Source organism: Camarhynchus parvulus, chromosome 26 (assembly GCF_901933205.1).
Source record: "Camarhynchus parvulus chromosome 26, STF_HiC, whole genome shotgun sequence".
Classification (NCBI taxonomy): Eukaryota; Metazoa; Chordata; class Aves; order Passeriformes; family Thraupidae; genus Camarhynchus; species Camarhynchus parvulus.
Genome location: NC_044596.1, coordinates 468,912 through 539,971, shown reverse-complemented (window position 1 = coordinate 539,971; position 71,060 = coordinate 468,912). Strand labels below are relative to the sequence as shown.

General features: G+C 50.8%; 1 protein-coding gene across 1 annotated transcript; it reads right to left on the bottom strand.

The window, feature by feature from the left end:
- Positions 1–14,175: 14,175 nt before the first annotated feature.
- Positions 14,176–40,185, bottom strand: IGFN1 (immunoglobulin like and fibronectin type III domain containing 1). The gene is made up of 26 exons (XM_030965531.1): positions 40,167–40,185; positions 39,569–39,691; positions 37,218–37,357; positions 36,570–36,669; positions 35,724–35,771; positions 35,152–35,197; positions 34,287–34,461; positions 33,629–33,742; positions 32,300–32,471; positions 31,417–31,689; positions 29,027–29,701; positions 28,304–28,951; positions 26,771–28,243; positions 25,745–26,698; positions 24,380–24,504; positions 23,803–23,944; positions 23,040–23,336; positions 22,118–22,417; positions 21,076–21,249; positions 20,562–20,690; positions 19,823–20,128; positions 18,343–18,431; positions 17,064–17,259; positions 15,587–15,886; positions 14,800–15,126; positions 14,176–14,183 (listed from the first exon to the last, which is right to left on the bottom strand). The coding sequence occupies exons 1-26, from the start codon at positions 40,183–40,185 to the stop codon at positions 14,176–14,178; spliced, it is 7,353 nt and encodes a 2,450-aa protein (XP_030821391.1).
- Between the last annotated feature and the right edge of the window lie 30,875 nt (positions 40,186–71,060).

Genomic DNA, 71,060 nt, shown 5'->3' with positions numbered 1-71,060 from the left:
CTGGCTCCCCTGTGGATTTGCCATCGAGTGTCACCAGCTCCCTCTGCAGTGCCTGAGGCTCCTGGGATGTGGAGCAGGAGCTCAGCCAAGCACCTGGGAGGTGGAATAAATCCCTAAAGAAGGGCCCAGGGGAGGTGACACTGGCCCTGCCCTGAGCTGCTCCAGCCAGGGGTCAGAGCCTGGCCAGGCTGTCCCAGCCTGGGGTATCCGTGCTCACTCCCTGGAACGTGGAGCCACAGGGAGAGGGGCTGCACTGGCAGTGCTCAACTTCCCAGAGCAGCCCAACCTCTCCTCACACACAAAAACAGCACTGCAGAAGTTCAGCCTGGGGCTTCAGCACATTTCCAGTCCAGAGGGAATTTTGCAAGGCCAGACCTGGCAAAAAGGACTTGCAAAATCAGCACCAATTGTGCAGGGATGACTTGGATGCTTGGACACCCCTTTGGATGTAAGGGAAGCTCCTTGCTTGTCTCTGGCACTGTTCCCTGATGATGTTTCAGGTTCCAGGTCATAAATTCTCTTCAAAAATCTGTGTTTTCCTGAAGTCTGAAGGTGAACATGTGGATATTTGTCCACCTTGCAAAGCCAATCCAGGACAGACTGTTCCTGGAAAGCAGGAATGAAACAGAGAACCTGTGCAGGCCATGCTGGTTGGCCTCAAATGTGATCTCTAATCTCTGGTGCTGGGTTTCAGTATTGAAATAAAAGATACCCTTCAGTAATCGTGTCAGTAACACGATTTGCATAAAGCCATGGAGTGCTTCAGAGTAGTTTTTATTTAACAGGGTTTCAATAGTTATTTAGAAAACAGAATGAGCTTCCAGGTTATCCTGTTCATCCTTTCCTGCAGGAATTGTTATCACCAAAGTCCTTCCCTGCAGCCCTCAGTGGGTGCCAAGGGATTAAATAAAACCTGGGAGAAGCAGCTCTGCCCCACACTTGGCATCCAGTGCTGTCTTCATCCCCTCCTCCTTGGGTTTGCCCCCAGCACCACAGGACCCCTGGGCCTCAGGAGGGAGGTGGACTGGAGGATGAGAGCCATGGCTCAGCCCTGCTCTGTGTGTTCCACCTTGTGAGTGACCCCAGAGAGGTGCTGCCACAGCCCTTGGCATCCAGAGCCTTCCTTGGAGGAAGTCTGGTGCTGCTCAGTTGGTCCTGGCAGTAACTTGGGACAGTCTGTGTTCTCTTCTCAACAATCTCTTCTCCTCATTTTCCCAGGGCTCCTCACAGCAGCAGAGGCACCTCAGGGATTGCAGTGGGATGCCACAGGATGCACGTAGCGGGAGGATGGTCCCCATCAGGGCAGCCTGCTTCATCCCACCCCAGGAATCAGAGCCTTGCCAGTACAGACAGCAAGGTGGGTGGAGAGTCCTGGAGCAGCTGCTTTTGCAGAGGAGGGGATGATCATGATCATGGACTCCGTGATACTCGTCTGCCATGGCACGTCCTGGTGGGCAGCAGTGCCGGGCAGTGCTGGGGCCAGGGCACCATGGGCATGGGGCCAGCCCAAGGTCCTCATCTGGCAAGGACTGACCTGTGCTGGCAGTGGCACCAAAATCTTCCTGGAATTCAGGAGGGCAGGAGGCCAGGCCTGGAGATGGCATCACTGCAAAGCTGTGATCCCAATGCTCTGCTCCTCCCTGTGACAGGACAAACAAGGCAGTGCCCCTTGGCAGCCTGTCATGGGGACACAGCCCTGCTGAGGGGCTGGCATGTCCCCATGGCAGCTCCTCCAGGCCTGAGGGGGGTCCAGCACAGGGCAGGTGTCTGACCCAGACATTCAGAGCAGCCTCCCACACTCACTCCCAGCAGGGCTCATTTTCAAGGGAAGGTTCTTGCAGCCACCCTCGGTAATGGGGCCCAAGAACAGGCTGCACCCCCTGACTGTGCCACGAGCACGAGGAGTTCCTCCTTGCACCATGTCCTCCCACACGTCCTCTCTGAGGATGTCACACCCTGCCACAGAGGTGGCACCAGCACCAAGGAAGTCCCTGGGTCAGGGCCAGCTCCAGGGATCCTGAGCTGGGATCTCTCTGCAGGGTCCTGGGCTCCATCTGGGTCTTTGCTCCCAGACTCAAACTCCACCTCAGGCTTTGCCCTTGGGCTGCTGGGCCGGGTCTGTAGCAAGGAGGGGCTCTGCCAGCAGCATCCCCAGGTGAGTCTGTGATATTATCTCCTTGAGCCAGGTCTTATGAGCTCTTGGAAAAATATATCACACCTAAGATAGCTCAGCTACCTCAAATGTCATAAAATCAGCAGGATGGCTTCTGTGGCAGTGTTGGAAACAGAAAAGTTTTAATAAAAGGCAAAATAACAAAGTTCTTTACAGAAAACCCAAGCCAGAGCAAGAGGTTCTTGCTCTTGGTAAAACACCTCACAAAAGTGATTAGTTCCTTTGTTCTCTTATTTTTCTAGTAAATTGCTTAGGAGGAACTTTTTAGCTCCTGTCCAATTGACTATCCTTAAGTTTGAGGTGAAGTCCCCCAGGTCCTAAGAGGTGTCTTTTTACCAAATTGAGGAGAGAAACTTCTGGGCATTTTTCCCTTTTAAGGGGACAAAGGATAATTTGGTCACTCCCTCAACAGGAGGCACATTCCTACAAGTCTGGGTGTGAACATCTCCCCCCAGAGCAGCTCCTTGCCAGAACTGGGGCAGGAGACAGAGCAGGGGCAGCTCCCCCTGGCCAGGGCACAGCCTGGGCCGAGAGGGCTGGGAAGAGATGGGAGAGAGCAGCAGCTCCTTGGCTGCTCTGGAGAGGCTTCTCAAGTGAGATGGGGACACAAGGAGATGGAAACTGGGTGGGTTGGTCTTATCCTGGAGGGGAAGCAGAAATCCTTCCTGCTCCATCACCATCCTCCCCTCCCAGGGCACCTCCCTGGGGCCTGCCCTTCCCTGGCAGCTGCATGACCAGTCCTGGTGCCTGTTTCCATTGTGACCTGCTGACCACGTCCCTTTTCCCTGCTGACCACATCCCTTTTCCCTGCTGACCAAGTCCCTTTCCCTGCTGACCAAGTCCCTTTCCCTGCTGTCAGGCCTGCACAGCCCTTGGAGCTTGGAGCAGTTCAGAGCTGTGATGCTGTTGCTCATCAGAGGTGGGACCTGTTTGTCAGGGGATGTCCAATGATGTCCAGAGGGCACAATCTGGTCCTCAGCCGTGATGGAGCTGAGTCTGGAGCTGCTGTCAGGCCCCTGCACTGAACTCCAAGGGCCATCTTGTCCTGCCTGGTGTCCCCTTGTCCCCTCCATGTGCCATTTGCCACCAACAGGGGAGCCAGGACTTGAGCCCATGGAGGTCCAGCTGACAAGGACAAGGGCTTGGCCTGGCCTGCAGCCCCAGGGTGGTCAGGACTGGAGAATAGGAGACAAAGGAGAGGCTGGGAGAGCTGGGTTTGCTCACATTGGAAAAGGCAAAATTTGGAGAGATCTTTCAGCTCTCTGCAGCCAATTAACAGGAGTTGACAAAGAGGCCTTGGAGAGGCCATGGAGAAACCCCAAGGGCTGGAGCCCCTCTGCTCTGGAGTCAGGCTGGGAGAGATGGGGATGCAGACCTGGAGAAGAGAGGGCTCCACCTTGGAGCTCCTTCCCCAGTGCCTAAAGGGTCTCCAAGAGAGCTGGAGAGGGATGTGGGACAGGGGCCTGGAGGAACAGGACCATTCCCAAGGGGAAGGGCTTCCCACTACCAGAGGACAGGGTTAGAGGGGATAGTGGGAAAGAATTGTTCCATGTGAGGGTGGGGAGGCCCTGGCACAGGTTGCTGCTTAGGGGTGGCTGAAAAGGAAATCTTACATTGCTTCTGTAGATCAAAGTGCCTCGTGCTCCTCCTGTAATCACACCAGGCTGACATTTGTCCAATGAGGGCTCTGGAGAACCAGGGAGGTGGTTTCAGGAGTGATTGAGTAGCAGCTGTCCTGAATGGGTTTTAATCTCTGATTTAACTTGATTTGACAAAATACAATAAAATTTAGAGCCTTCTGGGCAGAAATGGTGTTTAACACAAGTTTCCCAGACACTTCTACTCCATATTCCACTTGAGGCCTCATGTCCTGGGAATTTCCTGCCCTTGTGGGGAACTGAACAAGAGAGGAAAGAGCCCCTTGCTGCAGCCCAGCAGCAGCTTTGGGAGGAGGGAACCTCCTTGGGAAGAGAAACTTCTTGTTCTTGGCACAGCACATGGCATCCAAAGCATTTGCCCTGGTTGTGGGAAAGCAAAGAGGACAAATGTGCAAGTAGGACACTTGTTCAACATGGGCCAGGATGAGAATTCCTGTCCCAGTGGCTGGGACAAGGCAACACTGGCCAAGGGGACCCCCACCCACCCATGGGTGTCCTGAGGTTCTGCCCTGCTCAGCAACATTGGAAAGTCATCACAAGAGGCACAGAGACTGATCTGGGGTCCTTGGGTCACCCATCATCCATCCACGGATGGGCTCCCAGCTATCCACTCCTCCTCAGAGCAGGTTGTGTCCACAGATCCTGCTCTCAGACCCTCGTGGTGGCCTGTGACACAATTATTGTTTTCAGAGGGGTTTTTCCTGTGTCAGGAATAGCTGGAGGGAAGGTGAGGTGGCTTTTTATAGCACAAGCCCCAGGCTTTGTCCTGGAGAGCGCTGGGTGGAACAGCTCAGAAAAAGCTGGGGAGGGAGCAGGTGGTGGAGGAGCCTGGGCTGGAGCTGCTCCCTGAACCCTCCCTGCAGCACAGGGACAGCAGGACGGGGCTGTCACACAGTCGAGGCACCCACAGAGGATCCAGTGGGGGACAGGTTTCTCCAAGGCCCACAGAAACCCAAAAGCCCAAGAGAGCTGCTGAAACGGCCTGGGCAGCACCAGAGCCCCTTCCCTGAGTGCCTGGCTATTCCCACAGGGAACAGGAGTGTCCCAAGGGCTCTGTGTGCTCCCAGAGTTTCACAGGCAGTGCCGCCCTCTGGGCAGGAGGCTGCACCTGAACTCTCCCTGTCCTGGATGCTGGGGAGGCTTCATGGGGAGAGAGCAGTTCCTGGACTCTTCCTATCCCTGAAAAGTGGGGGAAAAGGAGCTGTTGATGATTTGAGGTAAGTGCCTTTTACCCCATGGAGCTGCTGCTCTGGAGCCTTTCAGGAGGGGTCACAGTATCCTGCACTGGGGCAGGGAAGAGACCCAGAGACTTTTTGTGCTTCCCTCCCAGCCTGGACCATTCAAATCCTGCCCTTCCTCAAGCACCATGAGGTTCCCTCTGGCAGCCAGGGCAGCAGCACCTCCCAGCAGAGACAGGGGTGCCAGGGGAGCTCTGGACTCAGCCCTGGGACCAGTCTGGATGTGCCAGCCATGCCTGTGGTCCCTGCTGGCTCCTCACGTGTGCCCAGGGCTCAGCTCTCAGGGCAGGGAGGAATGGGCAGGTTGCCAGGCTGCCCTGGCTGCAGCAGGTCAGTGCTGCCCACAGTTCTGGCTGCCCACAGCTCCCGGGACCATCGGGGTGGGACTGGCTCACGTTTGGGACTGTGCTAAAGGCAATGAGCTGTTCTCTGGGCACTTTTCCAGAGCTGGCACAGGGAGGTGGTGCAGCCCTGCTGAGCCAGGTGCCCTCTCCTCAGCCTGGCTCCCTTTGGACAAGGCTCCAGGAGCTGTGAGTTCCTGGCTGGACGAGTTCTAAAATCCAGCTCTCAGCTCCTTCTCCCAAACACGTGTCCCTGTAATAGAGGAGTTTATCCTCTGCTGGAATGAAGCAACTCAACCCTCCCCTTGCATTGCTGAGCCTTTCAAGCATCCTTTGATAAGCAGTGTGAGTGCAGCTCCCTGGGCATTGCCACATCTGCCGGCGTGCTCTGCCCTGCCAAAGCCGAGCTCCAAGTGGTTATAAATTAGCACCACGCTGGGCTTTCATCTGCTCCCGAGCAGCGGGCGGGGGCAGAGGCCACGCCAGGGCAGAGGAGCAGGGCGTGGGCAGGGGAGAGGCAGCACCAGGCAGGGGAGCAGAGCCCCTCAGCCCCTGGCAGCCCTGCAGCAGGGAAGGAGCTGAGCTCTGGGGCACAGCAACAGCAGAGAAACCTGGGGTTCCCTGAGCTGTGACAGCAGCAGGAGCAGCACCAGCACCAGGCAAAGAGGGAGGAGAACATAGGGAAGGGTCTGGAGGGGATTTCATGTGAGGAGTGACTGAGGGTGCTTGGTTTGTTCAGCTGGAGAAAAAGAGCTGAGGTCAAAGCTCAGCAGGGACTGCAGCTCTGATTTCTGCTCTCTGTGAGCAGGGACAGGACCCCAGGGAGCAGCTGGAGCTGTGTCAGGGGAGATTTAGGCTCGATGTCAGGAAAGGTTCTTCCCCAGAGGGTGCTGGCACTGCCCAGGCTCCCCTGGGAATGGGCACGGCCCCGAGGCTGCCAGAGCTCCAGGAGTGTTTGGGCAGCACTGCCAGGGATGCCCAGGGTGGGATTGTTGGGGTGTCTGTGCAGGGCAGGGATTGGGCTGGATGGTCCCTGTGGATCCCTTCCAGCTCAGGAGATTCTGTGATTCTCTGAGGCAGCACCATCCCATCAAAAGGACCACACAGAGGGCAGGTGGCTGCACACAGACAAAGAGGGAAGAAAGGCAGAGCTGTGGGCACAGGAAAAAAAGATGCTGCACAATCCATCATGTCTGGAACCTCCAACTACTCCAAGGCTATCCTGGAAGGAATGGAATTGCCCAGGCTGGAACTTTGGGCCAGGTCACAGCGAGGCTTCCCTGCAAAGGAGCAAGGAAATGAGAGGAAATGTCATGTGCAGGGTAACAGAACTTCCCAGGTCAGAGCCTCTGGGTCTGTCATGCAAATCTGCATCTGCTGCAGAGGCTGAGCCTGCCCAGGGCGAGGAGGAGCCCAAGCCACCGGAGGGATGAAGGGAACCAGTGTGAGCCACTGCAGCAATGGCAGTTTGCTGCTCACAGTGGTTATGTGCACGTTTCATTTCATAGACTCCTAGAATGGTTTGGGTTGGAAAGGACCTTAAATTCATCCCATTCCACCTCCTGCCGTGGCAGGGACACCTTCCACTAGCCCAGGTTGCTCCAAGCCCCATCCAACCTGGCCTTGGACACCTCCAGGGATGGTGCAGTCACAGCTGCTCTGGGCACCTGTGCCAGGGCCTCACCACCTCACAGGAAAGAATTCCTTCCCAATATCCCATCTAACTCTGCCCTCTGGCAGTGGGAAGCCATTCCCCCTTGTCCTGTCCTTCCAGACCCTTGTCCCAAGTCCCTTTCCAGCTCTCTTGGAGCCCCTTTAGGTGCTGGAAGAGGCTTTAAGGTTCTCCCCAAAGCCTTCCTTTCTCCAGGCTGGATAGCTCCAATTTCAGCATGTTCCCTTCTCTCTGAGTTTTCAGATACCTCTGGCCCCCTGGGCAGACCCCCAGTCCTCTGTCAGTGCCAGGGCTGGGCACACACTGGGAAACCTCAAAAGTGCCTTTATAGAGCAAAACCAGCAGCTGAGGCACCCAGATGTGGAGATGGTTTCCTCATCAAACAGCTCCTTGTGTGTAACAGGATCTTCTCCATGGATCAAGGTGCCTCCCAAGGCTGCTGTCAGAGCAGCACACACAGCATCACCTTCACTGAACTGGTGCTGCCCTGCTGCATCCCTGGATACCAGGAGGAGTCGGTTTAATCCCACACTGTGAGCCCCAGGCTGTGTTCCATGAGGATCCCCACATGGGGGATCCAGCCCCCACTGCATTCCCCAGACATGGCCTCAGCAGGGCAGGGCAGGGCAGGGCAGGGCAGGGCAGGGCAGGGCTGGCACCATCCTACTGCATGGCATTGGTTTCCTTTCCATGTCATCAGCCCCAGAATTAAGATTAGGCAGGAAATGGTGGTCTGGTAGACACCTCCATGCAGCTCTGCTCGTGGCTGACAGATCCACTTCAGGGCTGGACAAGCTCCTTCATCCAGACATCCCACATCCTGCAGGAAAAGTGCCATGGGTGGGAAGTGCCCTGGGAGCTGCAGCTCTGCACCCACTGCCCAAATCTTGAGAGGTTCAGCTGAGCTGGGCCCTGCTGTGCTCCCACCACAGCTGAGCCACTGCTGGGACACTGCAGAGGGTTTGGGAACACCCCACACTTGTCCAGGTCTTGTTGCCTTCAGTGCCAATGGCAGCACCTCCAGCTGGAGCCTTTGGGGTGACTCAGCCAGGTCATGGGAGCTGTCAGTGTCCCCCTCCAGCCTCCACAGAACCCCTTTCCTGTGCAGGAAAGAGAGCCCAGCTCTGAGGGTTCACACCAGGACCCCCAGCCAGGGGGCACAGGGCGAGCACCCACACCCCATGGCATCCAAACCCACAGGAACAGAGAACAAGGACTTGAGGTAACAGCAGAGCTTCTGCCTTGGGAGCTTCATCCCTGCACAGGGAGGGCTCCAGGGAGGGAATGGCAGCCAGTGCAGATGCAGGGCCAAGGGTCAGATAGAGGCTCCATCGTGTCCCCATCTTGTCCCCTGCCCATCCTGTCCAGGTGTGCTGGACAAGGAGACCCATTTCCTGTCACTGCCCATGAACAAACTGAGCTGCCTGACCCTGCAGAGGGGGTGCTCCAAACCCTGCCCCCAACAAGCCATGGAGCTACCCAAGACCCCACCGGGCTCCCATTCTTCCTCCCCAGGATGGCCACATCCCAAAGCAGCCTCCTCCAGCACAGAGCATCCCTCCCTGGCTGGACATTTCCAGTGTGGGTGTTACAGGACACGAGCTGGGATCCCCCCCTGAGGAATAGACAGTGCTGTACAATCAGTGCCAAATTCGTCCCTCTCATGTGGTCTAAGCAGCTGCCCCAGGACTGCTCAGGGGCCCTGCTGGCACCAGTGGTATTTAATGTCTTCACCAATGGCACAGGAAGGGATCCCTCAGCAGCTTTGCAGCTGCCAGGGCACCCTCAAGTTTACAGCTTTTCCTGCCCAAGTCTCCTCAGCCAGGAGAGAAGAGCTCCAGGTGAGAGATGCCAATGGCAGCTCCTAAACGAGGCTCACGGGAGCTCCTGTGTCTGCAGGCTCTGAAGGAGCTGAATTGCAGAGCACGGAAAAACCCTGTCAGGGAGAGCCAGGGAGCTCCGCAGTCCTGCAGCACCGCTCCCTGGAGAGGGAGGGATGGGACGGGCTGTGCAGCCAGGGCGGAGCTGCTCCAAGGATGCGCTCCCTGCTCAGCCCTGCGAGATCCAGAGGCCCCCGGGTCCCCTCCTGCAGCCCCTGCGCCCAGGACATGGGTGCAAAACTCGGCTGCCTTTGCTCCAAACGCTGCCCAGCGTCAATCCAGACCCGTCTCGCTCTGCCAGGAGCTCGGGCCGTGGAGCCACAGAGGAGTTGCCCTTCCCAAAGGGAAAAGGACCCAAAGTCCCCCCCAGGGACTGCTGGGGGACTGACACCAGCATAGCCAGGCCCTGCCCGGGGAGGACTCCACACTGCGGGATGCACCGGAGCTCTCTGGGACAAAAAGGGGCCAAAGACATGAGCACAACTCCTGCCCCCACTCCTGCCCCAGCATCCAAACTCCTGCTGGAGGCAGCAGCAGCTCCTTCCTGAGGGGCTCCAGCAAGAGCTGAGTCCCAAGCCCTGAGCAGCTCTGTCCTGGAGGGAAGGGATGGGACACACAACCGAACAGGGCGAACAGAGGGACACGGACGTTCCCAGCCACGGAGACCAGGAACCTGCAGAGTGTGAGGAGGCACAGCCTTGGTCACTGGGCTGGATGGAGAAAAGCCTTTCCTAAGCAGGGCCTATGAAGGGAAAATCGACAAGGAAAGAAGGTCCAGTGCATTCCTGAGTGAGATTTCAGCACTCAGAAAACAGCCTGGAAAAGCCTGCTGATTCATGGGCAGGTCTTGCTCCCCAAGTCACCAGAGATGGAGTCCAAACAAAAGAATTCGGGGGTGTGGAGGGAGGAGGAGAGGGTGGTGGAGGAGGATTGGTGCAAATCAGCCAAATACCCCAAACCTCCTGCCCAGGAGGCTCCTGTGTGAGGAGCTACTTCCTGCCCCAGCAGGATCCACCCTCCCTGCTCAGGGGCTGAGAGGGGATTTTGCTGTAACGCTGCTGGAACCTGTTCCCCAGCTTGTCCACGCCAGGCTGGCACAGCCACTGACCTCAGCAGTGACACCAAAGCCAGCCCAGGAACAGGGGAAATCCCAGCGCTGGCAGAGGACAGCTCAGCCCATCAGAGCACAGCCTGCCCTGCACGGGGTGGGAGCCCCGGGCTCAGCTCATCCCTCCCTCCCAGCTCGGAAGCATTTCTCTCCTCGTGCTCACAAACTCCACCAATGAGGCACTGCTGCTCTCTCATGGGATGGGAATTTTGGGGAGTGACCCCAAGGACTCCCAAGTGCCAGCAGAGGCTGCAGCAGTGCCACCCCCCAGCAGCACCATTGGGACCCTGGTGACAGGGAGCCACAGGTCAGGATCCCTCTAGGACATCCTTTGGCCATTACAAATAGTTCCTGGAAAGAAGAGCAGCCCCCAGAGTCACAGAATCTTAAAAAGATCTGGACTGGATCTTAAAGACCAACCAGTTCCACTCCCCTGCCATGAAGAAATAGCTTCCATTAGACCAGGAAAGGATGAAAGAAACATTCAAGTTACAAAAAAATATTTTTATTTATGTGTTATTATTAATAACTGCTAAACTGAACTAAGAGCTGGAGCTGCTGGATTGGACCCAACACACTGGGAAGGTTTTCCAGTTGTTTTGACAGTGAATAAAACAGGTGGACAAAGAGCTGCTAAGGAGATGCTGGCACTCAGGGAGAGACAGCAGAACCTGGCAGCCAGTGGGAAAAGGGTCCTGTCCACTCTGTCCCACCATGGCAGTGCCCAGGCCATGCTGGGTGTGCTCTGAGCTGTGCCCACACCTCCCAATCCCTTGTCTGGGAGAGCAGGATGGCAGGACAGTGCCACCTTCTGCAGCCAAGTGTGGCAGATGAAGCCCCTCAGCAGCAGCCAGGGTAGGATGTTCCCATGCCCACCCCAAACCCATTATCCCACCCCTGCCACGAGGCCAGGCACCACTGCCCAGAATGTGCTGCTAAAGAGGAGCTGATCCCAGCCACGTGCAAGTCCTGCTCAAAGGGGCTCCCCCCCTGTGCAGGGGACACACAGACTGTCCCTGCCTGCCTGAGGCAGCACTGGGGACCCTCTCTGCTGGGACACACACCCCTGTCCCTGTGGGATCCACGGGGATGCTCCCAGGCCCCCACCCCATCACCCTGGGATGTGGGACAGCCCTGCTGTGACTCCCCTGCTTCTCCCCACACCTCACTGGTTTACAAATTCCAGGCTGGAAAAGGAAGCTGCCGGTGTTGGAGGAGGACAGCGAGACCCAGGGAAAGGCCGGACCTGTGTGGGTGAGGAATGAACCCACCTGCAAGTGGGGAAAATCCTACCTCTGCTCCCCTGAGCATGGCCAAAAACTTCATCCTTTTTCCCCAGCAAAGGGGGAATCTCTGCTGCCCCCCAGACTGGACCCAGTGCCCAGGACCGGGAATATCCCCAAAATTTATCCACGAACTGGGGCTGCAGCAGGTCCTGGACAACTGCGCTGGAACCGAGGCCAAGGAGCTGCGCCGGTGCCCCGGCCCGGGGGATGCCGCCGCCCGCCCGCTGTCAGCGCAGCGCCCGCGGAACAGCCCTCGCTGCTCTCCCCGGAATGAATCCCCGCTCCACGATCAATTCCAGGAGATCCCGAGGGTGCTCCGGCCGCTCCAGCGGCAGCGCGGAGCTCTGGGGGAGCCCGGAGAGCTCCCGGAGCTGGGAGAGGCCGCAGTAGCCCCACGAGAGCGCCCCGAGGAGCGGCACCAGCCCCGCGGGCACTCGGGGCCGGTGGGGGAATGGCGAGGGCGCTACCCCCGCCCAGGGCATCCCCGGCGCCCCGTGCCCGGCCCAGCCGTGCTGGGCATCCCCGGCCCGGGACGCTCCGGTACCCGGTGCCCCCCCCGCGGTCACGGAGCTCCTCTCGCTGCCGCCCAACGCCCGAACCGCCACCTCTGTCTGTTTCTCCTTCTCTTCACTGTTATCCTCCCGCCCTCTCACCCCTCCCCGGCGGTGCTCGGCTCTCCCGGGCCCGTCCCGTCCCGCGCTGCCGCCGCTCCCTCAGAGACCGCTGGGTGCCCGCGCCTTTTCCGAGGCCACAGCAGCGCTCGCCGTCCGAGCAGCCGCGCGCAGAGCCGCGGGACGCTCGGGAGGCACAGACCCGGAGCCCAGGGACGCTCGGGAGGCACAGACCCGGAGCCCAGGGAATCTCCGGAGGCACAGACCCAGCGCTCGGGGCCCGCCGCTCCGCGGGTCCCTGAGGGACAGAGGAGCCCAGGAGACCACTCAGGCTGGTCCTGGGCGCCGCCATCTTGCTCAGGGCAGGGACGGCCGCCATTGGCTGGGTGGAGGAGGGCCCCGAGGATCGACCAATCACTGACAGCATTGGCGTGATGGGCGCGGGGGGGGGCGGGACTGTTAGCGGGGCGGGAGAGACCATCTACGGGAGGTGCCGGGGGGAGCCCCGCTCCGGGCCCGGGCGAGCCCATTGCGCCGATGCTGAGGGCGGCTCCGGCGCGGGCCGCGCTGGCAGCGCCACAGCCGGGCCTGGCCCGGAGAGCTCCCCGAGGCCCGTCCCAGCGCACCCTGCCACGGGCGGGGACACCGGCCGTACTCCGGGGTGCCCCCAGCCCCTCCGGCAGGGACCCGCCTGCGGCTGGGATCGCAGCTCGCGGCTAAAGCGGCAGCCGAGCATTTGCTGGAGCTGGTGCAGACTCCGCAGGAATCTCCTGCTCCTGCTGCGCCGGGGCTGCCCGAGGACCCTCAGCCTCAGCTGCAGCTTCCATCAATCCTGGCCCTTGTGCTCATCAGTCACGAAGCGAGTTTGCCCTGCAGGTGATGTCCCGCTGCCCCCGGGCCCGCGGCAGGAGGAGCCGCGGGAGCAGTTCCATGAGGGATGACCGTGTGCAGCAATGAGATGTGGAACTGCAGCAGACAGGACGCAGGAACTGACTGGGATTCCTTCTCCAGAATAAAAATGGACTCGGGGTAGATTTCACTGAATTGTGGTTTAATTTCATTATCTACTGCTGCTACATCTGTACAACATTGTACAAAATGTAATCCCAAGAACATTCCAGCCCCACAGCTGTTTGGCTCTGCTCTCTCCTGTCAGAGCACCCTTGGTGCTCTGGCTGTGACACCCTCCCACAGCCACCAGAACATTTTGCTGTCCAGGCCCAGTGCTGGGAGCCCCTGGCCATGGCAGAAGGTCCCTGGGAGTCCCTCGGATTTCTGGTCAGACAGGAAGGATTTTTCACCTCTTTTGCTCAAGGCAAAGGCTCCCAGCAGTGCCATGGCCAGGGGCAGTTGGGATGCACAGGTGATGCTGGGGGTGATCCAGGACTGGCACAGCCTTTGCACAGCACATGCTGAGGGTTTGGGGAGTTGCTGTGCTCACACACTGGTTGTAGACTGCCAGTCCTTCCCACCAGTGCATTTGCACTGGGAGCTTCACCTGCCCCATGCCAGGCTGGTCTGAGATGTCAGGACCTGCCCAGACAAAATGGACAGGCAGATATCTTTTAAACTTAGGGAAGATAATGCTGGTAGTAGAACATATGCAGAGCTGCTTTTGCCAGATTTGGGAAACCTGCAGAGAATCACATGGAATCCAAAGTGATTGTTTTGGCTTGAAAAAGCATATGTGAAAGGACCAGACATCCCTGATGTCCAGAAAGGTCCTTGTTGTGGGTGAGTGCTGTGGCAGGATGGTCTCTCCCCCCACCTGTGTTCTCCACTGAAAGTTTCAATTTGGCCAATTATTTTTCCTCTCGTCTTCTGTGTTCCTGAAGCTTCTAAGCTATGTTTTAAAGGTTTCATAGAAAGCCTGATTATTTTAAAAAACCATACAGTGCTCTTAAAGCTTTTTTCCCCCAGTATTGATGGCAATGCAGCATCATGTTCAACATGCAATCCCTGGATCTGAAAAATAACACCCTCAGACTGTGAAGAACATCTGACAATAAATGCACAGCCTTCATATGGACGAGTCCTCACCAAAACCTTCCCATCCTTGGAGCCAGGCAGGGATGTTCTCAGCAGGGCCACACTACAGGGAGGAGTCTGAAAGTGAGAGTGAGAGAGAAGCAGCTCAGGGTTGTAGTGAGAAAGATCAGAAATAGTCTGAAAAGCTCCCTGGGAGGGGGAGCTGAAATATTACAGAGCCTAAAAGTCTGCAAGAGGGTGACAGGGTTTAACTGACCCATTTTGCCACTTCTGTAATCCCAGTAAGGTATTTTGTATTTAAAGAAAAATATTTGACTCCAAGTAAAGGATATTTCACTGGGTACAGTCACCAACAATATTTATCCCCAAGTATATCCAAGAGTCTATCCCACTGCCCTTCCATCCACATGAGGATCCCAATGCCTCTGACCATGTCCCTCTTTTGTCCCCTTGTGTTGGCTTTGGCCAAACATCAGCTGCTCCCTCAATGCTCCCCTGACCTTGCACATTTGCCAGGGTCTTTATTCTGCGGCTCCTGCACTCGAGAAAAATCTAACCTTGATATTATCCTACCTAATGAAGATGGGATTCTTCCTTCTAAAAAATTTGCTCAAGCTCAGCCAAAACCTCTGGGTCATGTAGAAAGCAAGTGGTCTTTCCCATCTGCCTTTTTATTTCTGGTTCTGTTTGGTACTTGATCACGAGTACCATGATCAGGAATTCAGTTAAACAGCCCAGATGTACCATTGCTTTGTCAGCAGGTGGAGCTGGCTGGGGACCATTTCTGAGGTCCTGGGCAGCAGTGACACCCCTGGATCTGCCAGGGAAGCAGCGCTGCATTACCTTTGATGGAGAGGAAGGCTTTGCTGAAGGCACGGCCCACTTCATTGCTGGCTTCCACCATGTACTCCCCCTCGTCCTGCTTGGTGACCCCCAGCACCACGAGCGAGCACACGCCGAAGTCGTTGGTGCAGAAGTAGTTGGGATCTCTGGAGAGGTCTCTGCTGTCCTTGTACCAAGTGACTTTTGGTGGGGGATGGCCTCCCACAGCACAGCTCATGTGGCACTCACTGCCCGTGACCACCACGTGGCACTTCAGCGGCACCAGGAACCTCGGGGGCTGGTTCTGGTTAACTCCTCTGTATTTCTGTGCTTTCACTCGAAATTCAGCTGTGAAATATAAAGAACCAAACACACACTCAGATACTGCTCCCAGCACTGCAGGGTTTGCAGGGGTTTGTTTGTGCAGTGTCTGGAATTCTGCAAATTACCAGAGATCCCATGCACCTATGGATTGTAACCTCTGCTGCTCCTCAGAACTACAAAACATTTAACTTCAAAGTCAGAAACTTTGGTTTCTACAATACTAAGGCCTTCGATTTTGCTGGGAATTCATTTTGGGGCAAATTGCATGTTATAATTGCTGGGAATGAAGGGTCTGTCTGCATAATGCCCCCTGCAGAAAGGACAAACCTTCCCTGCCCAGCTGGAATTCCTCAGGGCATCTCTGTGCATTCCTGTTCTGGGCCACTGAATATTCCCAGGAGGAGAGATCCATTTGAGGGCGGGGTGTTAGAAGCAATGAAAGAAACAAAACACAACACAAGAGAAATAGTCGAAAATGTTTTACCCTTTTTTTTCCAGATCCTCCAGGGCTGCACAGTCTCTGATGGATCACTGGCTCCCAGGTCATTTTTTGCCACAACCCTGAAGTAATAATCCCTGCCTGGGACCACCCTGGTGAAGGTGAACTTGTTGTTGTAGATCAGGTCCCCCAGCACATGCCACAGGCCCTTCTGGGATTCCCGTTTCAGGACAGTGTAATACAGGTTCTTCTCCCACTGCTCAGAGGCTGAGGGCTCCCAGGTCACTGTCACTGTGTTGGGGACATTCTCCTCCAGCCGGATGGCTCCAGGGGGCTGAGGGATATCTGCCAGGGGAGGGCACACAATGTCACAGCTGTAGGGACAGTGGCACAGAACCCTAAAATCCTGGAGTCTGTTGCATGTGTGGGGCTCAGTGACCATGCTGGTCACTGGAAGGGACAAAATGCCATTCCTTCTCCAGGCACAGAGCTGCATTTGCTATGGACTCAGCTGCTGCTGCACAACATCTGCACTGGCTGAGAGGAGGGCGGTACAGCTGAGCTGCTTCTCCTCCTGGGGTCACAGCTGGGAGAGCTGTGCTTAGTGTCCTACAGCCTGTGCTGACCTCCCTCATTCACTGTGGAAGAACAGTTTTAGTCAGTGGATTGCTCTGTCCTGCAGACAAGTGGGATCATAAAGTGCCTAGGCAATCTCATAGAAAGCTGTACCCTGGTTCTCCCTGTGCCTGCACAGACAAACTGCAGCAGAGCTCATGCTGCTAAACTCAGCTTGTGGCCTTCTGCCTACTCACAGTAAATCATGGAATCCCAGACTGGTTTGGGTGGGAAGGGACCTTAAAGCCCATCCAGTCCCACCCCCTGCCGTGGGCAGGGACACCTTCCACTATCCTGGGTTGCTCCAAGCCCTGTCCTACCTGGCCTTGAACACTTCCAAGGATCCATGGGCAGCCACAGCTTCTCTGGGGAACCTGTACCACCCTCACAGGGAGGAGTTCCTTCCCAATATCCCATCTAACCCTGCCCACTGGCAGTGAAAAGCCATTCCCCCTTGTCCTGTCCCTCCAGGCTTTTGTCCCAAGTCCCTCTCCAGCTCCCTTGGAGCCCCTTTAGGCACTGGAAGGGGCTCTGAGATCTCCCCAGAGCCTTCTCTTCTTCAGGTGAACACCCCCAGCTCTCCCAGCCTGGCTCCAGAGCAGAGAGGCTCCAGCTCTCTGAGCATCTCCGTGGCCTTCCCTGGAACTGCTCCAGCAGCTCCACATCCTGCTGTTGCTGGGTGTCCCCAGGGCTGGGGCAGCTCTGCAGGTGTGGTGGCACCTGAGGGGGCAAGGGGCAGAATCCCCCCCTCCCCTGCAGCCCACGCTGGGGGATCAGCCCAGGGCATGCCCAGCTCTCACCCACCAGCAGCCCCAAGTCCTTCTCCAGGGCTGCTCTCAGTCCCTCCATGCCCAGCCTGGACTGGCTGGGAGTTGCTGGTACATTTGCATGGATGGCAGTGAGTTACCTGTAATTTGAACCTGGAAGCTGAAGGTTTCCTTTTTGCCCAGCCCATCCCCAAGCTCCACAGTGTAGGTGCCGCTGTCGCCGAGCTCGGCTGCCCTGAGCAGCAGCTGGCTGCTGCCCTCCTCGGTGCTCACGGCAGCGCGGCCGGGCAGGGGGAGCCCGTCCTTTAACCACGTCACCACCGGCTCGGGAGATCCCTGCAAGCAACAACCACTCACAAACACTTCTTTCACCTCCAGACTGTGTCTTGTATCTTTAGTTTCATTATCTTACCCCAAATATGCACCTCCTCAACATAGTAATGTTTAGAAGTACAGATCCACGATGGATCTGAGAGCCCTGATCTGTTCTACAGTTTCTTTACAAATTGTTTTTCCTTTTTGTCTTTTAAGGGTGTAATTGCAGTAAAGTGTTCTTTTCAACTGTGTCAAACAAGCTATGCCAGATCAAGGACAGATAACTTCAGGAAACAGTATTTTCTGCTTTTAAAAAAAGATCTGTTAGTTTTGGAAAGAAAAAACATCCTCTAAGTCTTTATTTCCATTATGCCATTTTTGGTCTCTTCTCCCAGAGATTAGGAGAAAGGCCAGCAAATACACACACTTCATCACCCTCCTCTGGTATCCCAGACTTTAGAGGATCATGGAATCATTTATGTCTGGAAAAGACCTCCAAGAGCATCGAATCCAACCCATGCCCCATCCTCACCTTAAAAGCACTTTTACACTTTTTACACCAAAGGTGTTCCTTGGACACCTCCAAGGATGGGGACTCCAAACCTCCCTGGGCAGCCCTTTCCAAAGCCTGACCACAATTCCCATGAGGAAAAGCCTGTGTTGTTCCAAGCTCACTCCAAAGCACTGAGATTTCTCTCAGTGCCTGCCAAGTTCTCAAGTGCTGCTGCTCGGTGAGACAAGCCCAGTGAAGGTGCTGCTGGAAATGGTGCCCCAAGGCCTTCTGAGGGAGTCACTGGAAATCACTGATTTGGGCAGTCTGACAGAGCAGTAGCAGATGATGATAACATTGATAAAGGTGGGTGGACTGAGCCTTGTCTGCAGAGGTTAAGGAATGACCATAATGTCATAAAACACCAATGCCAAGACTGATGGCTCAATTCTGGCTTGTGTTTTCCTCACCCTGAAAGTCTACCCAGTGCAGGCAGGCCAAATTATTTGCCCAGTGACTTGTAAACAAAATTCCATGACATAAAAACAGTGTTTCAGTTTTTCTGTCTGCTATAAAACCAGGCAGGGAATTCCTCCAAAGCCCTGAATACCCACCTCAAAGGGAATCTTCACCCGGATGGGATCCCCTGCTTTTATAAGCAGGAAGCTTTTCACTGTGTCATCTATCAGGAACCTGGGAGAAACTGGAAGAGACAAAGATTACTCCCAGAAGGTGGATGTTGGTGCAGTCACTGGTGACGATTGCAGTGTTCCAGCCCCTGGTGCCTCTCCCAGCTGAATGAGGCTGGTGAGGGACTCACAGTGGGAAAAAGCTCCCTGGTTCAGTCCCAGACTGTATACCTCTCAAATTTCATTACTATTTATTTATCACCATGACTAAACAAGGGGAAATTATGTAAAAATACATTTACAACAATCTCTGCATTCATGTGATGTCTCAGTCACAGAGAAATTGGCTCTTTGCCACACTTTATCCCATCACAGGGATCATCTTTTGTGTTTAAAAGGTGTCTGGAAAAAGGAAGTTACAATGGACACTTATAAAATATATATGCAGTACAGAGCACAGAACACCCAGAGGAAAGTTGCCAGAGTTTATCTAAAATAGTATTTTTTAGAATTTAAAATATTTTCTTTTCTCTTTTCATCAATATACTACACCAGTTAGTATTTATCTAAGCATACCAAATACAGTAATGTTAAATTGCATTTAGTGTTTCCAGTGTACAGCTGAACACCTGCTTTAGATGGATTTGATTTGATTTATTTTAGGTTTTTTATAGATAAATGGAGTCTCCAGGAATATGCCAAAGTAGACATTTTCACTTAGGATCCAAGTTAAGGAAGATGAACCCCTCAGAGAATTATCTCTTACATCTGTAATTCTGCAATGTTCCCAAAGAGCAGGGAAAAAACAGAGCTGCAGATTGTAAATAAAGATGGAAAAGTGAAAATGGTGAAAACTTTCAAACTAAAAAAGTAAAATAAAGTATCCAAAAACAGCATTAAAAATGTGATTTAAGAGAATGAAATAAAATGTTTCATTTCAGAAGATTGTCTAAAAATTGAGTGGAAACTCTATTTTTCCCTTGGAAGAGTGAAGCAGGGGTAAGACACATACAGGTTCTATCTGGTGACTGTAAGTACAAGGAGAAAATGGAGTTCTGAGTTGTTTTATCCAAAGGAATCTCTAAATGAGCTGAGCACTGTCCACTGCCTATCTGATATCAGTTAATATTGAGACTGCCCTGCTGAGGTGAGCAGAGACCCCCGAGGTGAGCAGGAGCAGCGCTGCCCTGTGCCAGGCTGGGCCTGGGGGCAGCTGCTGCCGGTGTGCCACAGCCCGGCCACTCCTGCTCCCGGACAGAGCTGGGGAGAGGGCCCCATTCCCGGGGAGAGTGCCCCGTTCCCGGGACAGAGCTGGGGAGAGCGCCCCATTCCCGGGGAGAGGGCCCCGTTCCCGGGACAGAGCTGGGGAGAGCGCCCCATTCCCGGGGAGAGTGCCCTGTTCCCAGGACAGAGCCATAGGGAGAGTGCCCCGTTCCCGGGACAGAGCCCCGGCCCCCTGACTCACCCAGGGCAGCAGCAGCAGCTCCAGCACACGCCTCCAGCTCCGCGGCCTCGCCTGGGCCGCCGTCGCCGAGGGCCCTGACGCGCAGCAACAGCTTCTCCCTGGCCTGCAGGCCCTGCACCCTGCACGAGGTGCTCCCAGCAGGGAGGGTGAAGCACTTGGTCCAGGTGAGGCTGTTACAGGGCCTCATCTCCACCTCATAGCCTTTCACATCATTCCCATCTTGTACTTCAGGTTTGTTCCATGTCAAGGTGACACTGGTGCTGTCACTGCTGCTCACTTTAAGGTCCTGCACTTGGCCTGGAGATTCTGGAGGGAGAAATTTTATTTAAACTAATTTTCTAGGGTTTCTCTTCCCTCTTCAGTCACTGTCTGAGATTCTCAACATTCCTGCAGTGCACTGGATTTCCACCGTGCTGTGTTGCCCCACATCCCAGTTTTTCAGAGCTGGATCTGGGTCCTTGCTCCTACCAGCCCTGCAGTAAATCCACAACATTCCAAAACACTCCGTGGCCCCTCCTGAGTGTTCCTCTGCACTGCACATTACTCCCCACTGGGGTCTGCCAAATCTTGACTCAGACATCCTACAGGAAATCCTTCCATTCCTTCCTCCAGCTGATTCTCAGCCATGAAACATTCCCCAATTACTGATCCTTGTCTCCACACCCTTTTACAGAGGATTTAAGAACATCTCTCCATGAATACCCTGAAAGCAGAGCACAGGGCAGGGCAGGGCACTTACCGGTGGGGTCCCGGGCAAAGGCAGGCTCTGAGGGGTCACTGGGCTGTCCTGTGCCAGCAGCATTGACAGCTGCCACACGGAACTCATACTGCACACCCTTCTTGAGGCCTGTCACCTTCAGTTTCTTGTCTGGAGAGAGGAGAGAGGAGAGAGGAGAGGTGTTGCCTCAGGGGAGCTGTTCCCCATGAGGAAAGGTGACACAACAAAGCTGTGCCTTACTTCAGGCAGAATTATGGATGGAAAAACTCTCAGGAGCCATAAAAGCTGTCACTGATTCCCCTGCCATTCCCTAGCCAAGTGCATGTGATCTTCTGAGATGTGTTCATTGTATTCCTTTCAAAATCAAACAGCTCTTGAATCACAGAATCACAGAATCATTTAGTGGGTAAAGACCTCCAAGGTCACCCATCACCACTTGATGTGAAAGGTGTAAGATCCTAAGCAGCTCCTAAACCTAGCTGACATTTTTACCTTTTCAAATCCACTGGGCTGTTCCAGGAGTCAGAATACTCACCTTTGACAGGCACGTTGGTGACTGGCAGCCAGGTCACAGTGCCCTTCTTGCGTTTCTGAACAATGTATCCCATAATTTGGGAAGTGCCAGTTTTACAAGGAGCTTTCCAGGATATGGTGATGGTGTCCCTGCTGGCAGTGATGATCTCAGGGCGATTTGGGGCACCAGGGGAGCCTACAAAGAGACGAGGGCTTCATTATTAGTGGGTATGTTCTTATGGCAAGGTAAAATGGTGCTGTGTGGAATTTCTTCTTCCAGATTCCCCCAGGTATTCCTATGGATGTGTTTTAAAAACCCAGCTGAGACCTGAAGCTGTGGATCCTGTTCCCCAAACTGGATCCAGCATGGATGCTGTTCCTGAGTTTGGATTTCATAAAAGATCTGCTGTCATCAGGACAATTCCTCTGCCAGTGGGGTGTGTCATTCCTACATATGAACAATCAGCATCATTCTTGCTTTCAACAACAGGAACTGGTAACAAAACAGATTTTCTTTGCCCTCTGCTAAAGTGTCCAAAGTACAGAATCACAGGAATGAGAATGGAGAAAGAAGATAATTAGAACTGAACATTGCTCTCTCTAGTACTGTATTTGTGCTCATGGCAAACCTGTTCTAGTATTTAAACTCCTTGAAGGACAAAACCAATATTCAGTTGTTTGGAGGTTGGGGGAGTGGAGTGGTCATGCTGTGAAGGGCTGCACATATAAGTTCTTTTGCCAGTGGAATTAAGAAAAGGCCTCACATATTCCCTTTGCAGCCACACTGAGAAAAATTTCCTTTGATCTGGATGCGTTTTGCATTTCCCCCATGAAACTTCCTTTCCAATCCAAAATAGAGCATGACCAAGGAATAATTACATCTCACTCAGCATCAGCAGAGCCTACAACAAACTGCTGCTCTTGCTGGGCAACCTCCACAGCTTTGTGTGAAGACTGAAGTTGAGATCTGTAGCAACATCCACAATGCAGTGAGTTTCCTCTGATGTCAGCTTTGATAATGAATTTACCAATTTGAATTATGAATTATGAGAAGTTCTCTTCACCTTTACCAGCAGCCTTCACTTCCCCTGACTCCAGCGCATCGCTCACTCCCTCAGCGTTCACGGCCCTCACCCTGAAGTAGTAGCTCATCTCTTCCTCCACTTTGTTTGTGGTGAAGCTGGTGCAGCTCCTGGGGGTTTCTCCCAAAGTCTCCCAGTCGTTCCTGCCCACCTGCTGCCTCTCCACGAGGTACCTTTGCACTGGTTTGCCCCCATCATCCTTTGGGGGCTTCCACTGGATCGTGATGTTGTTGGCGGAGCTTTCGACAATTTTGATGGGTCCTGCTGGAGGCTGTGGCTTGTCTGGAAAGATGAACAGAGACACAGCTGGCTCCAGACCCAGACCTGCTCCTGGGTTTGGAGCAGACACTGTCCCTTGCTCACCAGCTGGGAGACTATTCTGGTGAAATGCAGGCATAGTTGTAGGATGAGGGCTGGGCATGTGAATTGCCTCTTCCGAACTTGACCTCTTCTAACTTTTGATGGAGAAGATGGAAAACCAGGCCCTTGCTCTCCCTGGGTCAGTAGTTCTCATAAGAATTGCACCAGTTCAGCTTGCTAACACAGGCAAAACAGCATTTCTGGTCTCCCAAAGGAGCCCAGACATTTATGGGAGGGCTGAATTGAACCTTGATATCCTATTTCAGATTTGCATGTTGGTTACAGTCACATCTCCCACAGTGTCTGAACACCCAAAACTCAGCTGCTTAGGCCATGAAAAACCAAACTAGTTTTGTTTTCCCGTGTACTAAAGGGCATGAAGCATGTTCAGCAATCTTTCCTTGGACCCTGATTTTGGGGCAATATACAGAGTCTTGTTCCTCTCAAAATACCCAGTCACTCCAAATAAAGTTGTCACCAGTGTCAATGGATTCCCTGCCTAAGCTTTAGAGTGAAAGCCACAGTGAATGTTATAGGATCTTACCTATCACCATGAGCTTTAGGTTGATCTCCAGGACACCACTGTCGTTCTTGAGCCTGACTTTGTAATCCCCACAGTCCCTCCTGTCGCAGCTGGAGATGGAGAGCGTGGTGCAGGTGTCTGTCTTGTCCACACGGATCCTGGAGTCATCCCCCAGCTCCATCCTGTCCTTCAGCCACGCCGCCCTGATGGGCCCCCGACCCTCGAATGGGATCCGCAGCTTCACCCCCTCCCCGGCCTTGGCCACTGTGGGGACACTGGTCAAGTTCTTGAGGAGAACTTTGTCCACCTGGGGAGGATCTAAGCAGGTGATACAAGGTCATTAAAAACCACAATTTGAGGAGGATAAGGTTCGACTTGGAGAGAAGGGATCCCCTTATGGTGCTGCCAGCAATGCTTAGAAGCTCACAACACTTGGATCTGAACCTTTAGTTGTACTTTGCTACAGGATAATTATCACAATATTTTGTGTATCACACTGTCCTTTCACTAGAGAAAATTTCTCCTAGGCAACACACTAAACACAAGAATGAAGAGTCTGCCCTGGTAAAGTGTTTTGTGCACCCCAAAAATATTTGAGTTGCTGGCAGAAGGGTCCTTAGTTAAATTTGCAAATGCAAAATGAACCAGCCTGTACAAAAAACATTTCCCATTTATCTTGTAATTCTTTATAATAAATTTATCTCAATAACCAATAACATGTCTCTGAGTAAATATATTACATTTAATATATTTAATGCTGCCTTGGTGGTTTGAGTAGACTCACCTTCAATAAAAATTGAAGCTTCAGTTTTTACATCTCCACCTTCAAACCTGTATTTCCCAGCATGAATATCTTCAGCCTTGTTGATGATCAGTTTGTGGACAAGACCTTTCTTTTCAAAGACGACTCCATCCATGCTTGTTAACTACAAAGTAAAGGGTAGAGACCTATCCTTTTTAAAAAAAAGTAAAAAATGCAATCCAAACTAAAACTGGACAGACTACAATTTGAAATGCTGTTGAAAAGACTTAGGAATGTCATGCATATTTAATGACAATATTCTGGTATTCTGTTGCCCAGAGCAGCTGTGGCTGCCCCATCCCTGGAAGTGTCCAAGGCCAGGTTGGACAAGGCTTGGGTCTAGTGGAAGGTATTTCTGCCCAGGGCAGGGGTGGGACTGGATGATCTGTAAGGTCCCTTCCAACCCAAACCACTCTGGGATTCTGGGAACCCTTCCAGGGCCCCACTCACACTGCAGGTGACTGTCAGGGGGAAGGACACCTTGACACCACCCTTAGGAAGTAGAGGCAGAGAGCAGAGCATTGCTACCCAAAGCCAACAGCAAGCTCAAGGAACCCACCTTTAGGCCATCCTTAAACCAGGTTCCTGTCACGTTGTCCCTGCTGACAGTGCAGGACAGCTCAGCCGGGTCCCCCTTCAGCACTCGCACGGTCGCCAGCTGCTTGTTGAGGTAACAGCGCGGGACTGAACAGCCCAAAAGAAGGGAAAGAAGCTAAGTCTGTGCTACAAAGAGACACCTAGAGCTGAAAATGCATGTGCACGTGAGGTGAAAAGAGCTTTTAAAAAAAAACGTTCCTCTGGTCAGGAGAGGCTTTTGTGCCACCTCACTGTGGGCCAGCTGGATACACCCAGTGCCTTGAGGACCATCCCAACATCAATTATATCCCAACATCCACCTCATGGGCAATGGATTCACCACAAATCACCTTATCTAGCTGTGGATTTGCTAGTTTATGTCTATGCTAATCATTTTGGCTCCCTCTACAGCCAGTGGAAAAAAAACAGGCTGCTCCAGGGTGTGAATATACTGCTTCACCCTCCTCTTCCTCTGCACTGACCACACATGGGGCTGCCCAACACATCCCCCTAAACAGCCCCAGGGACACTGTTCTCCACTCTTGTATTCCTCTTTCTCTTCCCAAGTTCTCTCCATTACCATCACAACCTCCTCTCTAATATATACCCCACTCCTTCCTCCTGAACCCCAGTTTTGATGATTTTACTTCCTTGTTTATATTTATGGTTTAGAAATGGTAATTCCTAACTTGTGAACCATCCCATTAGGTCAATACTCCCCTCTGATTATACACCTGAAATTTCTCATTCCTACAATTTTCACATCATCATCTTGTTGGTGGAGCCACAGGTTTTACTCAAATTACTGCAAACACATTACTTCCCTCTTATTCTATGCAACACCTTATTATTCCTGATGTTACAAGAGAAAAGAGCTCTTTACATTATATAATCCCATATATGCAGGCACAGAATTGTTCCCAGAACTTAGAAAACACAGTTATTTACAGTAGGTGTTTGAAAAATAAAGTGAAAGTTTTGTATTAGAACAGTATCAAAGAAACATGATGATACTCCTTGAAACTTTATGGGAACTGGTATGTTTGTGAACTGGTCTGTTCCATGATATGTGAAACACAAATGAAGAGATGAGACCTGGTTTAGATCATTTAGACAGAGAAAGTAATTTTGACCTTTAAGGCAGTTTGATCAGAGCACACATCAGTGTGCACACATCAGTGTAAGATCAAGCAGCCAATCAGTGGGAGAATTAGGAACAGATCACGGGACAACCAAATTTCTATAGAGTTGTGTTTATCTAAACCATAACATCCAATTTCTTTTCAGGATTAGGGATGTGAGTATCAAAATGCAAAGAAAGACCAGGAGTCACCAGTTAACCACGTACCTTTAAGATCATCCAGGACACTCCGTCTCTTTGGTGCTGTGCTTTCCGTGTTGTTCAGGGAATCATTTGCTTTAAGATCCAGATCAGGTTCCTGGTTTCTCTGGTTTGCTGAAGGAGGTCCACCAAAAGGACCTGACACCTGGCCATAACTCAGTGGACCTTGACCAAACCCACCTGAACTACTCCCATCAACAGATCTGTCATGGGATTTACTCTCTGCCTCTCCAAAGGCAGAATAAAGAGAGCCCAACTGTGGGAAATCTCTGCCCTCTCCCCTGGCTCCTCCTGGACCTGACAGGGACCCTCTGTCACCAGCTGAACCTTTGTTCCCTGGCCCTCTGACATCACTGGCAGTGCCCTTTCCAGTTTCACCTCTCAAAGATCTGCCAAGATGTGCGTCCAGCCCATATTCACCTCCTGGTCCACCAGCAGCTCCCATACCTCCTTTACCACCGACTGAATCCCATCCATCCCCTCCCAGCCTCCCAGCTCCACCTGCACCAGCTGTGGCTACACCTGACCCTCTGTCCTTGCCATAGGGAGACCCTGCACCCCACAGGGCAGAGCCTTCCCTGGAAAAGCCCTCTCCTCCTGCTCCACCTGCATATCCTGGAGCTCTGCTCAGTGTGGCATCCGTGCCACGGCCCAATCCCATTGCTTCCTCACCTCCAAGAGCAAAATGAGCAGCTCCTGCCACAGTCCCAGCTGGGAGACCATCCTTTCCATAGGGACCCCGAACACCCCCTGCACCAGCAGCTCCACCAGCACCTGCTCCAACTGGGAGACCATCCTTTCCATAGGGACCCCCAACACCCCCTGCACCACCACCACCAGCACCAGCTCCAGCTGGCAGACCATCCTTTCCATAGGGACCCCCAACACCTGCTGCACCACTAACACCAGCACCAGCTCCAGCTGGGAGACCATCCTTTCCATAGGAACCCCCAACTCCCCCTGCAACAACACCACTACTCCCAATTGGCAGACCATCCTTTCCATAGGGAGCTCCAGCTTCCCCTTCACCACCAGCCCCACCAACACCAGCTCCAGCTGGGAGACCATTCATTCCATAGGGACCTCCAACACCCCCTGCACCACTAACACCAGCACCTGCTCCAAGTGGGAGACCATCCTTTCCATAAGGACCTCCAACTCGCCCTGCACCACCAGCCCCACCAGCACCTGCTCCAACTGGCAGACCATCCTTGCCATAGGGAGCTCCAATTCCCGTGGCACTTGCAGAACCAGCAGCACCAACACCTGCTCCTAGTGGCCGACCATCTGGACCATACAAAGCCTCTCCTGCACCAGCTCCACCAGCTCCAGCTGGGAGACCATCCTTCCCATAGGGAGCTCCAAATCCCCCTGCACCAGCACCAGCACCAATACCTGCTCCAAGTGGCCGACCATCTGGACCATACAAAGCCTCTCCAAGTCCTCCTGCATCAGCACCACCAGCACCTGCTCCAACTGGGAGACCATCCTTCCCATAGGAACCCCCAACTCCCCCCGCATCACTAACACCAACACCTGCTCCAGTTGGGAGACCATCTTTCCCACAGGAAGCTCCAGGTCCCCCTGCACCAACACTACCAAAACCATCTCCAGCTGGGAGACCATCCTTTCCATAGGGACCCCCAACACCCCCTGCACCACTAAAGCCAGCACCTGCTCCAGCTGGGAGTCCATCCTTTCCATAAGGACCTCCAACTCCCCCTGCACCACCAGCCCCACCAGCACCTGCTCCAACTGGCAGACCATCCTTGCCATAGGGAGCTCCAATTCCCGTGGCGCTCGCAGAACCAGCAGTGCCAACACCTGCTCCTAGTGGCCGACCATCTGGGCCATACAAAGCCTCTCCAAGTCCTCCTACACCAGCTCCACTAGCTCCAACTGGGAGACCATCCTTCCCATAGAGAGATCCAAGTCCTCCTATACTACCAGATCCACCAATACCAGCTCCAACTGGGAGACCATCCTTTCCATAGGGAATTCCAAATCCCCCTGCACCATCACCACCAACACCTGCTCCAAGTGGCCGACCATCTGGGCCATACAAAGCCTCTCCTGCACCAGCTCCACCAGCTCCAACTGGGAGACCATCCTTCCCATAGGGAGCTCCAAGTCCCCCTGCACCAACACCACCAACACCAGCTCCAACTGGGAGACCATCCTTCCCATAGGGAGCTCCAAGTCCCCCTGCACCAACACCACCAACACCAGCTCCAACTGGCAGACCATCCTTGCCATAGGGAGCTCCAAATCCCCCTGCACCAGCACCAGCACCTGCTCCAAGTGGCCGACCATCTGGATCATACAAAGCCTCTCCAAGTCCTCCTACACCAGCTCCACTAGCTCCAGCTGGGAGACCATCCTTCCCATAGGGAGATCCAAATCCCCCTGCACCAGCCCCACCAGCACCTGCTCCAGCTGGGAGACCATCCTTTCCATAGGGAGATCCAAATCCCCCTGGACCAGTACCACCACCAGCACCAACACCTGCTCCAAGTGGCCGACCATCGTACAAAGCCTCCCCAAATCCTCCTGCACCACCAGCACCTGCTCCAGCTGGGAGACCATCCTTTCTGTAGGGAGCTCCAAATCCCCCTCCACCAGCTACACCAACCCCACCAACACCTGCTCCAACTGGCAGACCATCCTTTCCATAGGGAGCTCCAAATCCCCCTGCACCAGCACCAGCACCAGCACCAACACCTGCTCCAAGTGGCCGACCATCTGGACCATACAAAGCCCCTCCAAATCCTCCTGCACCAGCACCACCAGCCCCAGCTGGGAGACCATCCTTCCCATAGAGAGATCCAAGTCCCTCTGCACTACCAGCCCCACCAGCACCTGCTCCAATTGGAAGACCATCTTTCCCATAGGGAGCTCCAAGTCCCCCTGCACCAACTCCACCAGCACCATCAGCACCTGCTCCCAGTGCCTGACCATCTGGACCATACAAAGCCCCAATTTCTCCTGTGGAATTGCCAACTCTACCAGGTGTAGCCCCATCTCCACCTGGAAGGCCTCCTGGCCCATACAATGAGTCAGATCTTCCTGTCTGCCCTAACTGACCACTGGCATGAGGTATCAGGCCATCCTTGCCATAGGGAGTCCTTGTTTGTCCCTCTCTGTTTATACCTGCTCCATTCATATCACCCACAGTGGCATGCCCATCCTTGCCATGGTGGGACCTCATTCCTCCTGCCATTCCAGCACTTGCAGCATTCCCCCCAGCTCCAGTTCCTGGACCAGTCCTGCTGAACAGATCACCCACACTGGCTCCCACTCCAGTTGAATCGGGATCAAGCCTATCTGGCACAGAACTTCCACCACCCAACCTCCCAGCACCCCCAAAACCAGCTCTGTAACTGGCATCACCTAAATTCCCATCCTTGTCATGCTGAGAGCCCAAACCTTCTCCATCATCCATGTCAATGTCAACAGCACCCAGCAAACCTTCACCTCTGCCATCTACAGAATTCCGTTCACCTGCCCCTCCTCCTGTACCACCAGGACCTGCTCTGCCTGACACAGAGTCCATGCCATGGACAGCCCTTAACCCACTTCTGCCCCCTTTTAGTCCAAAGATGCTGCCATCATTGGCTGCTGAGTCTCCATCTAGACCTGCTCCAGAAAACTGCCCAGACCCCATCTCTCCATTCATGTGGGTTTTGTGTAGCCCTTCTTTTCCCAAAAAAATTTGGCTTCCATCACCAGAATCAAGGGAGTGTCCTTGGCCCCTGCCTTGACTGCTGCCTTGACCTGTTCTATACCAGCCACTTTTCTCCCCACCAGAGGATGTGGGGAAGGAAGAACAATCTTGAGCAGCAGCTTGCTCTTGGCGCCGAAGCTTCCTCGCCCTTTCATTATCTGCCATTGTTTCTTTCAGCCACTCAGATGTCTCCCTTACAATCTTTTCTCCTTCATCCTGACTCCTCTTTCCTTTGGCATCTGAGGTTGCATTGTTTTATGGCAGCAGATTTACAATATAACAGAAAAAGAGGGGAACAAAATAACAGAAAATCAATAGGACATGCACTGCATCAACAACCAAAGAAAATGTGTTAGCACTTTTTAAATTTCATTTTAGGACACACAAACACAATACATTTAAATAAATTTAAAATAATTCCAAATCCTGAATTTTTCAATACCACATTGAGACAATGAAATGTTAGTTAAAGACAATTATTTTTAGTTAAAATGTATTGTTTTTTAATGGAAACATGCTCATTATAACAAACAAACCAACCAACCAAAAATAACAGAAAAAGATACTTCCAGCATGGCAAGTCTGATTTAGAGGGGCTGAGATTGTATGTGGGATTCAATAATTCCATCTGCCTTTACCCTCCAGATATGGAGGAGTTACAGAATATTCCATGCACAAAGGAGCCATCAGTTCCCACCCTGGAACTGGGATTTCACTGCTCTGGAGGCAGCTTGCACATCTGGATAATGGCTGGTTTAGGGATGCCTAACCTGAGGACTAAAGCTTTCAGATATGTGAATAGCTTTGGATTAATCTGAAATTCAGGCTGTTCTGAGAGCAGGTCACTCACTGCTTTGGTTTCTAGGTCAGATATAATTTATCAGAGCTCACATCTCACTGAAATCCACAGGAAGTTTCTTTGTTTCAGAAACCTACATTGCCTTGGAGAGGCCATTATGAGAGAGACCCCTCCTGCTGCTGCAGGAGGATCCCAAAGGAAACCAGAGTCAAAGGGAACCAAAGGAAACACTCTTCATAAGCAAACAAATATAAGCCAGGTGACTGTCAATGTACCTGCACCGTGTTCCCACCTTCCCAGCTTCCTCTGAGCTCCTTCCAGCATGTTTAACTCTAACTGGGAAAGAAAACTATCATCTAACAAGAAGAATGGCATTGATAGTGTAGAACTGAGAGTATCAAAAGCTCCCTGAGCCCCTGCCTGCTGCACTGTGATCACTGGTTCCTCAAAAACATGTGGGGAGATAGGGAGCATTTTTCCAATAACTGATGAAGAATGTGCTACTTCATCATAGCTGTAGAGCAAACAAGCCAATAGGATTTGTCAGGACTAATTAAAAGGGGAAAAGTTGGTCTCATATGAAGAGGAAAGAGGGTCTAACCAGCCATTCATTTTTCCAAACAGGATTTAGAGTCATGGAATCACAAAATGGTTTGGATGGGAAGGGACCTTAAGACTAATCCCATTCCATCCCCTGCCATAGGCAGAGACACCTTCCACTAGCCCAGGCTGCTCCAAGCCCCATCCAGCCTGGCCTCAGACACTTCCAGGGATGGAGCAACCACAGCCTCTCTGGGCACCCTGTGCCAGGGCCTCCCCACCCTCTCAGCCAAGAATGCCTTCTCAATATCCCATCTAACCCTGCCCCTCTGGCAGTGGGAAGCCATTCCCCTTGTCCTGTCCCTCCATCCCATTGTTCCAAAGTCCCTCTGCAGTTCTCCTGGATCCCCTTTAGGCCCTGGAAAGGGCTCCAAGGTCTCCCTGGACTCTCGTCTTCTCCACACTGAACACCCCCAGTTTTCTCAGCCGTGATTTTGGAATTAGAGGCTCAGCAATTCATTTCCCAGCAGAGTAACATCTCCCTGAGCCATCATGCAGTGAGAAGAATGTTTTGTGCCAACACACCACGGGAACAACCCGCTGCCAACCACTCACACTCCACGACGAGCCAGGCGCTGGAGGAGCCCTGTCCCGCGTCGAGCGTGTACAGGCCGCTGTCCGAGGGCCCCACGTTCCTGACAGTCAGCTTGTGGGTCAGGCCATCGGGTGTCACAGAGATCTGGTGCTTGCCACTGGCCTGGAGGGGGCGGCTTTTGTGCAGCCACAGGGGCTGGTGGCAGGGCGTGCACAGCACACACTGGAACTCGGCGTCCCCGGCCTCGGCACAGCGCACGTCGGAGAGCGGCTGCCGGAACCGCGCCGGGATGGCTGCGGGGAAACCGAGAGCTATGGGAAGGAAACAGCTTCTGTGCTCCCAGGAAAACTGTTACAGCTGAAGGAGGAAGGAACAGGAAGTTGTGATGCCTCTGAGCATCGGGTTACTGAGAAAAAGGAAAAACTCAGATGTGCTTCTGTGCCCAATTCTGCAGAAAAGCAGAAAAGTAGATTTTTGTCTTTATTATCTTCTGAGACATTTGTACCTCACAGCACAGATGTGTTGCCAGTCTGTAGTCATTGATGTGTTCCTGCAGTACAATACTTGGATTGAGTTTGTTGTTATTATTCTGAGCTCACAGAAGCAAACTGTAATGCAGGGTAGGTTAAGGAATGTGCTCACTGTCACCCACAGCCACACTGGTACTCCAGGTTAGGCCTGCTCTCTGGGACTGCAAATGCAGCACCTAAAGCATTTAATCACCCTCCTGGTCCTTTTCACCTGTGCCAGACAAGGAGCCCTGACTGGGCAGCACAAAACCAATCCTCTGTGGTGGTCAGGAATTACTGAGCTTTGCACTTGCTCCTCGACACAATTTTCCAGCAAAAAAAAATAAACTTTTGTCACAGTTGCACACCAAAACCATCAAACCGAATTCCTTACCTTGAGCATCGAGTTCGGTTGAGAAGACAGGGACGTCCTCCACCCTGACCTGGTACACCCCTGCGTCCTCGGGCTGCACATCGTTGACAGTGAAGTAGTACCTCCTGCCGACCCTCCGCAGGCAGTGCTTCCTGTACTCGTCCCCGGTCCCGTAGCGGAGCCGCTCGCCGTCCTGGCCAGGGGAGGGCAGGGGAGGGGAGGAGTGTCCACAAAGGCTCAGCCAGTGCCAGGCATTTCAAACACGTCAGGACAGGCTGGTGCTACAATCCCCTTGTTGATATAAATGAGTAACCTCACAGTGCCCGGGGCTCTTGGCAGTACACAGGCACTGTCTGGGCAGTGAATCCTGCACTGAGCAGGGCACCAGGCTCTGAAACTCAGCAAAACAGCAGCTCTTGGCTATCCACATAAGGGTCTGAAGCTTAATTAATACACAGTTCTTGCAGCTACAAAGACAAAGCACTTTCTTTTCTAGATTTCAGCATCCTCATAGCTGGATGAGCAGGAGAGTTCATCACTTTCTGTAGCGCACTTGGGTTACATTGTCCAAATTGTGGCTCATCAACTTCATGTCATATATTTAATCCAGGAGATTCATAGTTAGTCTGTCCTCCCCCTCAGGGCATTCTGATTTCCCCTGGATTTGACTAAAAATTATCTTTCAGAAAAACACACCTAGCACTGAGCACCTGCAGATTCCATCTGTGGGACTATGGATCTAGAAGGAATGTTTTACATCTCTGAGATCTTCTTCCACAGAGGGAGTTATAGTGCAATAACACACCTGAGAAGGTGAATAAAATTTATATGAAACTGCAGAATTTCTGCAGCCTGAAAGACACTGTTGGGGTGATGGTCTTAAACTGAAGGAGGGTCAGGTTAGTGGGTGGGGAGACCCTGGCACAGGCTGCCCAGAGAAGCTGTGGCTGCTCCATCCCTGGAAGTGTCCAAGGCCAGGTTGGACAGGGCTTGGAGCAACCATGGGCAACCATGGAAGGTGTCCCTGTCCATGGCAAGGGGTGGAATGTTTTAAGGTCCCTTGACCTTTAAAAGTTCCCTTCCAACTCAACTGTTCTATGAATTTCCTCAAGACACAAGGATGTCAGTAACTGACTGCATGCTCTGTACTTGGATCTACAAATCCACAGGGATATCCACCACCAAAGGTCACCCCACACCCACACTGCTCCCTAACCAAGCAGGGATCTGCAAAAGATAGACAACCTTAAGGCATTTATTTACTCAGCCACTGCCTAGCAGATGAAGCCTTTTCTGTAGAACACTTGAGGAGCTGCTCTGAGCTGCTGCTGCCCAACTCATCCCCCTCACCTTGAGCAGGTAAACATTGCTGTTGCTGTTTTTCAGCTCCATCTCGAGGCTGAACGTAGCATTTCCCTCCTTGTTGACTTTGATGTGTTCAAAGTTTTTGAGACTGTGAATTAACTGCAAAGAAATATTGAAGAACCTAGTAAATGGTAAAGCTGCCATGACAAAAGTTCTTAAGCTGTTGAATTAATGTGAAACCTACTTTAAAGATCTACCTCTAACATTATGTAGTAGAAGTATCTGTAAGTCACAGTTCTGGTACAGTGAGTTGCAGTGTCTGTAAGTTGCCACAGTTTCCTCCTGTGTATAAATTATTTTTTATGTGTTGCCTCCTGGTCACTCCCACACTGCCCATCCAGGTCTCTACATGCCCCTGTATGTGAAGGCCAATTTTTACTTTTGGACATATAATTTTTAATTTGACGTCCAAATTCTTATCAGAGACAACTGAATAACCCTGTGGTCAGTATCTCCTAAAATCTGAGCTTCAAAAAATTCATTAGCATTTTCGCCTTCATGAGTAAAAAGTGGAACGTCTTTAAAACGTTGTCATAAATCACTGTCATACAACAAAATTTTCATCGCCAAAGCAATTTAGGGAAATATAGCCTGTTTTCAGAAGCTGCAATTTCTTAAAAATGAGTGATTTCAGTTTATTTACCTTGTCTTGTTCACTCTCTGTTTCCTTCCTCATCTCCTGCAGCTTCCTCAGCATCCCACGGAAGTCAGCAATTCCATATTTTATACAGATTTTCTCATAATCTCTCCTATCTGCATGCAGCAGCAGCTGCCACACAGCTTCTTTGTCCAGGGGCTTTGGTTTTGGTGCTGCAGCCCTGAGAACCAGGGGGGAACCATTCAGACATTTTCACAGACAACAAGATATCCTGGTTTTCTATCCCTAATTATCTTTCATCTCTTTTCATCATTCCTGTAGTTCACTTGGCCCTGTAGGTGCAGGCAGGAAAGACTGGGACTCTTCCAGAGCAGGTTTTCTGCATCTGTACTACAAATTAACAGCGCCAGAGAACAACTTCCACCGTGCTGAATTATCACCAGAGGGTCTGGCACAGTTTGGCCCAGGCCAGGTAACTGCCTAGCACAGCTCAGGACTCTGCACAGAGATCATTATCAGCAGGCAATCCCTAGAGCTTCCCACTTGGGAAGGGAAGGATTCTTCCCTGTGCACCTGGCAGTGCAGCTGGTCTGGCAGCCAGAGCCAGCAGTGCATGAAGAGTTGTGCTTTGGACAGGAAGCCACTCGTGAGCTAAACACAGGGAAGCAGAGAAACACAGCCTCCCTTCAGAACCTCATGGTGCAGAGGAAATACCACTCAAAATGAGGCTGGAATCTTGTGTTTATCTCAGGTCAGCTGGCAGTGCCAAGCTGTTCTGACCTGTCTCTCCACAGGGAGTCTCACCACAACTTTGGACACAAGAAGTATTGCCCTGAAGGTCTCTGGAGCTGTCCCCTAGCACTGAGAAACATCCAGAAGTGGGAGCATGGCCCTCACTCCAGAGCCTTACCTCTTCCTCAGCATCTTCCTGGAGTCCAGGAGTGTCTTCTTGAGCTCTGTTACAAGGGTGGGAGAAGCAACAGTCACATAGCCAGCACTGTGAAATACATCTCCCCAAAGAAGATAATGCAGAATAGCCACTGACAACAGGTCTTTCTGCTGAGGTCTCTGGTGTTTTTTTCACATTTTACTAAAAAACTGTCATGAAACTTAGTTCTCACTGCCATGCTCATCCTTTGAGTGCCAGTGAAGTTCATCTCTCCCTAAAGGTCTTCCCTCTACAGACCCACTATTTTCAGCCATGTTAACAAGTTTGATCCAGATGCGTTTAACATCCCCAAATCCCTTTTTCCTTTCCTAATGATTCCACAATCACTAATTAGAACAGCCCAAAACTGTGTCTAAAATCATCACTTTAGCAAAAGGTAAAGAGCAAGCAGACAGAGATGACAGAATATTAGAGGCTCATTAATCCTTCTCTTACTCCAGTCTTTACAAGTTTGGGGTAGCAATAGTGTGGCAGAGAGAGTATTTTTCTCTCTGCCCCCAGTAATATATTACACAAATAGATCTTTAACTTACCATCAGCAGCATGAACAGGAACATATTTTGCCTTCCTCTTAAAGCCAACTGATCATTTATAAAACAGAAGGAAAAAAAACCATAGGATGAACAAGATTAGATTAACAGCAGTGAACCAATGAGCCATGAAACCACTGTATCCGTTACCAGTGCAAGAGGGAATCCCAGTTTGGATTTCTTTGTCAATCTGACGTTTGCTCCAAGTACACTCCATCTATAAAGGTGATATTTCTATTGCCATTGACTCTGTGCTTGCTGCAGGCTCCACACAGAGGAGGAGAGCATTTTTGCTCTACCAATTTTATGGTCTAAGCAATGGGAGGAAATACCAACATCTTGTGTTGGAGATGGGAAGCCAAGGTGGAAATGGCAATTGCAGATAGGTGCCTTCTAAACTTCTAACCTTGAAAGGCACAGAGGTGACGTGGACACTTCAGATATAATCCATCTTCAGCAGAAGTGGATTCCAAGAAAATCAGTTATATCTGACCCACCAAGTGCCCATTTCTCTGCACTGGCTGTGACAGAAGAAGGAACGAGGTGCAGGACAGCCACAGAGGGATGGAACCCTCCCAAAGGGCTGATTCATTCAGCATCATAAAGAAAGGACTGGGGCAGTTCAGCAGTAAATCCAGGGTGTCTGATTATGGACCAGTGCAGTGAGCACAATTCCACTTTCTTCCCCTTGCCTGAAAGCTCACAGTGTTAGGGAGCCACCAAAAGATCTGCAGTCTTCAATGAGGGGAATACCAAACCTTCACACCAAGAACACCCAGAGAGAGTCCAGACACCCAGCCCAGGGAACAGCACAGCCACACCTCTGGCCTGTGGAGCTGCCAGTCCTACCTTGGAGGATCCTGAGGCCAGCAGAGCACGAGGCCTCTCCGTAGGCATTGACAGCACAGCAGCGATACAAATCACTGTCATCCGGAACCAGGCTCTTGATCTTCAAAGGGAGAGCACAGAAACTGCTCACAGAAAGGGCTGGGGTTCAGATCACCTTCAGCTTCTCATAAAGCAGCTAATCAGTGGCACCTCAGAGGCTTCTTCTGTTCCCAGAAGGGCTCTAAAAAGCTTTGTTTGCTTATTTTTGTGTTATCTCAGAGCTGAGGATGTGTAGAATCATGGAATACCCTGAGTTTGAAGGGACCATGGGATCATCCAGTCCAGCTCCTGGGTAGGACACTCACAACAATCCCACCCTGTGCATCCCTGGCAGTGCTGCCCAAACACTCCTGGAGCTCTGGCAGCCTCGGGGCTGTGCCCATTCCCTGGGGAGCCTGGCCAGTGCCAGCACCCTCTGGGGGAAGAACCTTTCCTGAGATCCAGCCTAAATCTCCCCTGACACAGCTCCAGCCCTTCCCTGGGGTCCTGTCTCTGCTCACAGGGAGTAGAGATTGGAGCTGCCCCTCTGCTTCCCCTCATCCCACTGCAGGTTTTGCTTGTCCATTTCTCTCAGTTCCACAAGTCCTTTCTGAAATATTTGATCTTTACCTGCAGAATGAATTCATTTGTAGCACTATTGAAGGACATTTGATATTTGGCAGGATCATCCATTCCTTTCTGTGTACGTGACCATTTCACCTCAGGAGCTGGGACACCTTTGACCACAGCTCTGAAAATGGCATCTTTACCTTTGAAAAGAAACAAGGATTTAGTTATTTAAGACAGGCTTGAACATGAGGACTCTCAGACCTGGCCCCTTTTCTTATCAAGAGTTATCCCCAGAGTGAGTAATTTCTGTTATTTTATGCAGAAACATTCTTCAAAAATAACATCTTCTTTTGCACATCAATAATTCAGGTTTTGCGTGTATTCAATCATAAAAGGCCTTTAAAAAGTGGCATTACCCTGCCAGATGTGGCTGCTGACATCTCTGCCCATCACTGAAATCAGAAGCCTGACAGCAACTTCAACTCAGACTTGCTTTTTACCCATGAAATGTCCAAATCTCTTCTCATCACACATATTCTCTATCAAATCCCACTGTTTATCCAGTCTTTAACTGGCACCACCTTGCACTCCAAACCCACCAGGCACTGCTGTTTGAAGAGACAAGGGAGGGAGAAGAGAAGGGGGTTCCTTTCCTTCATTCCTGCTCCCCAGGAATCTTAGTACCCAGCAGCTCACCACAGAAGCCTCCAGCATCTTTCCCACTGCCCAAAACAAACCTCTTCTCCAACAGGCTCCAAAACCACAGGGAACACTGGGAAACAAGTAGAGAAGTGACTTGTGGGAGTGAGTGGGAGTAGAAATGGAGGTGAGTTATCCATGGAAACACCTCAGGGTGGAAATGATCACTCTCGCCTATTTTTTAATACTCTTGGTCTTCAGGTGACCAACACTGTTAAAGATTCTCCCTGGAAAGTCTGGCAATATTTCTCACACCTTTCTGCAGTCACCATCACCAAACTTATTTGATGGAACAAGTTCCTGCCAGCAGATCCTTATGAAAATACCTTTTCCAGCCTTTGAGATTGCAGTACTATCTCTTATTGAAGTCTGATTGCAGTTTGTTATCCCTGTATTACATTTTAGCCACTTTGGCTGCACTTTCCTAGGCTTGCCACAGAGCACCCAGCCAGAAGAATCAGCTCAGCCATGCACTGAACACAGTGGGGTGATGATAGAGTTAAAGGTCCTCGTGGTACCTCTACACAGACACAGAATTACAGTGACCAACATGAATGCACAAAGAACCTTCTGAAAATGAAGTAACTTGGAAAGTTTACACAGGTGAAAATATAGACAGGTGAAAAGTTAGCCAGGGCCCTTGGGTAGTAGCTGAAACATGCAGGTGGAGGAGGAGGAAGAGGGACAGGTTCCGCTAGAGGCCACTGTGCTCCTTCAGTAGCTCCTGGAAATCCACAGGTGAGTGTGGAACACCAAAATCCAAGCTGCTGGTTCCGTCCTCGCAGGGAAGAGGAGCTACACAATGTTCTCAGGCCACGCCACACCAACAGAAAAGAAAAAACAAAAGGACTCTCTGCAGGTACAGAGAGACACCTCTGGGAGGCTCTTCATTGATTCCATTTATTGGCTCATCAGCTGCCTGCTCTGTGCTCTGTGCAAGATCCTTACGTTGTTCCTTACAGAATCATCACAGAACCATGGAATGGCCTGGCTAGGAGGGACCTCAAACCCATCTCATTCCACCCTCTGCCATGGGCAGCAACTCTGGGACTCCTTCCACTATCCCAGGCTGCTCCAAGCCGCATTCAACCTGGTCTTGGACACTTCCAGAGATCAAGGGGCAGTCACAGCTTCTCTGGGCACCCTGTGCCAGGACCTTACCACCCTCACAGCCAAGAATTCCTTCCCAATATCCCACCCAACCCTGCCCTCTGGCAGTGGGAAGCCATTCCCCTTGTCCTGGCACTGCAGGCCCTTGTCCATCTTTCCTGGAGTCCTTTGAGGCACTGGAAGGCTGCTATAGCCTAAACAGCACCTCCAGTCAGCATATCCTACTTTAAAAGCAGCTGATTTTAGTGCTGAGCACAAGTTCTTTCAACAGGAAAACAAAAACAACAGCTTTTTCAATGTGCTTCATCTTTTACTCCAAAATCATTACTGTGAGAGCTTCCTGCAGAATTCACTGGATTTGCTGTACACATAAGAGCCAGATGTTGGTCTTACATACACATAGTGACAACTCAGGAGACCTTTGTGAGTACTGATGGAATTGTCATCAGTGTAACAAAGACTTTGACCACACAACACTTTTTTGTGGTCATGTCAAATCACTTTAGAAACTCACTTGATTTAATCACGATAATTTTTTCATGTAGGTGGGACATGGAGTCAAACCCCCAGATCTATGGCTTTGCCTGTTTATCAAGTCTCACCTTCCTGCAGTGTCAGAGTGAGTGGTTTCCTCTCAAAATCAGGTGTGCTGCATCCTTCTGGAACATCATTCACAAACTGAGTGACAGCAACTCCTGGGATAGAAGATTTCTTGAAGATTTTTACTAGAAAATCAAGAAAAAATACATTTAATTTACATGTGTATCCTTCAGAAAGAACCTCTCAGTCTGCATTGCCTCCTGCAGAGCAATAACCGCTCCTGCTCAGCTCCTCTTGAACCACAAAGGTCCCACCCACTCCAGTGTCACAGGCTGTAAATGTGTCCCAAGGCTTGGGGATTAAGGTCTGGGTGGCTTTGGTAAAGCCACCTTCTGGTTGTGGTGGCTTTGGCAAAGTTGTGTCCAAGTAGGAAATTCTGCAAAGTCCTAATCCAGGACCACCTTGGCTCACAGCTCCAGCCACGGTTTGGACAGGGAGAGCTTTGCATCAATTCTTGTTCCAAATACAAAATCTGGCATGAGAAAAGCCCCACTGCCAAGTCAGAGCCTGGTGGGTCAGTCCCTGCCATCTCCAAGGTAGAGAAGCAAGCTGAGGTTGTTCCCAGGGGAATGTTCCCCAGAGCTGTGTCTGTTCTCTCACCTGTCTGGTGGCTGCTCATGATGCTTTGCTCAGCTTTCCGTGGTCAGCACAAACAGATTACAAGTTCTCCTGTGAAAAAGACAAATACTTTCATTATTTACAGTTTGCAAGGGAAAGGACAGACCTTAACACTGCTCCCTTTAGTGACACAGTTTGTCCTTCCTCACTTGCCACATCCTTGCAGCCAAGTAGAGGCAGACCTGCCAATCAGCCTGTCATGCCCAACACAACCTGGGTATGAGGATGATTAGCAGGGCTGAATGGAAAATGTACACATCCAGAGGCATCCCTCTGTGTCACCTGGCTTTCCTCTAAAGACCTCCTCTCGTGTTTCAGGCAAACATTCACCACATGGCACTCACGTGGTGGGTTCTGATGGATGGCAAGAGCAGTTGCTGAGAAGAAAACCACAGAGATGGATGTCTAAACTGGGGCATGGAGCAGAGGTACATCCTGATCTCATTTAGCTTGGTTAAATTAGCAACAGACCTGAGAGCAGACAAGAAGCCTTTAGAAGGGAATGGTGAAGTGTGAGCTTGGCATTAAGGAGTTATTGTTGTGGATCATTCAGGAGACTTTCTGCCAAAGGAGTCCCTTTCCTTGTATTTGAAACTGGACAATGGGTAATGTAACACATCCCTGCCTTGCAGCAAGCTGGGAAAGCAGATTCTCTGTCATGTGAGATATGCTCAGGAACTATAGAGTTACTGCAGCTCTGAAAGAGCAATTAGATTGGATTGCCTGTGACATTAGTGCTGTGTCTCTGCTTACCCTCTGCACTCCAGTCAACAGAGGAGCACAGGAACATGCAACTTCCATCAGTTTTGAAAGGCACAGGGACTTTGGGAGCACACCTACACCACGCATTCATCCAGCTGAGCTCTGGCACCCGATGAAAACATAGAGGTGACATCTCCTTGTCACACATTCAACTCCAAGCTGCATTGTCTGCGTGAGAATTGGTTTCAGCTAAAGGTAAGACACACCCTAGTGAGAAAAAATAATTTGTGCTGGATAAACCATGCCCAGGCCAAAGAGAGTGTCACTCACAGTACCTCTGGGTTAGCTTCTGAACCAAAAAGTGTTTTGCCCTTACTCAGCAGCTGCAAAGAGCCACAGACACCCCCCTACAAAAAAATCACTGGCTTCACTTTGTCCTTACCACAAATCTTGTTTTGGGGCACTGCACACACCACTCAGCAATAACTGACATCTCTGAGCCTCCCTGGCCTCAGTGGAAATGCACTGAGACAACAGCACTGGGAAATGGGAGAGGGCTGTGTGAGCACCAGCCAAGCCCTCTCTCCTGTCCCCTCCTGGCCTGATCCGGATGTCCTCTGCTGCTCCCACCACACATCTGTGTGCTGCTAGTCTGGTACATCACACAGTTACTTCTGTAACCCCCTGGGAGATGTCTTAAAACCTGGGAATGAAGGGAATGAGGAGCTTGTGGGAAGGAAAAGACACAAAACTGATCTGAAAAGAAGCTGATTCCAGGGCACCCTGTCCTGCCCCAGGCAGGGCATTGCACAGTGAATGGCTGAGATTTTTAGAGGCTCTTGATCACCCTCTTATGGATTTAATTTGTCCTCCACAGTACTGAACCACATTAACAACAAACATAATCCCCTATTGCCTCTTGTATCTTCCTAAACATGTCACCACTCCTGGAGCTGGAATGCCTGATGCTTACAACACTCACCAAACAGGATGACCTGACACCAGCTTGCAGCAGCTTTCCCCTAAGCTCTGTTTATGTTACACTTGCATTTATTCTTTGCTCCTCCTGACTCCTTTCCTCCACGCTGGGCAGTGGAGAGGAGCAGCTACTCTGAAACAGCAACGGGGTACAAATTCAGCTCCAAAGCCTTTCCTGGCATCTCCAAATGTTTCATGTCAGAATGTTTCATTCTCAGCCTGGTGTGACAGTGGACATGTGTTACCATAACAAAAACTGCCGAGAGAGGGCTAAATTCAAATCTAGTTTGGTAAAAGCCCCAAATACTGGCAATAGTTGCACAGGCAGTAACAGGCCCCATCTCTCAGTGGACAACATGCACTATGTGCACTATGTGTAAACTGCTGAGTTTACAGAGTCTTAAAGATTTCAGAAATTCACTTGGATTAAAAATAAGCTCCTCTGAGTCCTTAAACTCCTGTGAATTCCTGACTTCTGGAGAATGAGAAGGAAGCATGTTAATGCCACACATTGATTGCAGGGTTAAAATAACAGTGCTGGATATGAAGGGAACATTCCTTCAGTGTAATGAATCCAACCACATTGCATTTTCCAGTGTCTTGTGTATTAAATAAGGACCAGAAAATAACACCCTGATTGGCACAGAGTCCCTAAAACCTACCCCTGCTTACTTTTAAAATTTTTAGTCCCTTGTTACATGAATGATCATGGCTTTGTTCTGACTCCAGTTTAATTTAGAAAAAGAAATCACAGAATTTTTAAAATGAGACAGCAAAAGCCTTCCGAAAATTGTCATAGTGTAATTCATATCTTCATGCACAGGTGCTTGAAACATTGGTGTCCAAATGAGATGATTTATTCAATGAAATAAATGCTTCCAAGAGGGAGTCACCCCTCCCCAGGTGAATGCTGCTAATACCCCCAGCACAACAGAGTGACACTGGAAGCAGCTCAACACTCTCACTCCTCTGTAAAACACATCCCTGTCATGCATTAGCCTTGTTCAGGTATCCAGTTGGCCATTCCTCATTCCAGGCAGAAGTCTGTCTGCTTTGCAGCTGCAGGGACATCCCCACTGGAGACACAGGGAAAGCTTCCATGGCTTTGAGCACAGAGCTGGAGCAAGCCCTTGGCTACTGACAACATTTTCAATGTCCCAAAATAAAGCAAGAAGCCTGGCAGGGTGGGAGGTTGCCCTTCATCCTGTGTGTTCATCAATCTGTCTGGATGAGACAGAGCAAGAGACCATTCCCTGTGAGCCTGACTGGACACCAGTGCTGGGGCCATAAATCAGCTGAGTGAATAAGCAAAACATTTGGGAGTCAGAGGATTTGTAGGTGTTGGGGGCGTCACAGGGAGTTATTTACAGGCTTCAGACAGTGCAATACACAGACAAGATGTGACATAATTGCTGGCAGACTGGTGAGCAAAATTAGCCAAAGCTGTAGGGAAGTGACACGCAGTGAGTGGTTCATGGGGAGGGGATGTGCCACGGGCGTTGCACAAGCACAGACACAGCGGGGACAAAGCCATTAGCACACACTTAAACCAGTGATAGTAAAGTAATCAGCAACACAGGCAGCATTTCTTTCATAGGAGCATCATAGAATCTGCTGAGCTGGAAGGGACCCACAGGGACCGTCCAACCCTGCACAGACCCCCAGCAATCCCACCCTGGGCATCCCTGGCAGTGCTGCCCAAACACTCCTGGAGCTCTGGCAGCCTCGGGGCTGTGCCCATTCCCTGGGGAGCCTGGGCAGTGCCAGCACCCTCTGGGGGAAGAACCTTTCCCTAAAAACCAGCCTAACACTCTCCTGACAAAGCTTTTCTCTTTGTAATTCTCTTTGAATTTCTCTTTGTAAATCATGAAAATCAGAGTGGTCCTGACACAGAAAATATTCTCAACAGAATAGCAAATTGTTGTGAGCTCAGTCAAAATCTGGCTGTGTTTTACTCCAGAGATCCAGATACTCAGTGAGTATATTTCTCTTTTAGCTTTGGGTTGGCTTTCTGTGGTTTTTGTTAACTTGAAATAATCTTTTGAGCTCGAGTCTTCCCATTTCAGATGAATTTTCAAGGAAAATTTCAAATGTTTTGGTTAGAACCACAGAGCTAAAGGCCAACAAACTGCAGAAGGGAAACTTCATGAAAACTTCTGAGCGGGTCACAGAGCGGGAATGTCACAAGCTCTCCAGTGATGAATGGAGATCTTGTGCAGAGTGGGGAGGAATGCCCAAGGATCAGATTTTGTGTGACTTATCCCTTTGGTAAATCTATACCTGACCTGATCTTCTCCTCTGCTCCAGGGATTATGAACACGACCTAAGTGCTTGCTCAGGATCCACAGAAACACAAACTAGATACCCTGCACCCATTTATGTATGAAAGTGGCACTGATACCAAAGGCCAAGAGGAGACACACACCATCCCTATTTTCTAAGGGAGCAAAGGCCATTAAGCCCCACCAGTGAGCAGGAGAGTGAATCCATGTCTCTTTCGAGCAGCAGGGATGGGATGGCAGCAAGAGAACGGCTCAGTCTGTGCCTTTCCGTGGCCACAACACTCCCATGGATTTTTCATAACAGAAACAGACTTTGATACAGGCAATAGACTTACAGCAAGGATCACAGAGCAAACACAACAGTGTCTCACTGCCAGGAAGGAAAGATAACATATCTCTACTCACTGTCTAGAATGCAAACCCATAGGAACCCCAGTGTATCTGTGCCACAAGTCCCCTGCCAGCTCCAAGGGACAATGACAGCAGATCTTCAACAGCCTGGCATCTTCCCAGGGAAATCCAGGGAAATCAGTGTAGCCTACAGGAGCCAAACACTACAGGAGCCCACCACCCCCAGAACGTTTACAACCACTTCCAGACCTACTGCAACACAAACCCACATTCAGTGTGACAACAAAGGTGTCACTTCCCAGTCCCAGCTCTGCATCACCCCCACACAAATCAGTGCTGACATGGCCAAACTCACCACTCTACAGGCGGAGCTTCTGAGAGGATCCTCTGGAAGTCACTTCTGCGTCTCCAGGCCCACAGTGCCTTTGTTCACTCAGAGCACAGAGCTCTTCATAACTGTTCAGTGGGTCCCCTGGTCCCAGATATCAGTGACCTGTGGGAAGGAAGATAAGTCCCTTATCTGTCTGGTGTAAATGTCACTAAATGGCAAAAGAAACAGCAAACTGCCGTCCCCCTCACACCTCTCCAGTCTCGCAGAAGGTGAGGCTGTGCCCAGGAGCTGTTGGGTGTCTCCACACTGAGCTGGAGCAGCCCTGGGGGCTCATTATAGCCCCACACTCCCCCAGCCCAGGGGAGGTGCCCTGGAGCCCTTGGCAAGGCCGGCCACAGCCAGGGCCAGCCTGGCCAGATGCGACCATCAGTCAAGGCCAGGCTGCATCTCCAAGGCAAGACCTTGGGCCTCAAAGAAGGACAAACACTTGTGCAGATCCAAGGAAAGGACAGGCTGTATACCAGGTTGTGTAGGACACACCAGAAGATGGGTGTGTCCTTAGGAGATACCACAATTCCTTAGCAGAGAAAGAAAACCAATGAATCATTGCATCTATGTGTGGGTCAACCACGCCTGGGCTTGGCCCTCAGCAGAAGAGTCCCTCAGTCTGTGCGATTCCAAGAGGCCTGAAAGAAATCCAGTTGCTCTAGAATAGCTCCACTGCTACAGCCAAAAGGCACACCTCAGTTTGCTCCTTTCCTTCCAACACAGACACAGGCTGATCCTCTTCCCATGAGCAGCAAACCAGGCCACTTATTCCACCAGTGGAAGATTCCCTGCCCGTGGCAGGGAGTTGGAATTAGATGGTTTTAAAGTTCTCTTCCAACCCAAAGCACTCTGGAATCTCTGATTTCCATGGACAGGAACCCAGATGTACAAGTTCAGTGCATTGTGACCTCAAATATTTTGCTTCTGGTCTGCCCTTGAAGAACTTGCACACCTTCCTTCCTCTGCTCAGAAAGCTCCCCTAAAGCAGAGGAGCCTTTGTTTAGTTCCTGATGTTCACAGAGATGGCCAGTCTGGGACTGCAGGTTCTCTTCTCCCAGGAGCTCGACCTGCCTGGCCTGAAGGCTGCTCCCACTCACTTCAGCCTCAGAGCCCACAGTGGCTGCTTTCCCTTGCATTGGGTGAATAAGTTCATACTAAATCTCATGTTCAACTGGAGAGGAATGGCTGGCTCCAGAAGGTGTTTTTACTGTGATGGCCACGGCTCACAGGCTGTCTGTGCTGGCAGAACCAGAAGAAGGCTTTCCTACGAGAAGATGATAATTTTAAAATCTGAGGCTAACGGGAAGGGAACACACAGAAAACCCTTGCTGCCACAGCTTAGACTCCTGTTAGATTGCATCAAGACAGAAGAACCACAAAGTCCTATTTCCACCATTTCCACTAGCCTGAGAAAGAAGATTCTCACTCAGGTATCAAAAATTTCTCCCTTGCAGGGCTGGGAATCACCATTTCAACCAACAATTTAAAAGATAAATGTGAAAATTAAATTCTGGAGTAATTTTCTTTACTCCTTTCTTTTCAACCATTGTTGCTGTTGACAGTGTTTAAAGCTTCCCAGTTCATGAGAAAAGCATATCAACAGAGGAAAATGGAATTGCTCAAACTGATGCCTGGGCTAAGATCCTTCCTGTTACCTTTGCAGTGATATAAAAGTAGAAAGTAGAAGCAATTACAAAGTGAAATATAAACCATTTGAAAGTTGACAAGCCAAGAAAATAAGACAACAAGGATCTGGGAAATCTGGACTGCTGCTGGAAAATCCTCTCAGTAGCAGCCACTGTTTTCTAGCAATGTGGGACTCCTACAGCATTTTCACCTGCTTTGGACAATGATCATCCCAAAGATGCTCCCTCAGACATCAGCCCTGCTGGTCCAAGACAGCAGTTTGTGGTTTTGCTGACTGGATGCTGCAGCTTTAATAAAGCCCATTGCCAGACAAGTGTCAGAGAGAGCAGCACTTTGGGTAAGGCCTAGGAATGCTCCCACAGGAAGCATTTACCTGCCTCCACTGAAACCTGAATTCAGCTCTCCTCAGCTGCAGCAGGAGCAGAGTTATCCCAGGGACCTGAGCTATCCAGGACCACAGGGATTTCTGCTGTTCCTCTTCCCATGTGTTCTCCCTCTGCAGGCATTTGCTCCCCACAGAAAAGTGCCAATGGTATTGAGTCTCCAGTCACATTTAGCTGTTGGGTCTCAACTGAGGAATTCCTAATTAGACAGACAGTGGGGTCTAACGGGTCTAACAAGTCCCAGGAGATCCACAACTGCTCCTGTTCCACTGATCCCACAAAACTGATTGTGCTTTGCCTCATTTCCAGACCTGATTTTACAGTTTTTGTGGGGCCTCTCCTCCAGGGGGACTGATAATTTAAAACCATCTGCAACAGAGCAACCTCCTCCAAGAGCTTGACCTTCTTCCATTTCACAGCTTGTTTTCCACCCGCCCACCCAAGGCCCTGTTAACCCCTGTGTGCCAGGGCTGAGCCACCAAGTGCCACTGGGAGCCTGCAGAATGTCACGGCGAGGCCGGCACGCTCCGTGGGCACTGCTTTCCTTGCAGAGGGAACACGTTTTTCCCTGAAAGTGAGGACATTCATCTAGAGAAGGGCAGTGAAGAAATGTCCAGAGGCAACAGCTGAAGGACAGTTATTTCAGATTGAATTTAAAACTCTGATTTAACTGGAAACAAGACTCTTCCAAGGTTCTGGTTTCCCTGTAATTCCCTTCTTGGAAAATTGGTGTCAAGTCTTCCTGCTCCGACCGGTGACAATTGGCACAGCTCTTCCTACAGACTTTGGCACCCACATGGCTCAGAAAGGGCAAGAACTCAACAAACCAAGACCTGGTAGGTCCAAAACCCTGTCTGGATTCTCAGTCCATAAAGAAATGACCAAGATCAAAAACCAGGCCAAGACACCCCATTTCCCTGCAGCCTGGTGGACAGTCCTGATTGCTCTAAGGGTGGAATTGGTGGCAGGGAGGCTTCTTTGGGGCAGAAATATTCACATATGAAATGGGTGAAGGTGTGCAAAGCTCAGTGGTTGTGTTCCAAGTCCATCTTGACATAACAGCAATGAGAATCCCATAAAAACTATACAAGAAAACGGGTATGGATATGGAATAAAGGCCCACATTCAGGAAAGATTACAGGTACCTGCAGCCCTCCAACCACCCAACACACTACACCAAATCAGGTGAGTCTGGCAGTGCTGGTCATGCTGGTCATGTGTGAGCACAGGGACATTGTGTGTTCAGATCAGGCCAGGGGCCAGCTGGGTGACAGAAGAGCATTTTGGTTTTCCCAGGAGAATGTCCTGCACCAGGATGAGGAACAGTCATACCATGCATGTGAGTGCCCCAGTGAGTCTTCCATAGCCACAACATTTGAATTTAAGTAAATGTGATCCAGTTACTGAGTCCTTGCTGCTCTTTTCAGTGGGAAATGCCCATTCCCATTCCAGTCCCTCAACACCAGTTCATCCATGTTGTAGAGTCCAGAAGAAATGGAAGGGACTCGTTTCAAGCTTGAACATGTGGTGATTTTCCCTCCCCACCTGAGGTTCCAGTATGTCCCTCTGTCACCTGTAAGCTGGGGGCAGCTGTCACTGTGCACACAGAGCCAGGGTCAGACCCCCTGCAGATCACTGAACCTTTACGCAACACAGAACCAAGGGAATGAAAGCAAGAGGCACCGGTGCTCTGCTTTCACAGTGCAGATCAGTTCCCTCATTCCCACACTACTGAGAATTCCTGCTGTTCTCTTGCTCAGTTCTCTTCTCACTGATTCAGTGTTTGCATCCATGACTGACTGAAGGAGTTTGCTAGCAGTCTAGGATTTAGTCGGAGCCTGGCTGCCTATAAACCAAACATTCCCACTTTTCCCAGTAGTAGCTGCTCCCATGACTATCCTCCTTGCATGTTCCAGTCCCAGGGCTGCGATTTACTTACCATTTTCACCCACGAAACAAAATAGTGGGCAACAGACATTTAATAAAGACTTGCCAAAGATGTGATTAAACATCAACTTATTACCAGACATATCCCTCCACCAGGACTTTCCATTCCCCTTGAGACACTGAAGAGAACAAGGGTTTAAGCCCCTCTGGGCTTTAATGAATGCAGAGAACAAGGGGTGCCTGTACAACTTCCATTTGACCTTACACAGCCCTTGGGTTTTGCTAAATGTCCCTCTCCAGCTAAAATTAACTCTCTGTGTTGGGAGCACCTCACAGACACCACTCCTCAGGCAGTCAGAGGGTTAACAAAGCTCACTGCATGCAATATATTAAACAATGAAATGCAACCAGGGATTGAAGGCTTTATCTCTGTCTCCCCCTCTGCTTCAAACCAGAGGCACAGCAAACCCTCCAGCTCGGAGCTCTTTATGTTGTTACAGGATTTATTGTGCCCCATCCTGAAAGTGGCAACAGATGAAACAAGCCCCACCCTGGCCTGACCAGCTGTTTTAATGTTTCATTCCCTGAGGTGCTGGGAAGTTTCCCACTGAAATAAATGGTAAGAAATTATCTCTGGAACCTCAAGAGGCCGCAGCATGTGCCACCTTCCCGTTGTCTATGTGGGACACCAGAATTAATGTCAACACTGTCCTGGTAGTGCCTGACCTGTGCTGGCACCAGTGAATGTCTGGCACCTACAGAGGTGCCAGGGGACTCACATTTCTGGGAGTGCTGCCCCAGTCCTTCTGAAGTTTGTTCACTGTCACACTCTCTTTATCCAGCACTAAAATATCAGAATAAAATGTGTCATCTTGAGCCAGAAAATTGTAAGAGCATATGTACAAGAAAATAGACATGTACTAAATGAAGCAGACTAACCTTCTAGAACTAAAAAATGAAGACATCTTTACAGATTAAAAAGCTAGTATTACAAAAAGAAAAAAGAAACAAAAAAATTACTAACAGACATAAGGGTGTCAACCCAAGTAAATAACACATCTACCAATTAGACTAAGAAAGAGATGTGTGCTTACCTCGTAACCAAAATAAAACTACCGATCAAAAGATGCATAGACAAAACAGAACTACCAATTAAACAATACATGACTGTATAAAGCAAGAGAAGTAAATATAAACAATGTTTAGAAGCACAATAAACAACTTTTACTTAATTCACATTGAATCGTACAAAGTCCTTTGTCTTCTCTCCTCAGAAAATTATGCCAGCATCCAATGGAGAAATAATCAAAATTACAGAATTATAAAATCATAGAATGGTTTGGGTTGGAAGGGATCTTAAAGCTAAGCTCGGTCCACTCCCCACCAAGGGAGAACATCAGGTTGCTTAGACCCCCCCTCCAGAAAACGGAACTACAGGGGGAAAAAACACAGAAATACAGAAAAACATGGAAATATAGAAAATCAGAGAAAGGGAGGGCATCTCTCTCCTTTCACCTCCACTCGTTCCATGAATCTTGTGGTTTTACAGTAGGGTCACTGAGCTCCCCTTTCTGCAGAAATGAACATCCCAGGGTCTGCACCTCTGCAGAGTCTGTGCCTCCGCAGGGTCTGTCCCAGTGCAGGGTCTGTCCCTGAGCGGGGTCTGTCCCTGAGCGGGGTCTGTCCCAGTGCGGGCTCTGTCCCTGTGCAGGGTCTGTCCCTGAGCGGGGTCTGTCCCTGAGCGGGCTCTGTCCCTGTGCAGGGTCTGTCCCTGAGCGGGGTCTGTCCCTGAGCGGGGTCTGTCCCAGTGCGGGCTCTGTCCCTGTGCAGGGTCTGTCCCTGTGCAGGGTCTGTCCCAGTGCGTGCTCTGTCCCTGTGCAGGGTCTGTCCCTGTGCAGGGTCTGTCCCTCCGCAGGGTCTGTCCCAGTGCGGGCTCTGTCCCAGCGCGGGCTCTGTCCCAGTGCGGGCTCTGTCCCAGTGCGGGGTCTGTCCCTGTGCAGGGTCTGTCCCTGTGCAGGGTCTGTCCCTGTGCGGGGTCTGTCCCAGTGCGGGGTCTGTCCCAGTGCGGGCTCTGTCCCTGTGCAGGGTCTGTCCCTGAGCGGGGTCTGTCCCTGTGCAGGGTCTGTCCCCCCGCAGGGTGTCCCCCACCTCCCCTGCCCTGTCAAGGCGATCACACGGAGCTCAAACGCAGCAGAGCTCGCAGCAAATACGGCTCCGGGTCCGGAGCAGGTGCTAGCACTCACCTGCGGCTCTCAGCCCGGCTGTCCCCTCTAGCCGAGTTCTGTCCCTCTAGCCGAGTTCTGTCCCTCTAGCCGAGTGCTGTCCCCTCTGGCCGAGTGCTGTGGCAGCCGCAGCTGCACCAGGGCCGGGCCGGGGTCAGTGCGGGTCGCTCCGGACCGGGCCAGGCTGGAGCCTGCTCAGCCTCCCGTCGGTGCCGCCTCCCTCCCGCCGCTGTCCCGCGGGGTCGCCGCGGGCGGGGCTGCCTGTCACAGGGCTGTTAGCTTGCGAGACATCCAGAGGATTGGGATTTTTATGGGCACCCGGGCACCTGCCTCCTATTTGTTATTATTTCAGTCCATTCCAGTAATGGTGCTGAGCAAATTTGAGATGAACATAATTCTTCAGCATTTCACAAGTCAGTGGGATGGTGCTTTGTCTGTGGATTGTGTTTCCTCTTCGCAGCAACTTGTTACAAACTTTGACACAACTGAAGGGCTCTCTTTGATGTTTTAAAGGGAACTGGAGTTCAGCTGGTTTGAATCCCATTTCAGGAATAAGTAGGGTCCCTGACAGAACAGATAAATTGAATTTCAGATAAATGTCAGCAGCTAAGCATGGTTAAAGATGAGACTTCTTCACATACACTCTTTTTAAAAAGTAACTCCTTGAAAAGTCCGATTTATAAGGGATGGGCAGACCCCTTCAGAGCAGCAGTTCACCGTGTTAATGTGAATTTATCTGATAGTGTTAATGTGAATTTGTAGTGTACACTGAGCAGTCTGAGTCTGCACTCTTGTTACACAGCCAAGAGCAGCTGCTGTTACCTACCTTTGTACACCTTTGGATAAAAACAGCTTTAACAGGGAATTAGGAACAAAAAGGTCAGGGCTGGAAGTGGAGATCAGACACCTCAGCAAACTTGTAGTAGTAATTCTCTGCTGTGAGAATTTATCCAGAGTCACCTGGAGTGAGGGAGAGAAGTCTTGAGAAAAACAAGACAGAGGCTCAAAGTGAAAGACCCCAGGCAGGGAATGGAGAGGTTATAGGCACAGTTTCCTCAGCTTGCAGAGGGCAGTGGGCACCCAAGGGTCACCCAAAGGGCTGCAGGTTGCAGATGTTCCAGGTGTTTCCTTGCCCCCATTGCCCATCTCAGGGACAGGGACATGCTGGGGGAATGCCAGTCACAGTCATTTCAGAGGCCAATACTTCCTGGTAGACATGAGCACATCAGTGCTTCTAAAAAGCAGATTAGGATAAAGTTCAACTTTCTCTGTCTTGTCCTCCTCAAGGAAGCAAATGTGCTTGTGGGAGAGGCTGTACCTGGAGCTCTTCCAGCCTGGAAGGTGGGCAAACCCTATCCCATGAGACCTGCCTGGAACCACGCCAGCCTTAGCCCACACGAGAGGCAAGGACCTAAAGCAAACATCATTTCGAAAGGTTTTGCTTCTACCCAGTGAAAGCAATGTCCCCACAGCAGGCAATGGGCCTGCTGTGCCCTGGATGTAACTGTACCTCAGGTGCCTTCAAAAGGGCTCATTGTACAAAGGAACAGCCAAGGCAGGAAGACGAACCAGGAGGATAGCAGGTTTGCCTGTACTTCAATGTACTTTCCAAATGGGAATATAATTCCCTAATTTTTACTTTAGATTAACCAGATTTTTGAGTTCAGATTCTCAGTCCCTTGATACCACAGAAGCCAGCTGAAATCTGCTCAGGGTTTCCTACCTTGCCCCTCCATAGCTAAACATCTTTCCTGTGGAGGAGAGAGCTGGGGCACAAATTACTGAGCTTCTATGTAACAGATTTAAGCCAGAAAGTGCAAGTGACACATCCCAAAGGATCACATTTACACACCTTTATGCACCTTTACGGTTGGCACAACACAGAAGATCCCATTTAATGTGGTAGAAGAGAAAAAATATCTGCTTCAAAAACCAGAGAAGTACTGACAACTCAGGAGATGCTGAAATCACTCTGATAGACTTGAAAATATGTCCTGGTTACGAGACCTTAGCACCCCAAAGGGCAGTCTTATGTAATGTGCTTTACTTAGCAATCCTCTGACATGGGCATTCCCAATAAAACAGTGCAAGGATTTGTAAGCCTGAGCATTCTCTTGCCTCTGCAGGCTCATAAAGATTATTTCCTATCAGACATGTGAGAGTCTCCACTGGAAACCCACCAACACTGCATCTGAGCTGACCTGACCATTCAAATTCTAATTTCATCCCAAATCAGCAGGTGGTTATTGGTTGTCTCCAAATGGCATTTGTCAGGAAGAAAATTCTTTGCCAAAATAAGCCATTCAGTGTTATTTATGACACAGACAGATTCTGTTACTCTCCCATAGGGTATTATGCTCAAACACTGTTGACTCAGCCAGCTCTGGCCCTCTCCCCTTTTATGTTTGAATGCAGCCATTAAATTGTCTTCCAGAAGTTGCACTGAGGGCACAAAACCCCCTCACTTCTCCATTAAATGAGAACGAAACACAGAAACGACCCATGAGTGCATGAACACTGAGAACTGAGTGTTTGCTGTGACAGACTAAACTCTGTGCTCTTCTCAAGCTTCGTGCTCAATGCGGAGTCCCAAAGAAGTGGCCATGGACACCAGAGGCAGTTGTACCCATTGTCACAGTTGTCACATCCCAGGCAGCCTTCTGACCTCCAGCATGCTGTGTTGACAGAGTGTCTCACACAGACACCACAGCATTGTTTGAGATCCAAGCACAAGCTCCACACCAACCCAGGATGCAGCTAGCAGCAGAGCACCTCTCTGAGGGGACAAAGACCTACTTTTGTTGACATTTTCCACCCCTCAAGCAGCCATCTAGTGTGACACATCAGAGTCCCTTCAGACACCTGAGCTTGTACAACGCACTGTCCCTTTGAAGGCCGCACTCCTGCAGGGAGCACTGGAAGTCTTGGCTGTGGAGAGGCCGATCCAGTGGAGAAGCTGCCCAGCAGCTGAGTGACCTGTCCATAGCCAGGAGCTCAGCACACACCTGGACACAAAGTGAAAGATACTGAAATAGAGAAACTCTAGCAGGGAAAGTGCAGGGGATCCTTCCCCTCCATTACCCTCTCCCAGGGAGGAAAGCCAAACTCCTCTCCCAGCTGTCCTACAGCCTTGGGCCAAGGGCTGGGGGACCTGTGAGGCAGAGAAGTTACTGTAAGGGCTGGGTGTTGGGGAGCTGTTCCCTGGTGGAAGAGGCAGCCCCAGCAGGGGCAGGACAGGAACCTTACTGACCAGGTAAACTCAACCCAGCACCTGAAGGGGGTGAGCAGAGAGGGAATGGTGACAGGCTCCATCAACTGTCCCCATCAATGGTCTTGTGATCATCAAAGGCCAGGGAAGAAGTCAGGTCCAAGATCAGCCTGGGAAGGCCAAACAACAATTCAGGAAAACCTGAAAACTGGTGCAACTGCAGCAAAGCACAGAAGGGGGTGAAGGCTCAGGCCTGAGTTTAAGCAGAGCCCCTTGGCTCCAGGCAGAGGTGTAGGAAGAGACCCCAAGTGAGGTTGCTCAGGATGATTAGGCCCTAATTAGTGCCCTCATAGCCCTATCCCTGGATTCCAGGAGAACATTTCTGTGACACATCAGCTCACCCAAGTCTTGCACAACTGGGGCTCTCAGCACCACACTTCAAACTTGGCTCCCTCCCCTCCCACTCTCCGTAAACTCTCCTGCCCCTGTGGTGGTTCTGCTCTCCTGCTGATTTCCAGGCCTGGATGGTGTCTCTATCCCCTCTGCCAGTCTGTGCCCTCAGGAACACTGCTGTGCCCATGTGCCCTCCCTGTCCATGGCTGCAGGGAAGGGCAGGAGCAGAGCCCTGGGAAGAGGCAGGGAGCAGGCCGGGAAGGCACCCAGCAATGGCAGACAGTCAAGCAAACAGCGATTTACCTCCCTCTTCTCTCACTCCCCAGCATGTGACAGGAAAAACTGTACCATTTCATGAATGTACCATTCCCTAGTTTGGAACTGAAGAGGACAGTCCTTTTTTGTTGGGAGTTTCTGTTGTTCTGAGAAATCCAAATGACATTTTCTCCCTTCCAAGCTCTCTCAATCTCTAGAAAGAATCTATGAGATCACACTGTCTTGACTTCTAAAACCATTGCAAGACTTTTCCCAAAGAATTTAATTTGATTCCTGTGCATATGCAGTGAATTGATCAATGCTCTCCAGCACAAAAGTCCTCATCCAGGCTCATCCCTGCAGGTGCAGCTTCTACCCTGCTTTCACACTAAGGCTGACTTTGCAAAGTGTCACAGGCAGCAATGTTTCTGTTTAGGAGCAAAGTTACAGCAAGGAAGATTTCAGAAGCCTCTGCCAAAGTAGTTCCTTGCTGGGGCTGTGCTGTGAAGCTGAACCAGCTGTGAACCAATCACAGGAGTCTCCTGACAGTTATTTCTCTGCCCCAGGGATGAGCCAAGCCCACAACTGGAGATGCCCAGGAAGATCATGGTCAGATGGCCATGTGGCCTGGCCCAGGCAGCAGGAGAAAATGAAGCCACTTCAAGGCTCCTGAAGATGCAAAACTTCATTTTTCAAGTGACCTCAGTTTGAAGCATCCAGACCTAAGAGGTACTGAGTACCTGGAGCCTTCCCTAACATGGCTGGGTTCATCTGGCTGCACATCTCTTGGTGCTTGCATGCTGGGAAAACCACTGGGATACATCTTGGTGCTAAGGGGTACCTGTATTTGATCCTGAGTGAATGAAAACATTCTGTGTTAAAATAAATCCTGTTCCCCTCCTTTAATACCTCACACTGACCTTTGTCATCTCGTTGCAACATTATTCCCTTCAACACAGCTGAGTTTAACTGCCTGGGAAAAGCAGAGCCTCTGAGAAGAACAGGCCGATGATCTCGTGTCTGCAGCCCAGTTTACAGACTGTCTTTGGCAGTTTCCAGGAGTTGGTTTTCCTGGATTGCTCTGGTGACCCACAGTCACACATACTCCCTGTTTTCCACCCCCAGGCATATCCTGCTGTTCCCAGACAGACAGGCAGGCTCTGGGCTGGGGAGGGACAAGTGAGCAGGTCACTTTTCAGGTGATGGATGGATGGGGAATGGATAGATGGATGGATGGATCATTGAAAGGAGCAGGATAATGTCAGGGGTGTTGATCCATCCTGGTCAGACTGGGAGAAGGGAGGAAAGGAGGGGTGGGTGTCAGAGAGGGATCCTGTGTCAGAACTGTGATGGATGAGGGAGATCTGTGTTCTGGGAAGGGTGGCTGGGGCAGACAATGCCAGTGCCAGGAGCTGAGCAGGAGGAAACCAGACCCACGCAAAGGCCCTGATTAACCCTGCATTGAGACAGACTGGGCTGCTGCTCTGGGGCAAACTGAAGGGCAAGCAAATTGCTCATAGTTTGAGCATTTCCAAATCCAGTATGTCCTTGTCAATCTCTTGGACTGACAGACTGAGTGTCCCAGGTGGCTCAGGGCTGTGTGTGACCATGACAGTGAAAGGCTCATGCTCTCATTCATGAGCTCTTCAGCTTCATTCAGCTTATTTTTCAGACATCTCTCATTTTACATTCACCACTCACTCCTCTCTTTGCACACAGTGCGTTCCAGTTTGAAGGCCTAACCAGAGCAAAGTTTCTTTCCCCACAGTGACCACAGAGGGTCTGAGCTGTCCAGGCAGCCCTCAGTGGAGAGGAGAAGGAGAGAAGCCTCACATGTTTATCATTCACACCAGCTGACCTGTACTCCTCAGTTCCACTACCAGTCTGGACTCCTCCTGGCTCCTCAGGCCAGCTGGGTCACACTGACAGTTGCCCAATCCTTGCTGGAAGCAGGAATGCACTGGTGAGATGCTCTCCTGGCCACCCTTCCCACCCCTTTCATGGCAATATTGAGGGACTTGGATCCCACTCCAAGCTGGCAGCAGAGCAAAGAGCAAGCTGCTGGTGCAGGAAGGTCAATCCAGCAGAGAACAAGATTCTCAGCAACCCAGAGGAAAACTCTAAGGAGCTCTAAAAAGCAGGGAGCAATCCAATAAACCATTAACTGCTGCTGCTCACCTTCTGCAGGTATATGAAGACAAAGTTTCTGGGCTTTGTGCATGTTTGTCTTTCAAAGCACAATTTTAGCTCTCTGATACATCTACACTAAAAATCCAGCTTTCTCTTCCTGGTGTAGGATTTTCCCATTTATCCATCACCTTCTAAGTGGCTATCTGATACTCCAGGTGCCTTTCTTGTCCCTGTTCTCCCCCTTTATTTATCCTGTTGGACAATTTGTATCTCCTTTGCAGCTTATGAATATACACCTCATTGATAAGGACATTGAGATCTGCAGCTTGTCTTCTCTGGAATGGTTCTGGCCTCCTTCCTGACTCTCTAGGTATGCCTGCAAATATAGCACAAGTGCATCGCTCACTGCTGACCACAGCCTTGAGAAATAAACTTCCTTAAACAACAAGCCACAGCCGTCTGCGGCAGAAGCCAAGACTCACTGGCCTTGCCACATGCCACAAAGGTCACCAGCCCCAAACTGCCCCAGCAGACAGGACAGAATGCCAGAAGCCAAGGACATATAAATCTAATGACTGTCAGCTTAACTATGTCAGCTGATTGCTGAGCTCAGCCAGAGGGGGAAAGGAGAAGATTGGCCCCAGTTTAACTTTATAAGTCTCAAGGAATTGGGACTCCCTTCAACACAAGTGGTTTTAGCAATTCCTTAAACGTTTCACCCAGGAAAGGTTCTTTAACCCTCAGCTCTGTGGTGTATCAGTCAAACCATCCACAGGTCCCAGAGCTGGTCAGAGGATGGCAGGAAAGCTGGGAGTCTCCACAGGGGAGCTGAGGCCTGTAGGATTTATTTATCTGCTGTAATTCTTGAAAAGGGTTTATTATTTGTCACTTTCCATTGCCCTAAGCATTGTTTCCAGAGATGCAAGGGCAGCGCACTCCTACAAAGCTCAGGGTCAAGCAAAGTCACACAGTCACAGAATCATGGAGTCATTTAGGTTTAAACACCTCAAAGATCATTGAGTCCAACATTCCCCCAGCATTCCCATGTTCACCACTAGACCCTGCCCCCAAGTGTCCACATGTTTTTTGGACACTTCCAGGGATGGTGACTCCACCACTGCCCTTGGCAGTCTGGTCAGGCCTGGTGAACCTGGCCTGGCAGGTGACAGAGAGATGCAGCTGATAGTCACTGAACCATGGAGGTGGCAGTGACCGGGGATCTGGAGGTCCCCAGTCCATCCTCCCACTCAGGGCAGGACTAGCTGGAACACCAGATTGGAGCAGCCAAGGCTTTCCCACTGAGTCTCAGCAAACACCCCAAACTCTCACAAGAATGGAGATTCCCCCTTTCTTGACCACTCCTAAGCCTGCGGCAGCTTCCTGGAGAGGCCTTTTCCTTGTGCCCAACTTGAACCTCCTGAGATGGAACTTGTGGCCGTTGCCTATGGCAATTTGGAAGCACAAAGAAGAGTTTGTCCCTCTGTCCCCTCTGTGACCACCCTTGCTCTGCTGGCCACATGTCTGTGAATTTAGCCCAGTGTGCAGAACTTCATGATGGGCACATAGGACTGGTTCATCTTCAAGCTGGCACCCACCCAAGAACATCTCCTGTCCAGGTGGAATGGTTGTGCAAACTTTGAGCAGTGACGTTTCTGTGTACAAGTACCAGGGCAAAATTGCAGAAACTTGCTTTGTTAAATGTGTGGAAATGGATAAAGGGCTAAAAGGAGGCAACAAAAATTAATACAAGAGAGCTCAAGGTGAAGGTTGGAGTGACAGTGCCTGTCAGCAAAGGCAGGACATGAAGAAGGGCAAGCACAGCACGAAGGAGAACTCCTGAGCTGAAAACCATCCTGACAAATCACATCCCATAAGGCAGTTTGGAGATGGAAGCGTCTAAACCTCAGCATGCCAGAGTCAGGGATTTAGGATTCCTGGCAACATTTCCCTTCTAATGATTTTGCTTACCAGAAAGTCTGTCATTAAGGCCCTGTGAGGAATTGGTGTCATGCTGCAGTCTGATATCAGCTATTATTAATAACTGGGGAGTCCTGGCTTATGAAAGGAACACATTTGGGTGTGCTCAGAGAAGATCCATGTTGTTTCATCTGCATTCAGTGGGGAGGAAACCATGAGTGATCAGGTTCCTTTGACCTTGTACAGATGCTCTGAAGATGCCATTCCTGCCAGAGAATTGCATCTATTGCTACACTCAGGGGCCTGACTCTGATCCTCAAGTCTTTTGTTACAGTACAAAGTCAACTTTAAGTATAAGACTGCAGTTCAGGTGTTTCATCCCTGAACTGGGGCAGATTTTCATCTCTCTGCTCCATTTTCATATCTCTGTTGAAATCTGCTGGTTTCCTTCATTTCTACATTCCATAGCTTCCTGAGGCTTCAGTCTGAGACTGACTTGAGTGGAGACACTCACAAATGAGAGACCCAAGCATAGGGACCTCCACACCAAACACAGATGGAAAAAAATAATAGGTTATTTTTATTTCTACTAAGACCTTGATCCCCCCAAGGTACTCCTTTCACATCTTCTTCACACCTACAGATTCTGTCATGTTTCTTGTCCTGATGAGTCTGAGAAGGGATGTTTTGCCAGCTTTTATGCCTTTTTCAACCTGGTCTGTTTGCAAAGCCTGGTTAAGTGATTAACTAAGAATTGACAAATATCAACCTAGGTAGGACAGCACATATTCCTTAAGACAAGCAGTTAAAAAAATCTAGACCAAAAAAAAAGGGCTGACTCTGCAGTGCTGACTCTGGAGCGCTGAGAGAGTGAGAATATGTGAAGCCTCCATTTTAAATCATAATGATGGCAAAAATGGTGATGACAAAGATGACTGGAGAACAGAGGACACAGGAATGTAAATCACCATGAGAGTGTGGATGGAAAACTCCATGTGCAATTCCAGCACGAGGTGGTAAGTATTGCTGTTAGGGAAATATCCCAATTCCAGAGGCCTCCACCACAATCCAGGAAATACAGTTGAAAACCAATTTCTCAAGCAGGTGATGGTGGCACCATGGGCTGCTCAGGTAGTGGAGGGCAAGTTGTATTAAAATAGAGTGAGTAAGGTTACTTTATTCAGCCCCCAAAAAAAGAGAAGGGTGATAAAAAATATTAAATATCTTACAAAGGTAAATAACAAAAGAGGACACAAGGTAAGAGAAGGACAAAGAAAATAACTGTCCATAAAGGGGAATATCAGGAGACTTTTAACCACCAGATGTGGTTAGCCCAGCCTCCTGGTTGGAATAACAAGGTGGAATATCTGACAGAGTTACCATAGATTTATTTTATAATGGGAACTTGGTGTCATAGCTTTCTGCCACTCAAATTCAGAGGCCTTTTCTAAGGTCAGGAGATCCAGGAGGACAAATGGCCAGGAGACACTGAGCTCAGAAACTCTTGGCTGCAGTACATGCCAGTTGAGGGTGACTTGCTATACAGCTATTTTGGCAATTTGTTGTCCTGACCCTTGGACATTCTCTTTCAATTGCCAGCCTACAGTGAACTGTGTGCACAGCATGATGGCCCCCATGTCCCAGCCCAGCAGCAGGGCCATGGGGAGAGCTCTGGGTACCCCAGTGCACTCATCTGGGTGAACAAGGCAGTGTCACAGCAGGCTTATAGGCTTCCAACACCCTGTCAGAGAAGCCCTTGGAACAGGAGGTCCCAATTCTTACCCACTGGAAGACCTCCATGTCCTTTAGACAAAAATCTCAGATGGGTGTTTAATTCAAACAGAAATACACCTTTTGTGTGTGTCTGTTCTCTGCTGTGATGGTTCTTCCATCATTTGTGTGTGGGTGCTCTGACAGCATTTCATGGGACGTGCTGGGGGCTCTGGGGCCTCAGAATCACCACAGTTTCCTGGGGTTCCTGACTCCACTGACTTGTGAGGGAGAGTGTGGGAAGCTGTGACCAGGGAGTGTCCCCTTCTCCCCGCTGTACACCCAGCTGACAGCAGAGCTCCTGCCCCAGCACCCTGCACCATAAATTACTCACAGCCAGCTTTAACACCTCCACAGAGTTATGCCCCAAAGCTTTCAGTCCCAGTGGCTCTGGAAGGGGTCAGTGTCTCTGCATGTCCAAGCAGGTGTTGATAATAAGGAAATGCCCCCCCGTGGTGAGAGGAATTTTAGAAGCTGTGAGGAGAGGTCGCGGGCACAGGGAGGGCAGTGCAGGTGGCTGCACCCACTGACTGCCCTGGGCACTTGGCCTCAAGGACAGAGCTCTCCCTGCAAACAGATCCCTGGCAGAGCCTGTGCCAAACACAGCTGCTACAACAGCCTTTGGGCCATCCCTTATGGTTAGGAGCAGTCTGCTGCAGCAAAAATCCCCTGGCTTTCCTGAGGAGCTGGGAAACACAGCGCTCTTGCATCGTTTCACTTGAGAAATGAGCATTCCTGAAGCAAAGGCTAGAAAAATATTTCTTCAAATTTCAGAAGAAAACACACAAGACACAACAATTCTACAGTCCACAGTCCCTTTTGGAGCTACAGAGAGCATACAGAAGCTCTCAGACCTTTCCCCATGTTTGGTGAGATGCACTGAATAATTTGGTTATGAATCAAAGAAGTCTCAGTGCCACTGTTCAGAAAGGAAATTCAGCATGGAAACAGCAGAAAGCAAGACAAATAAAAGTCTCTTCATGCTCATAAATGATGTTTTTTCACACTCCATCATTCCCCAGAGGCGAGGAATTGCCTTGCTTTGATTACTCTGGATGAAGCAGGTGAAGGGGACCCAGGGCAAGGTGCTAAGACCAGCGCTGTGCTAACACAGCTCTGGCACAGCCCCATCACCACCTGCAGCATTTGGCTGTTTGTGCTGACTTCCTGTGAGTACTTGGGGTAACCCCTGAGTTCCCAGTATGCCCATTCCAAATGAATTCTTCCAGCAGAGCCTCTATTCCTGCCAGTGCCACAATCCATCTCCCTTTCATGCCCCATTCCCTTTGTGGGACTGCAGGAAGGGAGCTGGCCAGAGCCTGCTTAAATTGAATATTAGGAAAAATTTCTTCACTGAGAGGGTGATCAAGCCCTGGCACACCTGCCTGGGGCAGTGGTGGACTCACCATCCCTGGAAGTATCCAGAAAACAAGTGGATGTGGAGCTTAGGGATGTGGGTTAGTGGTGGCTTGTGCAGAGTTGCATTAATGGTTGCACTGGATGATCTTGGAGGTCTTTTTGGCATAAATGATTCTGTGATCCTGTGGCTCATGGTCACAGGACCCCTAGCCTGAGTACTGCTGGTCCTTAGAAGATGCCACTCCTGCTCCTGGCTTTTTGTTTGCACTGACATGGCCATAAGGTGCTCTCCAGGTCTCCTATTTTCAACAATGTAGGACAGTTAACTCCATGTTAAAGCTAAGGATTGACCCTGCAGAGGAAACCCTGGAGCTGGGAAGGTTGAGCCCATCCCAGTCTCCCAGAACAGGCCATTGAAGCAGGTCTCTGTTCCTGTGTCCTACAGTCTGTGTGAGGAGGGCCTCCCCTGAACCATCAATTACAGCACACAGTTCCACTGAGCCAGAGTCTCCCAGCACAGCCCTGGCAAACTGCCCTTCCTCCCACTTCTCCCTCATTAGGCTGCTCCTCCCTTGCTTGGTCTTTAATTAGCTTGTCATCAGCAACTTGGCCTGGACTGAATACCCTGCATTGTCCCAAATGAAAATGTGTAAGACAGATGGGACACCAAAGCAGCAAGAGAGGGGGGCAAGAAGATTTGCAAAGCCATCAATACATGTCTGACTGCAGGGACAGGCTTGCCAGGGGCAGCAGTAAGATTTCATCTGGCCTGGGCAAACTGGGATGTTCATAATGTAGATTGGCTGAGACCCAGCAACCTCATTTCAGCAAACCCAACAGAAGTCCAGCACAGGGAGAGACAAACGCCAGCAAAACCAGTGGCCTTTAGGAGTGAAGCTCTTTATTGTGGCACTTAAGTTGTCAGGAAAATTAATCCAAAACCACCAGAGGTTTATGTCCAAAATGGAGACAGAAGAGTCCTGTAACCTTACTCGAATAAAGGGAGAGGCCATGGCACATTTCCCCTGGGGTCTCAAATTTTTAGAAGACACAGCCTCCTAATTTCCCAGCCACATTTCCCTCTCTCTTTCCCCATTGGCTGAGGTACTTGAGAGGTGAATTGCCTCATACAGACCCCCTTCTAAAGTATACTCCCCCCCATTTTCTTTTCCTCGTTCCTCCCATCGCTTCTTTCATCTCTCAGTATCTAGCTTTACCCACAGTTTGTTTATAAAGACAGATCCCTTTCATTCCTTTCAAAGTGAAGTGCTCAACCTACCCACCTGGTTTGGAGCAGCTTCACAAGGAAGAATCACACCCTCGACTCCCTTTTTTCCCTAGCTCAGAAGCCAGCCGGCGGCCTCAGATCCCCTTTTCCCCGCATTCTGCAGGAGGTTTGTTCCCTGTGTGCCACACACAGAGCTCACAGACACTCCTGGCGCCGCTGCAGAGCCTGGAGCCAGCACACGGGAGGGGACGGGGCAGCAGCAGGGCAGGAGGGGAGAGCAGCCCAGCAAACTGGCACCTGTTGTCAGGCAGAAGCCAAGGCTTGTGTCAGCCTGCTGAAAATGTTTCCCCCTCGACCTTGGCGACCTTTCCCATCACACTTTATGAGGCAGACTGCTCCCATTAAGTGCCACTTGATCCTCTGCTAATGCAGCAGTTATGAAAGGCCCATAGCACTTGTCACTAGGATAAACACCTTCTGAGTGGGAGAAGCTGTGGGGAAGGGGTACACACACCCTCCCCTCTGCTCCCTCACGTCCTTTCCCTGTCTGTCCATCAGCACTGGCACAGCCCCTGGTTTGGAGCAGGAAAGCTGAGCCTGGCTGCAGCACTGCCCTGCCTCTGCTGCCAGGGCCGGAATGATAACACAGAGAGGGGTGCTTGGCTTGGGCAGACATTGCCCTGCAAGAGAGGGGTTCAGGACACAGCACTGGGTGTGTACTGTCCCTTCAATCCTGCAGATCACACAAGCTCAACCAGCTGTGATGGGGACAGGTCCTGCTGAGGCCACCCCTGTCCAGTCAGGCCTCAGAGCCCTCTGCAGCTTCAGCGTGCTCAGGAAAAAAGGCTCAAGGTGTGCCAGGGAAGGTTGGACATTAGGAGGAATTTCTTCACAGAAAGGGTTATTAAATATTGCAAGGGGCTGCCGAGGGAGCTTTGAAGTCCCCAGCCCAAGGAACAACTGGATGTGGCACTCAGTGCTCTGGGCTGGGCGACAAGGTGGGGGCTGGGCATAGCTTGGGCTCAATGATCTCAAAGGTCTTTTTCAACCTAAATGATTCTGTGATTCAGTCTCAGGGGAAGCATAAACACATCTTCCCTGCTGGAATGCTCCTTGGCACTGCCCACAGCCTTCACAGCTGTGGCTTGGCTGTTTGGGTGACCTGAGCAGGATCTCCAAGGGGCTGCCACTAATGGGGGGTAGGTAGGCACTACTGCCCTGCAGGACTTGCCCAAAGAAAAGAAGAGCTTGAGGGCCAGGGCAGCCTGCTCAGAGTACAAACAAGGTGTTAATAATGTCCTGCCAGCCAGCCCTTCCAGCTCCTCGGCACGCTCACAGGAGTGACCAGCACCAAGGGATTTTGTCAGCCCTTTGAGAAGGGTAACTACATTGATTCTTTTACCCCAGAACAGGTCTGGACACACACAGAATGTGGCTCATCATCCCTGTGGAGAGACCCCCAGAAAAGGGACTGACTTTGGAAGAAATAGGACACATGGGCAGATTTTAGTGAATTGAAAGGTTTTCAGCATCTGCACTGAAATATTTGTCAAAGAAGAAGAAAAAGCAATCAAACTAAGTCCCTTTCTTTTCCAGAAGCTCTGGTGCTCCAGTCCTGGCTCTCTGAACTGTGTCAGAGGCCTCCTGAGTCTGAGAAGCAAGAGAGCTGTAAGCCAGCAGAAGTATCTGAGGTGTTTTCAGTAGCTGTGATGGATGGTGATGCTGGCAGCACTGTTTGGGCTGTGGGTTACCTGGGTGAGGAGTGCTCAAGGTGTGCACATTTCCCTTGTCCCTGTCTGACAAGGGCTGCATGGGCTGAGGTTGCTTTGGGGCAGACAGGAGGTGAGTCAGCAGAGACACTTTAGTATTATCTGCTCTGGGTTTGAAAGAAATCCCTCCTGGACCAGCCATCTACAGATGGTTCTGCTAGTCACTAACCCCTGTGCAATGCCTTGAATCATGACTGTGTCACAAAACAGAAACACAGAAGGGAAGGTCTAATCCAAGCCCAAACTCTTCAAGAACTCTGCCTGCTCAGACATTTTTGGCTCTTGTGGGAGCAAACATTAAAGACAGCAGTGGTTTGTAGGATCACAGCTCTCTGCACCAGTAAGAGCTGGATAATGTGAACACAGTGGTGATCCCTGCTCCTGGGACACTCTGCAGAGCTGGGACCATTCCTAGGGACTATCTGGTCATTCCTGTATTACCCATCATGAGCATTCCCCAACAAGGAAAGCCTGGGAAGGAGCTGTGAAATTTGCCTGTTGCAGCAAGATCAATTTTCAGGAGAATTTCCCCTATTATCTAGCAGAAATGGGGACAGTGAAAGAGACTCTCTCCACTGTCCTTGAATGTCTTCTGTCTTTCCACAGGAGACATTTCTGCCCATCTGACCTATGGCTGAGTGGCTTCTCCCCCCAGCTTTCCCTTGCATGGAAAAGACAAATTACACAGCTCTGGGAGATCAGACTGTTGAAATAAAAAGGCAGTGAGGTCATCTTAGCCATCAGGAGAAATGTCCTGACGTGTGACTGTCCTCCATGGGATGATAACAGGGTATAATTTATATGGGTAGAAATCCCTCTTCCCACTCTAACAATGTTTTGTTTGCTTTGTCCTGAATATTGAGCCCATTTGTGCCCTGGAAAAGATGGTTCAGAACACATGTGCAGAGTTCCTAACCCTATGCAACGACAAGAAGTTTCATCAGCTTAAATAAATATCCCTGCCTCACCAGGACAGGCCCTCATGCTTCAAATGTCTCACTTCCCTACCTGCCAACATTGGAACTCCATAAATAGGGCCAGCTGGAGGGGAGCTGGGATGTGCACTGCCACCCACGAGATACCCGTGAGGCCAGGCCGCACTTGGAGGGAGCTCAGGGTGTAAAGAGCACAGCACCAGGGAGGAGAGGCCTGGCCCCCAGGGCTGGAGCAGCCTGGTGGATCCCTGAGCCATCCCCAGCTCCCTCTGGAGCAGGCTGGCTCTGAGCATTTCTCTGCTCTCACAGCACCTTTGCACTGCTTCAACACCTGCAGCAAGGCTCCAGTGGTGACTCCACATCCCTGAAGCAGAATGTGGTTCGGACAGGCTCAGAACATCCAGTGCAGTGCTTGCTGACATTGGTGTCAGTCTTTCCATCCCTGCCAGTGCATTCTGAAGCAGGATGTGACCACCTCTTGCCAGCACCTTCCCATAACCCACCAGTATCTTCCAGTGCAGCACCAGATACCAGCTGGCACAGCAGCTCCCACTCCCTTTACCAGCACAAAGGCTGCTCTCAGAGGTTTGTGCTTCCCAGCACTGTAGGTCCCCCACATTTCCACAGGAAGGGCAAGCACAGCCCTCCACAGATGTTCTTCACTGCTACAGCCATGGGCTGAATCTTGCTCTGCATTACATCCCCCTCCCAGCATTACACAGCCCTCTGTCACCGAGCCCAGAACAGCAGTGGAAGGAAATGGGACTTCTGGCTCACTCCTACTGCTCCTGAGCCCATCTGTTCCACAGGCCCAGAACCATCCAGCACAGCATCAGTGATGTGGAAGCACTCACTGGTGAGGTGTCCCATCCTAACAGGTCATTCCTGACAGAAAACACCGCTCGGAACCAACACTTGAAATAATCCTGCCCAAAGAGAAAGCCAGGGCAGCAGAAATGTAGAGCAGGTTCTGTGCCCAGGCTTTGTCTTCTCTTCCAAGGGGAAGGCTCTTTGACAAGTTGGGAATCACCTCAATCCAATCAGGGCCTGCATGCTGGAGAAGCTGTTAATTGCCTCTTGAGGTTTTCTGTCAGCAACATTATCCTGTCCTGCCTGGCCCAGCCTGGCCAGGGACTGTCCTGGTCAGTGGCTGCAGTGGGACACGGAGAAGGAAAAGGTGAAATATGATATGAGAAATAAAATCTACGGCAGCAAGCAATGCTAATAAAAAAATCGTGAGGGAAGCAGCATTCCAAGGAGGGGGGAATGCTGGGGGAGGAAAAGCATGGACCTCTCTTGACAAAGGTCCAGATAATTTTAAAAGGACCCAAGAAATTATATTTTAATGTCTATTTTTAATACAACCTACATGTGTGCTGAGAGCACTGCCTGCCACACCACTATCTTGTTACTTCCAAATTAGCAGCAGAAATATTAATTTAGACAGGAGGGAATAATTTTTGACAAAAGTGTCACTGCCTTCTGGGGAAGACGTCTGACCTGGAAAGATCATGTCCAGGGAAACCCCACACCACAGACAATACCTCGGGGCTAGGAGCCCCACAGCTGGAAACACAACAGTTTGGGGTAGTTCAGCACAGCTGGGTGACTGATGAGTGTAACACATCACTTTAATTGAACATAAATATATGTTTGTCACTACAGCTGACAACAAAAGGTGTGGAGATAAAAATGACCAGTGTATTACTGGGAGCCTTTGGCAGCTTCCCACCTGCATGTCTGTGTTTGCTTTTCTGGTTTACATTTTATTTCATCCAAGCAATACAGAAATGAAAGGCTTGTACTCACTCCCTGTCCCTTTTCCAAGGGCTGCAAAAGCCCCTGGCAAGCCCCCAGCCCTCTCTGGGCTGAGCCCTACAGGAGACAACCAGTTACTGTAGTTGGAGCTTCCCTGGCTCTCCTCCTCCCTGAGGTCAGCCCTGCAGGGAGAGGCAAAACTCCCACCCACACTGCTGGATGCACAGGGATGACCCACCTGGGGCCCCCAAATTAGAGGCTGATGGCAGAGCTTAGAAAGCACAACATTAAATTGCACTGAGGGAACTTGCCCACCTAGTAACATTTTGTGTTCTCTTCTGTCCCAGAGGAAATGAGCATATACTTTACTTGCACTGAAATCACTTCCTCTGAACACAGCTGAGTCTTCTCCAAGTTTCTGCTAAGGTTTCTGGAGAGCATCCTGCTCCAAGGGGGCAAATACAGGTGGGATCCTATAACCACAGTGCCCTCCCAGTCCCACCAAACAGAGAAATTAATCCTGCCCAGGGGTCTCCCCAGGAATTCTTTTATCCTTTCCAAAACAGAGTAGCTGTTTAACATAACTCAGCATGGCAGGTCAGAAGATGATGAATTCTGTATCCACTTGGGAATTTTTAGGGAAACAAAACCCCAACTGTGCAAACTGGACGAAGGCTGAGACATGTGGTCCAATACTGCACTGAGCAACCCTTCCAAACCATAGGGTCTTGGCTACAAACTGCCCCAAAGGCAGTGACCTCTATTAGACTTCCTTGGTCTCACGTGTAGAATTTTCCCCCCATTGCTCCTGCTGTTGGGACATGTGAATGAATCTCTTGTTTTACTCTGTCTGTGTGCATGGCTTTTGCTTTACTTAGTAACTGATTTATCTCAAGCCACCAGATGTCTCATTTTCACTCCTCTGACTCTTCTCCCATCACACTGTGAAGGAGTGAGTGAGTGTGGGGCTGCCTTGACAGCTGGGTTAAACCAGGACACCCACTGGGAGGCAGGAGGGGTCCCTGACCATCAGTCCAGCCCAACAGCTCCAAGCTGGCCAGGTTTAAGGAGCAGTCACAGCATGAGGTGTACTGGGGTGACTGCAGCCCCCCTGCACAACCTTAGAAGGCAAAACCAAGCCCCAGAAGGCCTCATGCCAAAAATACACTTAGGCATAATTGTTCATGCAATTCCATCAAAAGTCTTGGAGAAACTTATTTTTGGCTGAATCAGGTGTTTCAGAAAAGGCTGCCAAAGGCAGTGATTCTCTGCCAAGTAAGGAGGAGCCAGACTTCCCAGGACACCCACATGGAACAGGAGTGGGTGCAGCACAGAGCAGTCCCCAGAGGCTGCAGCCACTCAGCCTCACAAATAGGATCCATCACGGCCATCCTGATTCTATTCCTTCCCCTTTTCCCTCACATCACACACATGGCAGGGGGAGGACAGCAGGGAGGGTGGCACTGGAGCTTCACAGACATCTCTACACCTAAGGAGCTGGAAGCATCCCCACTCTGGGCAGTGCTCTACACCCCTGGCTTGGAAGGTGAAAGTATTTTGGGTCTGGCTTTGCCAAGTCTCCACCTGCCTCAGTTCCATCAGAGCACAATTCCCTACCCCTTCCCATGGCAGCTCCCTCCAAGGAGGCTGAAGCTTTTGTTTGGCTCACAGCAGGACTGCACCACCACACAGGATCCCAGGCTCCAGGGAAGAGCATCGTCTCTTGAAAAATACCTCATGCCACAGAGAAAGTCAGGCAGGGGGAAGCAGTGTGGGCCAGAGCGCTGCTCTGGGGTGCAGCCACTCTCTCCTTTAGCCTTAGCAATGCAGAAGGCTTGGCTGAACCCAGAGGAGGTCCTATTCCTCAGCCATCCTGTTTCACAGAATCACAGAACCACAGAATCATTGAGGCTGGAAAAGACCCCTGAGATCATTGAGTCTAACCTGTGACCAACCATGGCACTGTGTGTCACTCCAGGCTTTCCCGAAACACCTCCAGGCATGGTGACTCCACCACCTCCCTGGGCACCCCATTCCAATATCTAATCACCCCTTCTGTGAAGAAATTCTTCCTAATGTCCAATCTGAGCCTTCCCCGGCACAAGGTTTGTGACTGACAGTGGTCTCCTGTCTAGGGGCAGAAATTATTAAACAGAGCACAGGTGGAGAAGCAGGAGTCCCCTCTTTGGGGGTCACCATGTGTGGGTTGGTTCCCCCTCACCAGCCCAGAGCCATGCCATCACCAACTGTGAGTGTCCTCCCCATCACACCTTCATGGCTGCACAGCTGTGACCCATGAGAAGCAGCTCCAAATTCCATTGTCCAGAGCTACCCTTCCTGGCTGGACATTAATGGTTGTTCTCTGCCCGTCCATGCCATGGGAGGTCATGTTGGACACAGGGTCCTGCACAACCCCAGCCTGTGTGTGCATGGCCCAAGGGCACACACTGACACTGGATCTCCCAGGCTATCAGAGCCCAGCCTGCTGGGCAGCCACATCTTCTGTCAGCTCCCACGCACACAGCAGCTGCTCCTGCCTGGGACTGACACCATTTGTTCATTAATGTGTGCTCACAAATCTCCATGAGGCTGTTTAAGACCATCAGGTCTTTCAGGGTGAGAGAAGCCCTCAAGAGCTGACCATCACAAGCAGCTCTTGTGACCCTCACGAGCTCTTCAGCCACCCTCACAGTGCCCCTCCCTGTGCTGTGGTACCTTTTGACTGAGGAAACTGAGGCACAGCACCACAAACCACTTCCTTGGAGCTGGAAGGGAGCTGACAGCATAAAGAGAAGAAGAATTGCCATTGTTTGGTCTAACCATCCATCCTGCACAAGGAAGAGAGTCCCACAGGCTGGCCCAATGCCCAGGCACCCTGGAGACTTCTCTTGTCAGCTTACAATTCCCAAAGTATTTTATTTCATAGGCAATAGAATGACCAAATAATCTTGCTGCAGGTGAAAAATGAAATTTCTTCCCCCAGAATTATAGGATGTTTTTTATAATGGCAGGATGTATTTCTAGAATATTTACAAGTCAATGTATCTGTTCACAATTTAAAATAAACTGCCCTTTAAATATGTGCCAGCTGCTGTGACCCTCCACGCTGGGCCGGAAGGAGGTTTGCAGTGCTGTCACCAACACCCTTGTCCAGAGAGAACAAGGACAAGCTGTTCCTGTGTGTCCTCAGCCACTGCTGTTGTTAACAAAAATGCCACCTGTCCTTCAGATTGACACCACGAGTGCCAGCAAGGCCTAATTACGTGGGTAAGGGGAAGGAACAGGGCAGGATATTAACAGCTGATGCACTTCCCCTCTCTTAC

Coding starts and splice junctions, on each gene's coding strand:
- IGFN1 (XM_030965531.1), bottom strand. Junction 23,337..23,802: donor AGCTTCAATTTTTATTGAAG/GTGAGTCTACTC, acceptor TCACCTGCTTAG/ATCCTCCCCAGGTGGACAAA. Junction 22,418..23,039: donor CCTAAAGCTCATGGTGATAG/GTAAGATCCTAT, acceptor TCATCTTTCCAG/ACAAGCCACAGCCTCCAGCA.